This window comes from Periplaneta americana, chromosome 7 (assembly GCF_040183065.1).
Source record: "Periplaneta americana isolate PAMFEO1 chromosome 7, P.americana_PAMFEO1_priV1, whole genome shotgun sequence".
Taxonomy (NCBI): Eukaryota; Metazoa; Arthropoda; class Insecta; order Blattodea; family Blattidae; genus Periplaneta; species Periplaneta americana.
Window position 1 is genome coordinate 128307814 of NC_091123.1, and position 72089 is coordinate 128379902.

Here is a 72089-nt window from a genome sequence, read left to right on the forward strand (position 1 = left end):
TTATATGTTATTTATTACAATATTTCCCTATTTAAACAGGTTCATGGCTGTATTTTGAAATAACATGAATTTTGAAAAAGTTTTAGTTCATAATTTTGTGAGTCCAGTTGCCTGTGAACGTCTATTGTTTCTTCTCAGGGTAAACCAAACTACGTAGTTAATCGACCAAAGTGGGATTCGAAATCACGCTCTAGCTCAGTCTCAGAGCAAGTCTCACTAACAGTTGACGCCACCGTTTTTGGCGTGTGACCTAGATATATAGTGTCCAGTTTGTGAGCATGTTGCCAGTGCAACTGAGAATGATACCACTTCCTATACACATCACATCAGCCACTTGCCAAACACTGTTGTCAGACTAACTGCGGTAAATGCAAAACACTCGCACTTAACATTCCCATTACTTATTTCACACGCCAAAAACTGTGACGCGGACTGTACTATACTCTTGGCCACTTCTGGGGATAATTTTACTTTACTAAATAAAATAAATTATGTACGAATATGTTATTCAAAATTCGTTGTTTTACATAATTAATACAAATCGGAACTCTGACTCGTGAAAATAATACAATAACATTTTGTCTCCTCTCTTGGTATCTGTGGTAAACAAAGCTGTAGTGGGACACATGAATACTTACTTTATTCTAGCATTGCTTAATATTATCAACTCATCGCCTCTGAATAGCCACTGTAGAGAGGAAAATAAATAAAGAATTTACACAAAGTAGTTTTGATATAGATTGATGGTATTGCGAAAGACTGCGTTGGTACCTGCCCGTAAGGGACCGCAAGTATGACTTCACTTAATGTGTAATTTCACCATGGTACATCCTGTTTGATAACTTGCAGCTTCTTGTCACTGTGCCAAGCCATATGGTCAACACACTCCAATAAATAAACTTCATTAATGAGAGTACCACGAGATCTAGGAATCAGGTCTAAAAGCACGTTTGCTCGCTTTCAACAGATGTTAAAACCAAAGATACGAATCGAAGACCCTGCGAAAGGTTAAACAGAACTTATACTACTCGGGCTACTTGGCACTGGGTCCCTAATTGAAATTCATATCTCGCAAGATGTCGAATTAATTAGCTTCTGGAAGAGCTAAATGTTAAATCCTCATCATAACTTGGCATCTCGCTGTTCTTATATTCGTAACGCAATCTCCATCTAGCGAGTAGTTCTTGGTGGTCTAATGACCATACTACTGCATCATCTGAGCTTTTCGCGGGTTCAGATATGTGGGCGATGAATTTTAAGTACAATAACTATCCTTGGCATGGTTACTTTCGAAAGAAAAGAAACTTGGGAAACTCATATCATCCCGGAAAGGGAGGGCTAAATTCAAAATATACCTCTGATTGAGGTTCTGGCTGATATGTACACAGGTTGTAACTTTAATAATGGCAACTATTTATTTATTACGAATATAAAAGTGATACATCTGTGAAACTTCTACAGTCCTTCAATGTAGTAACCAGCATTGTCTACAACTCGTTGCCAGCGATATAGAAGTCGTATCCCTGTAGCAGCTCCTGTTCTGTTGATGTTTCTGATGGACCGCCCTACTGTCTGTAGAATATCGGGAACAGTCCGGAATCGAACGTCACGAAGTGGTTCCTTCATCTTTGGGATCAAGTCATAATCACAGGAGCTTAAGTCCGGTGAATGTGGTGGATGGAAAAGCACTTCCCACCCCAGCGACAGTACAAATCAGCTACAGGCTGTGCCGTGTGCGCCCCTGCGTTATCCTGCAAATGATGGGAGGGTTATGCAAAACGTGTGGAATCTTTCTTCGCAACGCTGGTCTCAGATTATGCCAAAAAATACGGAAATACTGTGCATTAACATTCAGCCAAGATCGCTGTTCCTGCTTTGTAAATATGGCGAAATACAACCGCTTAGAGCTGTAACTAACAGGAGACTAACTTCAACTCTCCACAGCGCATGCGCTGAGTCGGACGGAAGAATCCTTTTAGGGGGGAAGAGGGCAGACATAGACTAACATGTGGTAGAAGTGACCACAATTAACTCAGTCTCATTTCGCTTTTATAGCAGTGTTGCCACTATTAAAGTTATACCCCACGTACATTTATTATCAGGCAGGACATCTCACTTGGCGATATGTGTCAGAGGAAGAACAATTGTTTGTATGCATCTGAAGTATGACTAGTGTAATAGTAGCTAGTCGGCGATGTATGCAATGGAGGGGGAAAGGAACTGTCACCCTACCCCCAATATCTCCTCACCTAGTTGCCTCATAAGTGGTGCCTTCTTGGTGTTGCTCGTGTGGTTGCTCGGACAGTTGACTAAACAACAATAATTCCCTCTCGAGTGTCATTTATATTTGTTACTGTTGCTTGAAGGTACTTAAATATTGAAACTGAAACTGATCAGGAAGAGAGAAAGAAATTGATTGGGCCCCTAGCTAAGAAGAAACTGTCGAAGTAAGGATGCATTGGAAGGATGGTGAAGGGATAGAAGGAGACATGAGATGATAAACAATATTAAGATTATATTGATCGTATGCGGAAACTAGAAAGGAGGCGGAAAATAGGAAAGACTTCAGGATACTGAGTTTGGAATGAAAGACCTACCTTTCGGGAGAAAATTATGAATATATGAATGAATATTATTATTATTAGTGTCACAATCTGGGACTGTGTATTGTTGTGACCCTACAATATCGTCTATAGCTGCTTTCCAGTCAACTAGACATTCAGAATTACTGAAGAACTTCATAAACGTAGGATAAAACTATCTCATTTGCAGACTAGTGGGTACATCAAACTTGTAACGAATTACAAACTGTCTAGACGCAAATTTCTGTAGTACCGTTGTATAATTAAATTTTTATGATCAAGTTATTTAAACAAATTATTCGTAAGTTGCCGACTGTAGCCACAAGTAATTGATTTTATTATATATTAGAGAACGTTTACTGGAAGTGACATGTAATAGCAGTCGTCTAATGTAAAATATCTCGCATATGTTGAAATCTACAGTCATTTGTTACTTATGTAGCAACAATTTCATGTCAATGACCATTATTTCAACTTGTATCAACTTTTTTCTTGTGTAGTCAAACGTGTTCTAAGAAAAAATGTACATGTTATATATTTTTACTGTCCTTTATGTAACAATGTTACGAATCGTTGGCTATGAAGCTCGAGGAGCGTGGCTTCTAATCTTGAATATTTCAGAGACGGGAGACTGGTTTTTCAGATTAATGAATTTGAAATTTAGTAGTGATACTTCGTAGCAAATTAATTGAAACTCCGGAATAAAGAAAAAATTAGCTGCAACGCATGCTGCACACACTTTCTAGTTTCTGCATAAACGTTCTTTAAAAAAAATCCTCCGCGCAACATTTCCTCTACAAATTGTCGTGAACTCCGTTCTATTTCTTTTTAGAGTGTGAGCAAGTCCTGTGAATATGCGTGGAAGATTATAATTCTATTCTTTCGAGAAGAATTCGTTATCGGATTCATTGAACTACTGTTGATATAAATTAAAGCACTTACATAACATTGGAATTTAGCTCCAAATGATTAGGTAACTTATGTCACCACATCTTGTTTGTGCTGTACGTTTTGGGAAGTACGCGCAAGCTACCTGGACACCTTACTCCATTTAATTAGTAACTGGAAGACCCTTATTTTAAGCCGGTATAATTGTTACTCTCACACTTGGTGTTGGTGAGCAATTAAGCGTTGGTATCATGCGAAAGAAATGGAGAAAGGAAGCCCAAGGCAGCGGTCTGAAATTTCATGCCGGAAGAATTAAATGTGCTACTCTCCCATCAGTAATTGGTAGCTTCTGTTTTAATGTGACAAATCCGATACGTGCTCGTTAACGTTTGGTTACGTATAGTTGCATATCGTAGCTCGTCCGAAATTGAGTGATGTTTATAATCTAACCAGAACATATTGACCACATTTAGTCTTCCATTGCTATTCACTGTTTTTATGGTGTATGTTTCACTGAGACATAGCGATAGTTACAAGATTTATTATTCAGAAATTTAGTATTATTTTATTTTATATTGTTCATAACCACCACTACCGTCACCAACTCATTTTTAGGTGAGGCTATTTTGAAATGCTCCATTCTACTGGGTGAGCGGATTATCTGTGAAACGTGAGTACGACAGAACTCCAGCCGAACGTTAGCTTGGCCTTGGTCGACACTTCGGGTCGAGGGGATCCCTGCCTAACGGGTTACACGGAGCGGTATGGTAGCAGTCTCTCACGCACGTGTTTGTGGTGATTGTATGTACAGTCTGCTAGAAAAGGAAAGGTGAAATGAAAAATAATGTAAGTAAATAATTATTTTATTCCCCAACGAGTGTTAGTTTGTGATTCATATGTTCGTGATGAAACCGTTTGCACTATCAGGATATTATTTTAAGAGAAATATTCAGGTAGTGTTCCAGGTATTACAGCAATTCATAACTTAATTAATAAACTTCATAAAATGGGAAGTGTTCAAGATAAGAAACAAAAAAAGACGACTTACAGTGCTTACAAAAAACTCTGGATGGTATTGGATACAGGCTGGAAAATACGCTTAAATATTTATTCGTCGTCTTTCTCGCAAAGACACTTCTGTACGAGAGGCTACTGAGTTACTTAAGATAAAATAGTATAAAATTACTTACTGTGGTACAAGAACTTAAAGTAGGTGGTCCAATATTTAAGAGCAGATTTCTAAAATGGATTCTGAGTGAAGTGCATGACGTAGAAATTGATCCTAAACTTATTCCTTTTTCGGACGAAACTTGATTCCACTTAACCTCCTAAGTTTTGACAGTATATTATAGGCCTACTATGCTATACTTCATACATGATTATGATATAAGATGTACATGCAGAGATCCGAAGTATAGTATAATATACCTGTATTTGTGCCCTAACTGTAACTTGCAGAATTTTTTTATGCATTTTTCTTTATGTCAGTGAATTTTTTTAAATGTAGAATTATATTGCAGTATGTTGTGTCAATGATGTGTGTAGTGTGTTGTCAGTGAAGTGTGTTTCTGTCAGTGAGGCTTTGTAGTTTATAGAGGCAGTGCAAAGTATTTGAACGGTGAAATGTTTTTGAATTGTTAGTGAAATCAGGATAGAATCAGTGAAATGTGTCGTAGTTCCAGTGCAGTGAGTGAGTTGTCGGCGAAATGAGTGTAGTGCTGAAAGGTACTTTTGAAAGTATGAACATATAATACTCATGGGTTTTAGTTCGAACTTAGGATTAAGATACAAATTAGATTTACTTTAAATGTCATTTTAAGTGATCGTGCTTCATTTAATTTAGGATGCTCCCTGTTGTTGTTTTTATTATTATTATTATTATTATTATTATTATTATTATTATTATTAATTATTAAGTTATTATTAGTATTATTATTAATTTATTACTAATTGTATTTTTAATTGTGTTTATTATTAATTGTCATTATTGAGTGTAATTAGTTACCACTGCCACCGGGTATATACCCATTTGCAGTGTGAATAAATATATACATAATTTTTATTGAATTAGATCTTTATTAACCGATAGAATTACTAGTATTCATGACATCATAGTTATAGGACATTGCTTAGTTTACGGTAATGAATAAGCTGATGAACTTGCTGAAAAGGGCGCTCGGGTCACACATACAGTTAGAAACAAATCGTATCACTCAAAATGTACATCCAGAAACTTTTGGGATTCCTGCAAACGAAAACTGGAGAAAAGTAAATCCATAGCATCGAGAAATCAAGACATCTTCAACACCAAGCTGGTCAGTGACAATTGACAAAATTTTATCTATATGGATCCGATTAACAACAGATCAACCATTGCACGTACATGAGAAATGAGCTCAAATGTCTCTCAGAATAAGTTATACAGATTTTTCTAATATACTCAATAAACTAACGTATAATTATGACGTGTTAATATGAGAAAATATTCCATTCGTTTATCCAGTTTCTCTCCATAAATATTCTTGTCGTACGTACAGCAGCTGTTGGACAATAAAGTGCTAAACATGACTCGACAGGTACAAGATTTTTCTTAGCTGTTTGATTATAGAAAGTTTATTTCTGAGGGGTAATTTATTGTACTTTTATCTACTTCATCCTGGATCAATTTGTTGCGGATGGATAAACATCAGTGAATCGTAGAATTAATACGACATATGAAGACGAAACGTGTTAAGACAATATATTGTAACCTGCACTTCCAGACAGCTTTCAGTTAAAGAACTTTATCTCACTATAGAGACTGTTGAAAATATTACATCTTTGATCATACACAGCATACACGACTTATCGACGAAGATTCGACTAAAAGAGCGGTTTTGTGGTATTTTTAGTGACAAAACGGCTGCTGAAAATGTTTCTCCAAATACTTTGTTTTCCCTGCCATTTCCAATTCACTGTTACTTCTCTGCTCGAAATAGGACTTCAAAAGAAAAATCTAACATATGGCTCAGATAAAAAAGAGATCTAAAAACATATTTTTGGTGAAAAATCTTGGAAAGGCACTTATATTAATGCGAATAATGGATTACATTTCGACAAGGGTGTAGCATGTCGCCCAATCTTTTTAATATACAGGGACATCATTTTATTTTTACTTCAATTTTTATTGTACCTGAGTTTTTGAATGTACTTCACTCCTACCCCTTCTACTAATGAAGTTCCAACTGTCTTCCACACAGAATCAAGGCCGTAAATAGTAAACAGCACTGAGTTAGTGAGTATAGTACGTTCCAGAAATATGTTCGCGCTTTCCAGTGACGAAAGAGCTATCAATATTGAATCATATTTTCGCACAGATACTGTCCGTTTGCATACGTCGCATCCCGATTTCCCCCACCTGCTTCTGCTCGCCCCTCTGTAAGAGCTGGGCTGCCTTAGCTCTTTCCTGAAAACATTAATTTCTGTTAGGAATTGGACGTTTACGTAATATTATACAACTGTTTAAAATAACTTAAATAAAAGAGCCTCGTTAAGTAATTAACTGTCACGTGATTTCCCCCTTTCCTACGATCCTGCGGCATAACCACTTGGACGGAGAGTAGATAGCATGTCTGAGTAATTTTATCTGTGCGGGTCGGGCAGAAGTGAAGATTGAATTTACTGTACGTAAGCTACTCTTTTATAGAGTAGGTACAGAATTATTTCAACATGAGTTACTAGTACGAAGGACGAAATTGGCAATGTGAATTAGATACAATAGTCTATAGTGCGATAATATGCACAAAAAAACTGAAGCCTGTATCGAAATGAACGGCCACCATTTTCAAAAATGTTTTTAAATATTCATATTATGATTATTTTTTCAATTTAACTTGATTCTCTATAGGCCTATTGTACGCTAATGTGCTGTAGACAGTACAATATACACTGCATTATGAATACGTTCGCATGGATAACTCAGTTCGTGAGTAAAACACTTATTCTTAATACAGTATTGCATTTTGATTAAACAAAAATCTAATGAAAATTATCGAACTCAAAATCGCGATATTTCCTAGTTTACATAAATGGATGAACTACTTTTTTCCCTCATATACCTAGTAAAGTGATTTGTTAGTGTTTTACGCCAGTATCATCGAACTACAGTCGTGGAATGGAATAGCAAACGGTGTTTCCGGTTCTGTAAAGGTATAGCCAGTTAGTAAAAATAAAATGATGTCCCTGTATATCTTAACGACCTAGTGCAAGAACTGGAGAACAATTATTATTACAAAGGGAATAAGGTTAAATAATACAACAAATTTTAACAATTTATTGCGTGCTGATAATGCTGTTATAATGCAAACCACAGAAATTAACTTACAATTCTCTCTACAGTGCTTAACTGAAATAAGTAAAAGTATAATTTTTTTAATTTCTACAGAAAATAATGGCCTTTTTTAGGAAAATCGTCCAAAAGGTCGAAAATAATATTAGAAAACAAACCTCTATCACAAGTGTTAAATTTTAATTACCTAGGTTGTGAACTGTCTTCTGGATATAAAACAAGAAATGATATTGATAACAAATTAACAAAATTCCAAATGATATATGGCACCATTCATAGAACATTAAGACAGAAAACAAGGAAGGATACAAGATTTAAATTTTACAAAACAATGGCGGTACCGGTGCTTCTATATGGTACCGAGTCCTGGGTAACAAAGAAGAGGAGCTGGAGTAGAATACAAAGTGCAGAAATGAACTGTCTAAGAAGAACCAAGGGATACACAAAATTATACCACATAAGAAATTAGAAGAGAATTGGAAATATATGCAATAAATGATAAAATTCAACAACAGCGCGTCGGTTGCGAACAGCATGTTCAGAGAATGGAAGAAACAAGATTGTCCAAGATAGCATATCAATATAAACCAAGAGGACTAAGATATGTGGGAAGACCTAGAAAGAGATGGAGGGAATCATTGTGAATTCGGAACAGGCGACTCCCCTAATCCATGAAGTGAAGAAGAAGAAGAAGATGTATTACAGGTAATTAAATAGTGATTTAATTCAAACGCTCTTTCCTTAAAGACATCCAAAACAACCGTTGTTTTGATTTTTACTTTCGATTTATCTTAAAAGAAAGGTGTTTTTAAATCATAATTCGAATATACAAGATCTGGAAAGAAGTCAAATGTATAAAAAATTACAGTTATTTCAAAATACCGTCAACGGGGTAACATTGGCCCATTAAAGGTAACGTTGGCTCAACAAAGAATATATATTTTAACTGTTATATTTCCACGAAATGTAATATATCTTAGTAGCTTCAACTGTACTGTGAAGATGGCAGCTTCTGCCAGTAATTTGTTAGAGAGATAACAATTCAAATATGTAATTTCTATTGGGCCAAAGTTATCCTTAATGGGCCAATGTTACCTCCGTTGACGGTATTAATCTAGTGTAAAATTATATTACACAGTATAACACAGGGCTTACATAATATCATTGCTAATTGAACAACATTTGGACATATTAAAAATTTGAAGGGAAGCTTTATCAGTAATTGATTAACTAGCGGACTTACTCGTGTTAATTATGTAAGTCTGTGCGGCTTACAGCTGTTTCGGTGCTTCATCACACCATCCTCAGAGCCTACTAGATCTCGGCGTTAACTCGAACTTCTCTGCCTGTTATGTGCGTGCGTTTGATTGTTGAAAGGTGTTGAAAAGTGGATTCAAATAGTGTGTGTGTATTGAAATTGATCTATGTGTTGAGAATTTGATCGGGTTGTGTTTTAGTGTGTTTGTATATTTCGTATTGTTCTAGTGTGTTGAGTTTTTGGTTCTTGGGTTGTATGTGTAGGATCAAATTCTCAACACACAGATCAATTTCAGTAAACACACATTATTTGACTCCACTTTTCAACACCTTTCAACAATCAAACGCACCCACATAACAGGCAGAGACGTTCGAGATGACGCCGAGATCTAGTAGGCTTTGAAGATAGTGTGATGAAGCACCGAAACAGCTGTAAGCCGCAGAGACTTACATAATTAACACGAGTAAGTCCGCTAGTTAATCAATTACTTATATTCAAGTGTTAAAAGTAGTGTACGCAAGATTCAAAATGGAAGCTTTATCACTTCAAGAACAGCCCTTTTATTTTGTGTAAGTCTCGTTTTTAAAGCGGGTATGGTAATTTCAAAATGCAATTCCATATTCTAAATTACTGTAAAGAGTAAAAGTTAATCTTACTCTTGCTGGATGGCATAAATTTGACAGCCCACTTTCTCATCAAACTACGATCTGTCATAGGAACTCGTATCTCAAAGTAATCAACACTGAATGTATAGAAGGCATTGGTACTTTGTATGCCTTATTTATTTGTGGCCCGTCTTTTATTCGTAGGTACTAATTGTGCAATAGAATGCTATTTTCTGTATGATGTCTTAGCCTGAAACTAATCTTTGTTATTTCCAAACATAATATGAGTTCTTCAGGCCAGTACAAGTTTGTCTGCGTCTTCGCATGACCAGTAAATACTTCATCTCTCTCATTTCCTTTTATTTGTGACCCTTTTCTTGCATCATTAACACAAGTGTTAGGTTTTACAATAGCTATCATTTGGAAATATGTACAAATAACGACAACAGGTAAGCTTTCAACTGGTTAGCAGATAACGTACTGTAAAGTAGCTTTTGTATTACAACTCACGAACTGCTTACAGTTGCGTGCGAATTGGGTTATGGGCCACATTTTAGTGTCCGAAATTCTGGTATTCTTCACGTGATTCCTCACTTTGCGTGTTGTATCTGTACATCACAGATCATTTTATTCCTGCTATTTAAAAATATGAATGTAACAGATTTTGTTCTAATGTAGTGAGAAGCATGTTATTTCATGTAATGCGGTAAGCAAAACCTTTAGACATGCTTTTTACAAATAAAAAATATAATAAGCATTTATTAATTACTAAACCTAATGAAATGTTATTGATTAATAGGAAATAAGTGTCTGTATCTGAAACGTTCCAAGGATTATGCTCACGTTATAAATATAACAAATAAACTGGACGAGGTAATCACTTTTTCGCCACCTTCAACTCAGCAATGAATTAAACAGCGTAACTAAGCAATAAGATAACAAGAGTATTTAACTCATTCCTTTAATGAATGCAATTACAGTTAACCGAAATGTTAATTCAATAACTAACAGTAAGAAAGTTGAAATAAACCAAAATGAGTCATGGTTGGAACTAACAGTAACAAAGTTGAAATAAACCGAAATTAGTCATGGTTGGTGAACATGGTTTGCAATGATCAAAAGCTGAACTAAAATATTAGCTTGGATGGCAGACATAGCCAAGATTAACCTCAGGATGCATGGCTGTTTGGACTTACATCAGTGCGTAACGGGAGCCTTAAAGGCCCCCTTTATAAATTCAATGGATATTTTTATCTTTTAAGTTCAATTTCAATGTTGTGGTATTCTTATTCAATTAGTTAATGAATTCAGTGCTATAATAAGCCTAGAGTAATTATACACCATGTACTTATATGTTTTTAGTATCTAAGTATGATGAAAATTTCACTATATGCACAAGTTCTGAAATTATAATTCCATTATATAAAGTGCTCCTGCGCCGTGATGTCGTGGTCTAATGCATCCTGCCTAGGACTCGCGTTACGACATGCGCGCTGGTTCGATTCCTCATGAGGGAAGAAATTTTCTCATGAAATTTTGGCCAGTGTATGGGACCGATACCCAATCAGCATTGTGATGCATTTGGGGAGCTACGATAGGTAGCGAAATGCAGTTACGAAGGCCATCTATAATGGCTGGGGGAATCATCGTGCTAACCACAGAATACCTCCATTCTGGTTGGATGATCGTCCACCTCTTCTTCGGTATGTGGACGTGAGGCTAGCAGCCTGCTGGTCGGTCATGGTCCTTCATGGACTGTCGTGCCTCGGATTATTATACAAAGTGAAGTCCAGTGCCCTTTTACTGAAAAAAGTCTTCCCAAACAAGAACACTATGCTCATTGCACATATTCTTAGAACATTTTGAACAACACTGGACAAATTTCATTTCTAAGACACGTTGGCACAAAAAGCATTTTCCATATCCACCTGCTAGGGCCGTTTGACTCCACACCGGGGAAGTTTCAAGTTTCGATTGTTGACTCTGTGCTTCATATGTTGTCTTATAAGTTCAAGATTGTATCATCGCGCCATGTTTGTTTCTTATGGCTGCTAAACGTCGTCCCTCCAGATTTGTACAGTATACAATAGGCATCAATATTAATTGTGATGAAATAACGCCATGCAACTTTCGGTATTGATGGATATTCCTCTTACGGGACCTGGAGAAATTTTTGGTAATAGATAGATAGATAGTTTATTTTGCAAAAACATGTGGAACATGTATGGCATCGTCATATACATTAAAAATACATGATATCATACAATGGATACAAATTAAGATACATGAATATTAAAAAACTCGTCGACATCATACAATGGATTTGCCAATAATATAGTCCTAATTCGTGTCCTAAAAATTCGGAATGGAAGATTCCTTATATCAATAGGTAGACTATTAAATAATTTAAAAGCAAAGAATAGAAAACTATTTTGAGTAATACTGTATTTACATTTGTCAATATATAAATTTGTATTATTTCTTGTAGAATATTTATGAACAGAAGTACATGCTATATAATTATTAATGTTATTCCGAATGTAAAGAAGACAGGCCAATACATACATAGACGGCAATGTCAAGATTTGTGACCTTATAAAAAGAGGTTTACAATGAGTCGTATTTGGTACTCCATAAATTAATCTTAAAGCTTTCTTTTGTAATATGAAAAGAGCTTGAGCAGAAGTATGGTGACCCCAAAGAATAATACCATAATTTAAATGACTTTGTATATGGCTATGAAATATTGTAAACAATACCTTGTTAGGTAAATTATTCCTTAACAACCTTAACATATATAGGCCTTTACTTAATTTCTTAGCAACATAGTCAACATGAGTTTTCCATCCCATTCTAGGCTCAAGAAAGATGCCCAGAAACCTAACAGCAGTATTACTAACAGTAGTAAGACGATTAATACCAAAGTTTAATTTAACAGTTTTGTTAGAATTAATCATAAGGTTATTCGCACTACACCAATCAACAACCCTGCTTGATACATCAGCAAATTCCATAGACAATATGTCACAATTTTTATGAATAGTATTAACGGCTAAATCATCAGCAAACATAAAAAGAGTCAGAACATCCATTCCGAATATAGTCGGGAAGATCATTAACATGAATAATAAACAATAAAGGTACCAAAATTGAGCCTTGAGGCACACCATGTTTTAATACCTGATACTGTGACCTTTTACCATTTGCCAAAACAGATTGATGCCTATCATTCAAATAAGACGCTAAAAATTTTACACTAAGACCATTAAAACCATAATATTTAAGCTTAAGTAAAAGTGTTTCATGAGAAACTGTGTCAAAAGCCTTTGAGAAATCATAAAAACTACTACTAATATGATAACCATTTTCAATACCCACAAAACAACGTTTAACAAAGGACACCACAGCCTCCACAGTATTATGTGAAGTCCTAAAACCATATTGACAGTTGGTGAACAACGAATTAGATTCAAAGTAATTGTAAATTTGTTTCTTAAGCAAAATCTCAAAAACCTTCGACAAAGTAGGTATTATACTTATAGGTCTATAATTAGATATCTCATTTCTACAACCTTTTTTAAAAAATAGGTATTACCTTAACAAACTTAAAAGGATCAGAAAAAACTCCAGAGTCTATACAGCAATTAAAAATATGGGCAAGAGGCTCAATAATGTATACCGAGGCAATCTTCAATATTTTAGAATTAATGCCATACACATCAAGACAAGAGCTATTGTTCATACCTAAAATAACATCATAAATTTCATCAACACCAAAATGTTTAAAAGCAAATGTCTGAATAGGTTTGACTCTATTGACTAAAAAATCTTGAGCATGGTGATTTTTTGTGAGGTTATTGACAATGAAATTAACATTATCAATAAAAAAATTATTAAATTGGTCAGCATCAATATCTGATGAAGAAACTTTAGATTTAGACAGGCTGTTTGTAAGACTAGAAATAATTGACCAAGTCATTTTGGTTTTATTATTAGAAGCATTAATTAGATTTGAAAAGTAATTAACTTTTGTACACCTTAAATTTCTTTTATATAATTTTTTCGTTTCATGATAGATATCTTTAAACTCATCAATACATTGATAAACATATAAATCATAAAATAAAAGACAACTCTGTTTAAGATTATGGAGCTCATTAGTATACCACTTATTATAATTATATTTCCTCGTATTTGGCACGATTGTATTATCAACAAAGGGAAAAACTTTGTTTATTACATCAATGAAATGTTCCTCTCTCAAAGTGAGAGTCCAACACGACAAAAGGTAACGTATCACTTATTTCCTATCTTTAACAATTTTGTATCACTTCTGTAATATCACATAAAACAGTTGTGTGGTTCAGAGAAAGTATATTAACAAAATAAAGAAACATTTGTAACACCTGCAAGGTCATCCACTTCTCTTTATTCATTATCAATGCCAGGCTCAACTAATCGATATGAACATATGAAGACTCTGTCAGTTATGGTTCCCGAATTTCTTTCATAATTTATTTCTTACAATTTATAATGCTAAGATGCCATAAAGTGTTGTATCCAACTCGTGGGTAATCCTATTGTGACACTCGTGAAAACATTCACTCGTGCCATAATCATCAAGATTATCCACTTGTTGCATAAATAACTTTATTGATTTTCAGATTTATATTAAATTCTCTCCTCTGTCTTGTTCACAATTATTGCTCTAATTTGTAACGTTTTATCTAATACCAACTAGTCTAAGTTATGTCCTCAAAACAATATGTTGATATTTATAGTGGAAAAAAGAACGGCTGGGTCTATTGTTTTTGAATATCATTGCTGCATTGTCATACGGCTATTTCAGTTAATGTGAGTAACTGCTGTGTGACGAGAATATTGTACGAAATGGAAATATAAATTGGAAATTTATCTTTTGAAGAGGTGGAAAAATTCGAATACCTGGGAGCAACAGTAACAAATATAAATGACACTCAGGAGGAAATTAAACACAGAATAAATATGGGAAATGCCTGTTATTATTCGGTTGAGAAGCTTTTATCATCCAGTCTGCTGTCAAAAAATCTGAAAGTTAGAATTTATAAAACAGTTATATTACCGGTTGTTCTGTATGGTTGCGAAACTTGGACTCTCACTTTGAGAGAGGAACATAGGTTAAGGGTGTTTGAGAATGAGGTGCTTAGGAAAATATTTGGGGCTAAGAGGGATGAAGTTACAGGAGAATGGAGAAAGTTACACAACATAGAACTGTACGCATTTTATTCTTCACCTGACATTATTAGGAAAATTAAATCCAGACGTTTGAGATGGGCAGGGCATGTAGCACGAATGGACGAATCCAGAAATTCATATAGAGTGTTAGTTGCTAGGCCGGAGGGAAAAAGACCTTTGGGGTGGCCGAGACGTAGATGGGAGGATAATATTAAAATGGATTTGAGGGAGGTGGGATACGATGATAGAGACTGGATTAATCTTGCTCAGGATAGGGACCAATGGCGGGCTTATGGGAGGGCGGCAATGAACCTCCGGGTTTCTTAAAAGCCAGTAAGTAAGTAAGTAAGTAAGTAAGTAAGTAACTGCTGTAGAATAAAAGGGCCGATAAATTAAAAGCTAATAGCCGAGATTGCTCTGTGTGCTAACAAGATGATATTAACCCGATGCTCGTTGAGGCAATGCACTGAGGAATTAGGTGCGATTTGAAGGCTAGAACAGCTGATGTCTACAATCAGACGAGAACCGGTATCCCTGACACCTATTAGTAACTTCCTACTTGCAGTATGGAGCGGAGGGAGCATTAGCCAGATAATCTACGACCTTAATCGAAAACTGGATTAATTTAAATCATAAAAATCTTAAGTGAAACTCGTTTACAAAAGAAATTTAAAAATGCGTGACATTTTCCAATGCTTAAATATCATAGTAGTTGCCTGAGGTAACCAACCCTCATTGTAAGAACTAGTTCTAGGAAATGACGTGATACGAAGTTTTGAAAAAAAAAATATATCGTGTATGTCACTTGTACCTCTCTGTCAATACCTAATTGAATTTCAAGTTTTTTTTTTTTTATAATTGGGTTCAGGTTCAATTTCCGAGACTAATATTGTCTATTCATTTCATCGGCGCTTTGACAAAGTTACTGAATCACCAACAATAGGCCTACCACTTTCTTCGGTTTCAAACTTGATCGATGGACTTCTGCATTTAAAGCTGCAATTATTTCTAACTGCGGTCATAGCATTTGAAACCTGACCAACCGTTAATTCCGTGTTGCTTATAAAAATTTTAATGCAACCACTCCCACAAAAAGCGCTAGACTTTCATGTATACCCTCACGACACTAATTTAATTACTGATTTACATCCTGACGTCCGAGGTAGTCGTAATCAGTACGACAGCTGGTGTATTTCACTATTATACGTACTTGTTTTTCTAGTCGATTATTACTGTCTCTAAATAGGTAAAGAGTTAATGAATAAATAATAAAAATTACGTATTAATTAATTATAATGCTTTGTTGACATCGGGACAGTTTTAAGTTGTCTGCTGCTAAAATTTCACTCTCTTTATTAGAGATGGGAAAAGTTGTTATTTTCTCGTAACAGTTCCAACTGTTCTACTTTCTTGACAATACTAGGTTCCAAATAACAGTTCCAAAATAACAATACCATATAGAGGGTGATTCACGAGGATTTACCGTTCCTTAAGGAGCTTATTTCTGAAGACATTCTGAGTAAAAAAAGGTCATATAAACATGTGTCCTAATCTCAATATTTTCAGAGTTTTGAAATTGTTTGTAAACTACCTTTTCTTTAGTTTTAAGGGTAAAATAATATTACAAATAGAGAACGAACTATTCAGAAGCATCATTTCTTTAATGGGCTCGTGTTCTGAATCTAAAAATATGTAGTTAATTGCTTTGTACAGATTTTGTTTTTCAATTTTTAACTAAAAATTACATCATTCTTACGCACTTATCACAAAAATTGTTACAAATTACACGACTTTAGGAACTTGATTCTTTACAGTTCAATTGTGCATCTTAATATACAGTCTTAAAAGAAATTACAAGATTGGCGTGATTTTTAACAATTGTTGTGATCAATGCGTAAGAAAATCGACAAAAAATTCTGTACGAAGTAACTATGGAGGGAAAGCAGAAAGTGGACTGAGCACCTTCGCTCCCTCGCTACGCTTCTCTCTGCAGCTAGCTACCTCACTTACCCCCTCCAGATTCTTACTACAAGCGACGGCTCACGCATGCATTTGGTTTAAAGAGAAATCGATTACCTATGCTAACTACAAAAGCGAATTACAGTACAAATCAATTACATATATTTCAGAATTAATTTATTTATAATTAAGTATAATTGTGTTAAGACCATGCATAATTACGTACAAACTGACAAATAACTGGGTTGCTTACAACCCAGGTTTTGTGCTGTGGCTGAGTGGTCAAACTTTCAGCTGACATGCAGGCGGTCAGGGTTCGAGTCCCTATCAGAAATGGGATTTTTATTGAAAAATCCATAGTGACACTTGTGGTTGACAGGGTCGCAATTTGGGTTTTCTTCGAGGTTCTTCCTTTTCTCCATATTAGGCATCTACATCATTCCATCAACATTTCTCCATTTCGTCATCATTCCATAGCATTCCCCGAACGACAGCTGACGATGCACGGAGGAGGCTAGCCTAGGGACGAGTAGGGTTGCCTGTTCGAAATCTGGGTACGCAGCGCACCTTAGTGTAGTCAGTCGGTGTGGGTGTGAGAATGCACCTTGCTTGAGGATTAGCGCAATAGATCGTGTAAGGTCACAGTGCTGGGTCGTTGCGCCCCCTCAGGAAATTATATTCCATTCCAACCCAGGTTGTACTGAATTTTTTGGGTGCTTCATTGTGGTATAGACCTGGAATTGCCAATTGGAATATTTTCTAGTAAAAAAGATCATTAAATTTATGCTCGACCATGCCGAAATGTAGTAATTATACACCTGGTAGCAGCCCTTTAATGGACTTCATTAAAGTACACCTATTCATTAAAGTTCAGCTGTTCCACCAATCAGAAAAACCATTGTAGCAATATGAAAGCGCAAGTATCGATTATTCTCGGATATGCAATCGAAAGGCAACTAGCGAAACGTCACGGAGGCTGGAAATCCAATACTGTCGCAAAAGGTTATGTTCTGTTACTGTAATAATTAGCGTTAATTGTAAATAATATTCAAATAAATTCAATTTTTCATCTCGTTTTTCAATGTCTAAATCAATTCCAAGATTATATCAAGATTAAACTTTATTTTACTCTCTAGATTATATCTAGGTCAATGACATTTGTTTCGAGGAAAAAGTCAATACTTTCGCTTCTGCGCACATCTCACAATTTAAGAGATATTGCACAAGGTCAGTTCCACTCCCCAGTCAGATAAGAATAACATGAATACTTATGAATAATTTCAAGTTAGAAATATGGTCGAGCATAAAAAGTCGTATGAAACTTGCCTATAATGGTAATTAAGACGCTCGTATGAAAATTATGAAACTCGCTTGCTCGCGTCTTAATTACAACCATTATAGGCTCGTTGCATAATCTAATATTAAAAAACACCAGCAGTGTTTCTTAAAATGTACTTTTTTTTTATCTTTTAAATAAATATTTCTTGTATTGCTTCGTTCATACATGTGTAAAATTGCTATCTTTATGTGTAAATTTGTATGGGATTGGGGAAAGATAACCAGAAATAATAAAATCTCCGATCAGTAGTTGGTTTTTCTAGTTGGTTATTTAACGACGCTGTATCAACTACTAGGTTATTTAGCATCGATGAGATTGATGATAGCGAGATGGTATTTGGGGAGATGAGGCCGAGGATTCGCCATAGATTACCTGGAATTCATCTTACGGTTGTGGAAAATCTCGGAAAAAACCCAACCAGGCAATCAGCCCAAGCGGGGATCGAACCCGTGCCCGAGCGCAACTTCAGACCGGCAGGCAAGCGCCTTAACCGACTGAGCAACGCCGGTGGCGTTCTCCAATCACAGATCATTAGATATCGGTAGGTAACGGTTATTATAACTGTAATTCGTGGCTGTTTTTAATTGGTTATTTTACGACGCTTTATCAAGTGCTATGGTTATATAGCGTCTGAATGAGATGAATGTTGGTAATGTCAGCGGAATGATTCTAGGGTCCAGCGCCGAAAATTATCCATCGTTTGCTCATGATGGGTTGAGGGAAGAAAACCCAAATACGTAACTTTTCTCAGCCAGGATTTGAATCCAGGCACGCTCGTTTCACAGTCAGACGTGCTAACGTTACTCTACAGCGGTGGACTCGCTGCTATAACCCGATTGAAAAACATTTCGGCAGCGCAGCGTTTCTCGATGCTCCAGGGAGTCGCGCCTCACAGTCTGAAAACCATTACTGCGAAACGAATATACAAATGGATTGCATTCCTTAAATTAGTTTCCTGCATTGCATACCACTTACAATATGATTTCTTCATTTATCTTGACAAGTTAAAACTCATATCTCCGAGAAGCTTATTTTATCTATCGCCGATCTTGAAAGAATTAGAATTGTTTTTATTAGGTCAGTAGTTCGTAACAGAAGCCTGCCTGCTAAGTGAGGCTGTAAATTACCTCTTGTGAGACATGCCACCCAACAGCAAGTAACACACATTCACGGAGCTGTTTGCTTGCTCAGGGGTGTGCAGACACGTGAAAGATGCAATTACTGTACTCCAACCAGGAGAAAGTTCAGGGGCATGAGACGGAGGGCGGGGTTATGCTGTGATGAATGTTGATGTTATGTGGGTACACGCATCTCCATTGGCTAACTCTCAAATTACAAACGATAACATTGATACAACATATACTAGCTTAGTTACAAAATTAGATCTCCCGGTCTTTTAATCTCTCCATACAGGAAATAACATATGCAAGAGAGCCCAGATTTATATCATAGTCCATCCCTCATTTTGGTAAAATTTTCAGTCCTTATCTTCATCACATATAATTTCAAATTTATTTATTTATTTATTACACAAGGTTTACATTACATTAGGCATTGCAACCCAAAAGAGCAGAAGCTCGTGCTCGGGCGCACTTCAGTCTACTTATATAAAATTGACGAGTGTTAATTCAGCACAATAATATTAATATATAGTAAAATACAATGTAATAACATATACAAATATAGAAAATACAAAGTACACGAATATTAGATTATAATTTTAAACTCAATGGTTGCTACTCATAGACATTTCGCTAGCCTACGCTACGAGCGTGCTAAACTAGCCCCGCATATCGACTGCTTACTTGTACGGGATTCATATCATATCATATCATATCATATCATATCATATCATATCATATCATATCATATCATATCATATCATATCATATCATATCATATCATATCATATCATATCATATCATATCATATCATATCATATCATATCGCTAACACTGGTTTATGAATACGAAAAACGTTAGTTCTTTGATCATCCACCGGAAGCCCGCGCTAAGAATGTCTATGAATACGGCCCATATAGTTTAAGGAAAGACATAACATTTAAATAATTAATCTAATTTGTTTCCTAAATCTATATGGGTGCTATTCATAGACATTTCGCTAACCCGGGCTACGAGCGTGCTAAACAGGATTCATATCATATCATATCATATCATATCGCTGACACTGGTTTATGAATACGAAAAACGTTAGTTCGCTGATCATCCACCGAAAGCCCGCGCTAAGAATGTCTATGAATACGGCCCTTAGTGTTCAGTGCACTTAGTTCAGGGTAAGCTCTAATTAATGCATTATATATTCTGGGTCCAAAATTTCTGCTGTGTTTTAAACCAGCAGTTGTGTGGCATTTGGGGGTGTTTAGAAAGAAACTGTAGTTTTGTCTCTTATGGTATTCATAAGAATAAAATTTAAATTTATTGTGGTTTTTATGGAAGTAAATCAGCAATGTTTGTTCATAAATTTGTTCTAGATTTGATACACCAAAGTCCCGAAAAATTAATTTCTTGGGTAATCAAAAGGTTTATATAGACAAATTTTGATAATTCCTTTTTGGAGCAAATTTAAAGGATGGAGAGTCGAACATATGCTACAACTATACGTATTGTACTACCATTTATAGAAAAACTCTATAAAAAACTAAGGAAAATACATTTCTAAACACAACTGAGCATCGAAAATAAGTGATATCTATTTGGAAAATGTGTCAAACTATTATAAGTTCATTACGGTAACTTGACAGCAAAGGTAACACCAAGAGAGGGAATTTTCAGAAGTTGATGACAGATTTAAATGTCTGGGCGTAGATGAGCTGTCATGTTTACATGATGTAGGCTTTTAAAAATGACAGCGAAAACAGTTGTTCCAGGTGTCATAGAAAAATGAAATTTTGTAGAAATTGTAAAGTATCTTTGATCAGAATACCAATAATTTCACCTCTGTCCCCTCTTAATCAAATCAGAATAGTAGTGTCGATTTCCTGGTCGAACTGACATAGGTCCGAACACAAGGAAGTTGATCGATATCTTGTGGCCATAATTTGTGTATCCCTGCCTGTCAGTATCTGCTACCGACGATGCCTACATAAAATGTAGCAGTGAAACATTTCTGCAGCTCTAATCAACCGCGTTTCACCGGTTCTGAGAAAACCAACGTGATGCGCTTGGACGTCTTCTTATTTTACCCAGTCGGATGCTTGTTTGCTTGAAGTCAATTTCATGAAGATACGAGTGAAAATTCTCACCATTTCTTCCTTTAATGGCAGATCATTTCCTCACAATGATGTTCTGTAGGAAGTGCTTTAATGTACATTTCGCTTCCTCTCGGCTTTGAGAATTTTCTGAAGTGGGAATAATTTATTGTCCAATTACGGTCCTGATTTTTTTTCTGTAGAGAATTGAAACCATTTCCTCGCACAGCCTGGAGGGTATTTGAGCATGTAGGTAACTGTTTTTAATCCAGAAGGAAGCCGACACTTACATACCTTGGTTTAACCCTTTTTAGAGTGCGTTGTAAGGAATTAAGGAATTCAGAGAGCACAATTTATTGACATTTGTAATAAACACAGCTATCAAACCTTGTATCTATTGATTTTACGATTGAAATTCGCATTAAATGCACACATCTTACTGTCATAGCAGAAATCTTCTAACGGTTATTGGTTCTGGTTGTAATAAAAGTATTATAATTCCATATGTATACTTAATACTCTCTTTCCGCATTCCTTCATCACTGCGCAAATGTTATTAAAATATGATGCATCATGTAATTACTTTGGCAACACTTCATATATTTCATTCGTAATTAATGATATTGTCTCACATTTCCATTGTTATTTTATATTAACCATGCATAGGAAAGTATTGTTTCTAAGTGCCTGTCTACACGATAAGCCTATTTTGCTTTTGTGGTTCCGTTAATACAGGTACGTTAATTCAGTTTTTACTTTGGTGAACAAGCTTTTCAGGGAAGACCTTATGAGGTATATCACGTGACGTACGTTCTATTTCTTCTTAAATGAGCTATGCCGTAAATTTGGTTTGGCGCTGGCCTTCTATGCCCAAGGTTGCGGGTTCGATCCCGGGCCAGGTCGGTGGCATTTAAGTGTGCTTAAATGCGACAGGCTCATGTCAGTAGATTTACTGGCATGTAAAAGAACTCCTGCGGGACAAAATTCCGGCACATCCGGCGACGCTGATATAACCTCAGCAGTTGCGAGCGTCGTTAAATAAAACATAACATTCCATGCCGTAAACTGGGGTAAATTTGAACGCTGAGTAAACGTGCCCATGAAACAGAAAAAAAAAACCATGATTTCAGATACAATCGAACATATTTTTAAAGGGACACCATATTGAAATTTCCAAGTTCTATATTTTTAAGGGTTCACAATAGTGAAATCAATAACTACCATACTTACAAAGCTATATTCACCAAATATTGATCACTGGTATATCTGGTTAATAATGAGAAATGTATAAAATTTTATCTGCCTATGGTAAGTGGTTTGCGTTTTATTAATATTTTATTAAAATATTGACTCTCTTTATATGAAAAGTCGCTTGCACTACAATTTACATTATTCTTAACTGGTACTCACTTAAATGGAACCTTATATACATGGGATCAAAACTTATGTAGGATTTTACTGTAAAATTAATCAGTAAATTACTAGAATTTTTTATTATAAAAGAATAAAAAATTAAAATGTTAATAATCATAATAAATTCCTAGTAATTTACCGATTCGTTGTACAGAAAAACTCAATAGTAATGTTTGTTACAATGGAGATAAAGAATCAGTTGAAAATAATGTGAATTGTGGCTCAAGGGCCTATTAGAGGACAAAGTGATGTAATATTTTATTAAGATATTAATAAAATGCAAACCACTTATAATAGATTTTGTAGATATGTTATTATTAACCAGATACAACAGTTTTGTGAATTTAGCTTTAAAAACATGGAAGTTAGTAATTTCAGTACAGTACCCCTTAAAGTTATTTATTTTATCTCAATTTCTTAAGTATTCTCTATTATTTTAAGTGAGAAATAAGGACAACATCATGGCTTCTTTTATTATTTTTGTTTTATGGTCAAGTTTACACCACTTTACATTACATTCCCAGTTACCACAAATATACCTAGTTTCAACTTTATATCCTACGTATAAGACACGTAATTTACATGCATTTGCAGTTAATATGACCCTAGACCAGACTGCTCGGCCTTATAGGCTTTGACGGTAACAGTTTTGTCAGGTTTACTATGCTGCCATTAGTTATTACATAAGGAGTCACGTCATAACTCCTATTTGAATTGCATTAGCGACTGTACTGCCATCTCGTGTTCGTTTACGACGGACGGGTGGCGATCCTTGCGGTTGTTCTCTTCAAAGTGTTACCGATTTTAACATAGGAATGAGCAATCTGTTATATATATGTGATCTGGGATATGACGAAAGAAATTTTAATTTCAGTTAACAAAAATAATATACTTTCTTTCATAAAAGGCAACGACCATTAATATAGCAAAGATAACGTTTTGATCTCATTTGGGCAAAGTGATTAACAAGTTCTTCTTTTATTTCATAATTTGAATATTTTAATATTAAAAATGCAGTTCTCGCATTTCTTCTTTAGTAGTGGTGGTGGTGGTGGTGGTGGTGGTGGTGGTGGTACCTTTCTTCGTATGTTTCCTAATGTTGAGTTGTCACCCGCCATGATACGCGTGTCCTCGTGATGTATTCAGAGATTGGTAGATGACAGTGGTAACGGTTTCAAACGATCCAGATATCTGAGGAACGGAAGCCCGTCTTTAGGGAATAATAGTAATCTAGCTTATAATAACTAGCTTATTGAATTAAACCAGTTTGATTAGAATAAGAAAAAAGAATTAGGGTAAGATGTAGAAGAAAGTTATTTCTTACATTTTTCTGTAAAATTATTATATTTAATGAAGCCAAGTTATCCACCAGCTGATAGGGCATATTTAAATAAAGTAGTAATGTGTTATCGTGATAGATATTCGATAATTTTATGGAGCATAAACAAAGTTCGTCACAGAAATTGCATTATTTTATTAACTCTGTGACATGTAATATAAAAACACGCTCCAATGCAATTCTCAATACACAACTCTATTTCAGAACACACACACTCTTTGACTCCACATTACACAACACAAACATACCCTCACAGGAAACAAAACATGAGGCGCCAAGACCAACAACGACCAGTTTTGAGGATGATCCATAATACGTAGGTCGAAACAGGTAAATCAGGTACGATAGAATTTAATTCAAGAAAGTCATATAATACATATTCCGAAGTGATACAGTGTTAAAAGTTGTGCAATCAAGATGTAAAATAGTTAAGTTGCTCACTGAAAATTATACAACTATTTTACATTACAATTTCAACTTATCTGAACCTCAACATGACCTCCAAATCTGTGACAAGTGCTTACTTTATTGCTCATACAGTGAGTCCAAGTAACATATTGAACTGATATATCACCTTTGAATATATGAATAACATGATAGGAATGACAAAAGAAGCATTTAATAGAAAAAAGGAGTATCTTTTGCGGACCTCTGGAAAAAAGGTCTGAAGAAGAGACTAGTGAAGTGCTTTGTGTGGAGTGTGGCATTGTACGGGGGCAGAAAAACGAACATAACGACGAAGTGAAGAGAAGAGACTAGAAGTATTTGAAATGTGGATATGGAGAAAGATGGAGTGTGCGAAATGAACAGAAGGAATAAGAAATGAAGCTGTGTTGAAAAGGGTTATTGAAGAAAGAATGACGCTGAAACTGATTAGGAAGAGAAAAAGGAATTGGCTGGGTCCCTGGCTGAGAAAAAACTGCCTACTGAAGGATGCAGTGGAAGGAAAGATGGCAGAAGAAGATATCAGATGATAGAAGACATTAAGGATATATTGGAGAACACTGGGTTTGCAGTGAAAGACCTGCCCTGCGCAGAAAACTATGAATGAATTAACGTTGGCTTGCTAGGTAGATAACAAATATTTGAAGGCTAGAACCAGATCCAGGAAATTGAATTACCTCCTTTATGGAATCTGTATAAGGCCTACATCCATTCAAATTTACTTTTGTAGTACAGTGATAAGAACGAAAAAGTGGCCAATCACTTTTGTCATGCACCAGTACTCCTCAAGGTTTGTCTACGAAGTCGCCAGAGAGAATTTTTGAAACTTCATTGTGCATCATTAGCAGGAGAGCATATTATGTGTAGAAGCAAAGTGAAAGCGGAACTTGTATAAATATTGACCGCTCTATATAAATCTTTATGCTCTGAGTCATTGGGGAAACGGCTGAGTTACTTTTCCTAATTCATCACCCACTTTATGACCATATTTCGCAATTAAACCGTCCAGTTTCTCATACCAGTGAGATTTAAGTGTAACACGTGCTAAAAACCAGGAAGCGAAACTTTCGTTTTCTGGGAATTGTGTTCTGTTCACTGCATGAATATTTCTCATACGTCATCCCCTTCTTTTTTATAATTGGGGATGAAGACGTTAACTTAAATCCTTTTAAGCATTTCATCATGACTATTGTTGTATGACCGTCGAGTCAAAAATTATTATTTTACTCTGTATTGTATTTTTCCCGCTTCGTTTAGTATTAGCCATAGGAAATATTATACGTAAATACTACATATGTGAGATCATAGTGTTATAACAAGACAGCAGATTTTGGATCCCGATACTGAATGTTATTATTGGAATTATTGGAATTCATTGCTACTCTCCTTGCGTACTCCAAGGGACGCGACGTCTTGATGCTGCTTAGGGACACAAAGTAACCAGTATGAGGTTTAGAGTACACGGAGTATAAATGACGTCACGACCCGTGTAGAGGGGTGACTGCAACAGCACAGGTGGGTCCGTAATGTGCATTACCGTTGTGTGTATAGCTGCTTGGCTGCGGTATGTGTAACAGGCTTAGGCATAGGGACACCTGATTGAAGGTTACAACTCACGTTAATACTTTAATGGTAGACATTCATTGTCTACACTAGGAATGTACTATATATACTGCATCTGTACAGGGTGAAATATATTTTGTGCCGTACTGTGACGGACTGTTTACATGGTGAGACACGAAGTAACAGCGCGCTCCATCTCCCACTCCACTCGACCAATAGAACACTATCGTCCGTGCGATCTGAACTTCATGCGTTTCTGTGCCCAGGACCGAAGCCTGGTTAACTAATACAAGACAAGGATTTATAAAAGGTACATATTATCATGCACTCTTAATCTGCCATTTAACTATGCTATATCAAGTACACGGTTATCTAACGAAGATGGAAATGATATTGGTTGAATTGTATTAGGCGAGATGGATTTACCTGGGTATCAAAGAGCAGCTCTTAAATAACCCACTAACTATAATTTTTAAATAAATTTTATAATCGCATTTTACAAAATAAATTATTATGCCGACATTTAAGTTCTGTTAGCTGAATATGAAGACGACCTCCAAAGGCAAAGACGTGAATTTAAAAGTTCTAAAAATCGTGACACAAAAAGGAAAAGAATGGAATTGGGGCGGTAAAATTTTGCAGAGGATGAACACAGCTGTAGTTCAAAAGTAATGAAACAAGTGCATAGTTAAAAACATTAAATTTATTCATCGAAATGAATTGAAAACTTCATAATTTTGTCCATGCTCCTGATACAAGCTAGAGAATACCTGTCCTGGTGTTATTGCTGAGAGCAGTAGGCCTATTTGTCCTACTTATGTGTATTACTGAATATATTGTGGGTGCTCATTATTTATTACTATGTTTTCTTGGATATGGCTTGTCATGAGTTAGGTTTTAGTTGTGTTTAGTGTGAAGACTACTTCGATGTAATAGTTACAAATTTAATTCACTGATTTTTCGAATTTTTTGTCAATTTTGCTAAGAGGATAGCCATAAGTTTAAAGAGTATTATGTTGTTGTTTAGTCAATTGTCCTAAGACAGGTTTGAACTTGACAAGTGTCACAAATAAGGCATCACTCATGAGGCAATTAAGCCATTAGCTAATCGGGTAGTGTGGCCAGTTTCTTTATCCCTCCATTACATGCATCGCTGACTAGTTACACTTTATTACTCTAGTTAAACTTCAGAAGTATTATAATAACTGATTAAAAATTAACATTGTATAATAACTATAAATGTTTCCTTTAATTTCGGGTATCTGAGATATCTAATTACTCAATACCAAGTATCCCCTTTTAGGATTAAATCTAAAATACTGTAGATCATTTTGTAGTCATGGACATTATCTGTGGTGCAACACAGTCAGATTGATCTACAGGGACATATTTTATTTTTATTTCAATTTTATTGTACCTGAGTTTTTTAATGTACTTCATTCTCTCCCCTTCTACTAGTAAAGTTCCATCCGTCCTTCACACAGAACCAAGACCGCATATGCAGTCAAAGTCGTCTTGGGTCATAGTAAACAGTACTAAGTGAGTGAGTATAGTTCGTTCCAGAAATATAATCGCATTTTCCAGTAAACAAAGAAATTCATTTATTGAATCATACGTATTTTCGCACAGGTACTATGAGTCCGTTTGGTTACGTCGCATCCCGATTCCGCTCCCCATTTCTGCTGGCCCATCTATAAAGGCTAGTGGCTACGTAATATTATACAACAGTTTAAAATAATTTAAATAAAAGGGCCTCATCAAGTAACCGTTACGTGATTTCTCCCCCTTCTACAACCCTGCGGCATAACCACTTGGACGGACAATAGATAGCATGTCTGAGTAAATTTATCTGTGCGGATCTGACAGAAGTGAAGATTAAACTTACTATACGTAAAGTACTCGGTTATATAGTAGGTACAGAACTATTTCAACAGGAGCAGGATTTTGACTCCTCAAGTCGCCTGATTTTGAGTGCTTTGGATTATTTATTTTGGAGTTAGGCCTACTGTTAAACAGTTGCGTTTGCTAAACATCCTACAACAAAATAATTAAAGAATTACATTCAAGAAACAATACATTCAATTTCAGAAGATATGCTTAATAATTCTTGGATAATATGCAAAAGAACTGAAGCCTGTATCGAAATGAACGGCCACCATATTCAACAATTTGCTTAAATTATCCAGATCTTGTTTATTTTTCAATTTAAATGCACTCTCCATATTGTACGCTAATGTTCTGTAGATAGTGTACTATACACTGCATAATGAATACGTCCGCCTGGATAGTTCATTTAGTGAGTAAAAACGCTTATTATTAGTACTGTACTGTATTTTGAGTAAATAAAAACATAACGAAAATTATCAAACTCAAAATCGTAATAGTTCCAAGTTTACGTAAATGGATGCACTTTTTTTTTCCCCCCTGTAACTAGCAAAGTGATTTCTTTCTATTTTACGCTAGTATCATCAAACTCCAGTCGTGGAAGGGGGTAACAAACAATGTTTCCAGTTTTCAACCGTTAATCCAAAGGTATAGCCACGTTAATATTAGAAATGTTGGTAAAACAAAATGATGTGCCTGTATATAACTGTAGTGTTATTTATAAATTGTAAAATAAATTTTTAAAATCTTTCAAGACTCAACAGTGTACATACTTCATACGAATTTAAATACACAGTGCAATTTACTCGCACAGTTTTTCTGTATTAGGTCGAGATCGTTGACATAGTCGATCCAGTTCCTTTCGACTGCCTAGAGGCTTTATGATTCTGCGATAAAAGTCGTCTACATTTTTTTTCGGCAACCAAGGACAATCTACCATAAAAACTTCTATTTAATGAGTTAACTTGTAGAGTATTGGGGAAGGACAGGTCTCGACCAAATCACTCCTGTGCCAAAGGCGCCAGGTTATAATAGTAGCTCCCTTATATTTAAAAACCAGTTCGAAGATATTATGTGAACGAAACATGCATTTTCTGTTGGTAATGGCTCTGAGCTAGAATGGAATACAAACACGTAGTTAAGTACCAAAAAATATTCTCTTTAACAATGATTAAATGTCAGAAGTAAAAAACTTCTTTCGCTAATTTCATGCAATACATTTAAGTTTTACAAATAGAAAAGTCTGTAAGACCTTGCGTCTTAATGAGTCAGTAAAGACAAAAGTATGTTGCTATAAAAATATCAATTAGCTAAACCAGAGTTCAGGACAGATAGCAAGCTGTTCTTCTTATCTCAACTAAAACTGAAAACATACCGAAATATAGTATTCTGGAATACTAATTTGAACCGTAGAGATGTTTATAATTTGTAATAATCTATAATATTAAAACGGTCTTCATTAAACCATAATTAAAACTTTCTGCTATATATAAACACAAAATTCTGCACGGTATTATATGGAAAAATAAATATTTGTAGTACCGTACATAAGTTGTGAAACTTGGACTCTCACTTTGAGAGAGGAACAGAGATTAAGGGTGTTTGAGAATAAGGTTCTTAGGAAAATATTTGGGGCTAAGAGGGATGAAGTTACAGGAGAATGGAGAAAGTTACACAATGCAGAACTGCACGCATTTTATTCTTCACCTGACATACTTAGAAACATTAAATCCAGACGTTTGAGATGGGTAGGTAATGTAGCACGTTTGGGTGAATCCATAAATGCATATATAGTGTTAGTTGGGAGACCGGAGGAAAAAAGATCTTTGGGGAGGCCGAGACGTAGATGAGAGAATAATATTAAAATGGATTTGAGGGAGGTGGGTTATGATGATAGAGACTGGATTAATCGTGCACAGGGTAGGGACCGATGGCGGGTTTATGTGAGGGCGGCAATGAACCTGCGGGTTCCTTAAAAGCCATTTGTAAGTAAGTATCATATATAAAATCCAAATCAAGGGTTATCATAAGGCTCATATTAACATATAAAGAGTCCACTGCAAGAATGATGGATGTCATTTGGAATACATTTCTCAGGAGAAGCAATTGAAAATATGAAAAGCTTAGAGCTCAAAGCTTAATTACTGGACAATGGCTATTAGTGTTAATACCATATAACTCTCTATGTACATTCTGCATGTCTTAAGCTATGCTTTGACAGTCATTTTCGACAAAAAAGTGACATCCATCATTCTTGCAGCGGACTCTTCAAATGGAATAGAAACAAGACCAGATAGATAACTCTAATACAAAGTAGCTATTGAAAACGTGGTCCACCGCTGTGGAGTAACGGTTAATCTGTTTGGCCGTAAAACTAAGGGGCCCGGGTTCAAATCCTGCTTGGTTTTCTGCTTGAAATTTATTCCGAGGTTTTCCCTCAACCATCTGAAGCATAATTATTTATTAATTTTCGGCGTTGAACCTCAGACTCATTTCGCCATCATACAGTAATGACTAGGACCAAGAATTGTTTGCCGTGACATTGCGCTTCAATCGCCTCTGACTTTAGGTACCAGTACGTAATTTCCTTGGAGTGGGGGATTTCAGTGTGTTTCGTTCAGCAGTGAACTTTAGTTGATCGGTTACATTACGACCGAATACTGCTATTCGTAACAAGCAACATTCAATGTCCTTTAAAGAAAAATAATAGCAAGATGCCGAGAACGAAATTTGTCACTGAATTTCAAATGGGGAAATTTGTAATAATGATACAGATTTTGAGATAAATAGTGCTTGTGTAAAATATTTTAAATATTTCCACATTATTTCTGCAGAAGTGGAACGAAGTTTCTCTGGGTATAAGGCTGTGTTTTTTAGCACCAGTTTGTTATTCACTGCAACAATATATGAAAAAAAAATTATGTAAAAAAAAAAGTAATACACTATCATATTAACATAGTAAAATAATAAGGCTGATACTTTTCAATGTCATATTATGTGTATTTTTTACAGACATAAAATAGCGTGTAGTCAATGATATTGTGACGAACATGAAATAGGAAAAAATGTAGCAAACTATAATGATAAAAATATTGGATAAACATTATGGATATTTAACTCTATGTAAAATTTTTGACAATTTCAAATGAGTAAATTTATCATAATGATACAAATTTTGAGATAGATAGTGCTTGTATAAAATTCTTCAAATATGTCCACATTGTTTATGCAGAAGTGGAACGAAATTTTTCTAGATGTAAGGCTGTGTTTCTTAGCAACAGGCAAACATTCTCCTTTGAAAATTTGAAAATGTGATTTGTTATTTACTGCAACAATATATGAAATGAAAAATTATATAAAACAAAAACGTAATGCACCATCATATTAACATAGTGAAATAATAAGGCTGATGTTTGTCAATGTTATATTAGGTATATTTTCTACAGACAACAAATAAAAGTCTTTAAAATAGTGCAATTTTTCTTTAACAAAGAAAATGTCTTTAAATTTTTCTTTGGCAGAGAATTGTGTTTCGAAGTCAAAAGAGTGGCTTTCAACCACCCAAATGCTGAGGACTAACTTATCGTGATGATAAGCATGCGTTCAAACGAACGAAAGACACTGCGTTAACTCATCCCAATTCTCAGACGTACTCAAAGTCAGAGGAGAACGATGCACACTGGTAGTATAACGGCATATATTTCTCAGGCCTAGTAATTACACTTTGGCTGCGGGCTGTCATTGAACTTGGACCTCGTGGATGTGGTCATTCGTTGCCGGTGGTAGTGCTATGTGTACCTGGGCTCGTGGGACCAGGGACGAGGGAACCGCGGTGAGGTCTACGCGGAAAAGTAAGTGGATCATGTAGGCTGTAGGGGAGTTTGGAGGCGGCGCGAAGAGGAATCTGTAAAGCAGTGGGTCTTAGGACATGTATACCGCGTCCCTTTAAAATACTGATCAGGCCATACTTTACAGGCTATTAACATACAAGAAGAAATGTTTTTGATAAACATGCGAGAACAATAATTTTCCCTAGTTCCTTTTAAAATTTTAACAGAAATTTACAAAAGTAAATCCATCCCGGGTAGTAGAGTGGGCCCACCCGAGCTGCTGAAGGGGGACTAATAGATGATAGCTATTGGAAAAATAGGGGGAGTTAAGGAGCTCGATTGCATCAAAAGTGAAAACAACAGAGAAAAATGTTAAATAGCCTACAGAAGATAAGGAAATGGATCTGAAGAAAAGAGAAGAATGAAACGAGCATATCCAGATCCTGGCAGAATTTTGAGAGTGTCAAGAAAAATCTATCCTATTGGAAACAGGAGCCAACGAAGAACGAAGAGATGGGGAGACACACTTTGAAGAGGCAGGATAGTATCCTAGCAAAAGAGCAAGAAGACAAATTGATTAAAATACGTTTATGTTCCAAAACGCCACTCAAGAAAATATCACTAAAATACAGTGCGTCGCGTCACGTTCGATCCGAAGAACGCAGGTGGAAACAAGTCTGTAGAGAGCGAGGTAACATGCGACATTTTACATCCGTAATCTCCGGCATATTGCACTCATTAATTAATGGCATGCACACCATCATCATTTTATTTCACTAACTTGTGTTACAGTAATTGCTGAAAGTGGTGTCAATTAGCATTGAGACATTCACGACATCTTTTGATTTAATTTGAATTCACACGCAAAAGTTCTTCTTTCGTTATTCTTCTAATTTCTGTTCTTACAATATCTTTCAGTTCCTTGATGGCGTATGGGTTATTTCTACAAACTTTATTTTTTAGGGTTCTCCACAAATAATAATCACACACAGTAAGAAAGAAAGACAATATAAGAACAGAAATTAGAAGGATAACGAATGATGAACTTTTGCATTTGAATTCAAATTTCATCGAAAGATGTCTCGGGGATACTGGGTTTTAATGTATTATTATTATTATTATTATTATTATTATTATTATTATTATTATTATTATAAATATCACGGACGTGGCAAAATTTTCCTTTGTTAACCGCACAATAGTAGACTGGAACAGATTACCTGCGGCAATCTTTCATGGTGGTCCTCTGAAAATCAATGCATTTAAGAAAAGTTTGAGAATATTAGACTGAAAATTTAATTGTAGGTGCAGTGTAAATATCTAAGTTTTGTTATGTAATTAAGTTGATATGTAATTAATTAAGTTTATATGTAATTAATTAAGGTGACTTGTAATTACTTGGGTTTAGTAGAAGTACTTATAAATTAGGTTTACGTTTGCTTATAGTGGCGTTATTATAGCGTAGTTTTTATTTATAGTCCTAGGTTTATTGCATTTATTTATTTGTAGTTAGATTTAAATTTACATATATTTCGTTTTTTATTGCTGTAATTATTGTAATTTTATTAATTGTAATTGTTGTAATGTTATTATTGTTTATTATATATCACTGCCACCGGGTGTATACCCAATTGTAGTGTTAATTTATACATACATACATACATACATACATACATACATACATACATACATACATACATACATACATACATACATACAGCGCGTCTGGCCGCGAAACCAGGTGGCCCGGGTTCGAATGCCGGTCGGGGCAAGTTACCTGGTTGAGGTTTTTTCCGGGGTTTTCCCCTCAACCCAATACGAGCAAATGCTGAGTAACTATCGGTGCTGGACCCCGGGCTCATTTCACCGGCATTATCACCTTCATCTCATTCAGACGCTAAATAACCTAAAGGTTGATAAAGCGTCGTAAAATAATCCAATAAAATAAAAAATACATACATACATACATACATACATACATACATACATACATACATACATACATACATACATACATTATTATCAGATTTATCGTTACAATTTCTGTTGAGATGAAAAATGATAGTTTCTACGGAAGAAATATTAGTAGCAGTAGCAATAGAAATGGTATTGATGTACTGTAAAAGATAAATAAAAAACAATGGATTTGTAATAGGCCTATTTGAACAATTATTGCAATGATGATGATGGCGAAAGAAGTTCAGATGTTTAAAGCAGATTATGGTGGTGGTGGTGATGATTATGATAAAAACGCTGACGCTATGTTCTCTTCATTGTTCGCTTTACAACTTGCCAGAATTAAAAACAACGAGAGAAATGTTTGTGTTGTCGGAAGCAAAACGCGTTAACTGAAGGCGTGGTACTCAGGTCAGTTCGTCAGACATGCTTCGCAATCTCATTTTGATACATTATACGATGAAAACATCCTTCCTTATATAACTTGGCTTCATAATTAGACGGCTGAATGGTTAGTGTGTCGTAACTCTTATATGGGACGTGATTACAGTAGCTTTTACCTTCAATGGTCTGTCCTTAGCGGGTTCTCGATCGAGGCAGGTTTCGTATGTGCAATCACAAATTACAATGATAATGATATAAAACACCAACAACTCTGTTTCTTTACTGCACTTGCTTAACTGTTTTTTTTAATTAAGAACAGTTTTTCTTTGGGTATATTCTCATTGCTGTCAATGTGCAAAAAGAAACCTAAATATCTGAAGTTTCAAACGAAAAGTTTATTTTATTGTAAAGACGAAATTCAATATTCGACACATTAATGGACAATCAAGTGAAGATGTACTTAGAGTAGTTTTCTCTTTTCCGCGAAGTAGTGTGTGTGTATGTGTGTGTGCGCGCGTGCGTGCGTGAGTACGTACGTGCGTGTCGAAAGCCTACTCAATCTTCACAGATACACATCATGCTTAACGTGTCCCGTCGAAGAAGTGTGCATTTGAAAATGAGTTATAGTCGTCCCATCTATCCGCAGTATGCGGAACCCGAGTCACGCAAGTGAAGTGGGTAGGCATTAGACACATACACATATTATCATTATTATTATTATTTATTTATTTATTTATTTATTTATTCGAATGACAGGTACATAGGCAACTTATCTTTGACCTAAACACAACCTCAAGATTAAAACAATTAACTTGATAAACTAAAAATTAAATCTAATAAAGGAACTAAACAAAAACCTTAAAGAACTAAAAACTAAGAACTAAACAGAGACATGAGGCTTCTCGCTTCCCAGTATCTGGCACATCCTGTCATTGATTTTAGAGCGATGTAGATCTACTTCCTCGTGGTGCACCCTGGACGCTTACTAGCGACAAAAAGATCTACAAAATGACACACAACCTCACATCAAATTGTTTTATTATTATTATTATTATTATTATTATTATTATTATTATTATAAACATTAATTGAAAAACATTTATAATATATTAATATGTGTTTATGCTGTTGATATATTTAATACAATAAGTTTTTGACTAACAGTAAAAATTGTTTATATATGTTGTAAATAATGATGTTGTAGGCCTATAGGCCTATAAATGTTAGTTATAAGAATGAAATTTTCATTTTAATTTTCATATAATTTTAAATGATGTTAAATTCTTCAAATATGTAAATAATTATGTTTTTGTAACCTAGAGATGCGTTAGAGAAGGGCAAAAACGTTCGGTAAATGAACTTTATAACCTAAATATAAGATATTAGAGGATATTTGTATCAATAGACACGTTCTAAAATTATGTTTTGCCATTTTATATCATCCCTTAGTAGTTATCTCCATTATAGACCATAAATGCACACAGAATAGCGGGAGGTTAAGGCTAACACTTCTACAGACAATCAGCATTAGCAGCAGTATTGACGGCAGTCCTAGTACTTGCCGATTTTACCTCCAAAGAAAATCAACCTGGTACTCATAGCGGTGGGATTGCAGAACTAGGGTAGAGAGGGGTGGAAGCATGGGGAAAGAGTTTGTTCTCCGTCCACTAGGGCGGAGCCTTCAATGACGTTTCTGTGACGTTTCGCAAGCACACTGAATACATATCTTTTCTCCCTCTACCCTACAATGACGCGAGAGTTGAAGGGAAGGGATGAATTACTTGTTCCGTCTTATGGCGTCTACCTCAATTGTAGCACAGTTTTGCATCCCTGTCATAGAGGCTGAGTAAACCCCAGTCGGATGGATTAGGCCAATTGGAAAGAGCCATGAGTCCATCGAGTATCGAACCGGCGACCTTCGCTTTTGTAGCTGGCATTTTTTAGTCACTGCGCTACCGCATACTTAAATTTGAGATTATACTTATATCAGATAACGTAATTTAGTAAGACATTATAAATTAGCGATTGAGAAATGATAAATAATTTTTACCCAGATTGCTATCTTTTACCGGCCGAGACACTTGACATCTTGAAGAATAAGGTTTTGTTACAATAACAAAAGGAAAGGAAAATAAACACGTTGATAGTTTTAATGCTGTAAAGATATATAATTTTTATTTGCGCTTTGTTTTGTTATGAGCTAACTGGTTGTGTAAGCTTGGACTCTATCTTGTTAAGGTATGCCCTAGGTGTGTTTGTGTAACTTGATTGCGCAATACCTTCAAGACTTGACATAAATTACCTTCTTCTTAAGGGCAATGACGTTCGCTGCAAAGTGCAAGTACTTGAAATGCAAGATGATGTAAAGCCATATTTTTTAATGTCTTAACTTTATATGACGTTATTTTTCCTTGATTTAGGGTATTTAATAGACCGAATACTAGAGAGTTATTTATTACAAATTGGCATATAGCTGCCATAGGCGTACTGTATATATATCTGAAATGTAACCGGAAAGGGAAGTTGCAAAACACGCCTCAGTTTCATGACCATTGGCCCCGCTAGAAGTAAGTTTCTTACTGTCGGAAGGCCAGACCAATTTCCTTTCTTCGAAACATGAAAGAGTACTGTAACAAATAAGTGATAGCATATCTTTTAATTACTTCAGGAGGAAGTTTCTCGATATGACGTCACATTACAGTGTCTGAATTTACCAATTAAATGATTAAGTAAGTAAATAGATAGGTAGATAGGTAACTAGGTAAGTAACTAAGTAAATAAATGAACATATACATATGTAAGTAAAAGTGAATAAATTTAATTATGTAATTAAGAGAAGATGATACTGAACATTTGAATTTTTTTTTCATTGAAACTTACAACCTTTTTGTGTGCTGAGTAACCGTAAAATATAAAATGGGTGTTAAGTTTTAAAAAAAGCGAAAGGAGACCAAAATTTGGCAATTAACCCCCACCCCATTTGTAACTATTTACCAAAATTGATATAACCCATTCAGTTGTTTAGGTATTTGAAAATTTCTTTTACCATTGGATTTGCAAGAAGATTTACTAAGAAACGGCTTCACTTGATTTTTAAAATGCATTACAGAAACATTATAACTGATTTTAGAATATCATGGTTTTCAGTTTTGGAGTCCACTTCTTTGAATGTTGTTAATTACTTTCATATTAAATTGAAACATCAAAATTCTAATGAAGCCAAATATTTTTAAATAGACTGTTTAAAATCTGTGAAAAATTTGAACTTATTATTTAAGGATTCTGAGTTATATCAATCAGTGAGTACTGTGACCAATAAACAAATTTACGGAAAAAGACCACTAAAGAGTTACTTGACATAATCTTTCACTTGAAGGACCAGGCAATGATTTTTTTGGACTTACTATATTTATTAACTTTTCTTTTACTTTTCTGTCTTGTATTTTGAGCAGTTTCTCACAGTTTTCATTAGATTTACAAGGCTAGTCTTCTGTTCGCTAATCCTGTACCCAACTATATACACAAATGCAGTAAAAAACACAAAACTACACTAACTGCAACCTGTATAATACACACTATTTACATATTATGTATTTTTAGACACTAAAATAACTATTTCTATCAAGATGTAACAACCATACTTCCACACTTTCTATCAAAACAATTTTCAGGCATGTCTAACAAAAAGAACTGAAGGAGTAATACCATCCCTTGCTAACTAGTGAATTAAAAGAAAATCTATTAAAAACATGGCCGCCACACTATTCAAAAATGATAATTGTATAAAATAAACAACCGAAATCAGATTGAAAATGCACGGTAAATTTGAACTTCCGTATTTAAGTTAAATTACAATTAATTAACTGTGGATTAATAACATGTTGGTGAAATCGACCCTCAGAAAAGAGTTTTAATTCTTGGAAACATTAATAACAGAGTCTTCCACGAAGCGTCTTCGAACTTCCTGTAGAATTCCACAGTGAATCTAGAAGAGAAATTAATGTTTTCAAAAGCCCAAATAGTTTTAAATGGAATTAGAAATGTTTCAATATGATTTTTAATTAAGTAATATGTGCATCCAACCAACTTGATCAGGTAACGTTGTTTTGTTTCCTGTCTGCAGTAGAGGATAGAAGAAAGTGAAGTGGGGTCATATATTAGAAACACAAAACAACACGTAAGTCGATGCAACAATCGGCACAATATAACATAAAGTGCACAACATAATTAACGCCATGGTATAGGATTCATATCACGTATGAAATTAGAAAGTTCTCTATGAAGTGAAATACAGACCTGCAGACATATCTAATGTATGTACCACATGCAAGCTTACTCTCTTTATGGACTGAGTTCATAAATTTCAAATTAGAGAGATATTAATTTTATGCTGTGAATATTTTAATTCTTTCTTTCGAGATGGCTATGTAAAATACATACGGAGTAGCATCATCAGCGGCACCTTTGCATTTTACCAGGCAGTATGTTTTAAAACGTCACTATACATTGTGAAGATAATACTTAAAAAATTATGTACTACATACACAAACTAGAGCATTTGCACTCAACACGGATTTTCCTTTATTTAAGAACTTGCAAACGAATTTAATTAGTAATTGAAATAATTTTGAAACTTCGTAAAAAAGAAGTTACATTATAAACGTTTGTGTAGGAAATAATTAGAAGACCAATTATATGTGCGCTAATAATTTAAATATAAATGGAAATTTCTGCTGCTTGAAACCAATCTTCCATGCTCAACAGTTGACATCATACAAGTCAAAGTACCAGATGCCAGAACGTTAATTTTTAAATTCCCTAAGCGAAGATTAATTTGAATGTCAAGAATACGGGCCATTAGCGGATGTGCTCATTTCTAAATACCCTAGAGCGATAGCTTTGAATTTTCAAATTGGACGTCGTAATATATGACCATTCAAAGCAGATATCTTAAATATTTTATCCTCGAAAAAAAAATCATTAAAATATATCAATTTTATATCATACGTATATATTTTCATTCCACACTGGAGTAACACTGAATGCGTAAATAATCTCCTAACGATGGAGAATGTTAAGTAATGGAGATCATTATTTGGTCTAAGGAGATAAATAATGTTCGAAATTTAAAACTGGCAGTGTTTGTTTTGCATAAGTCTTCTTCCTTCGTAGCTGTCACAATGTTGACCATAATTTAAGAGTGATGGGGAATGCTAGGTCATTTATCAAGAGACGTGTTTTACATTCTGTGTTTAGAAACATTCTTCACCGAGTATCATATACACATCCGAATTATTTTAGTAATTGGAAACTAATCACCTTGTGTTGGAATAAACTGTTTACTCTGTCAAATGTTCATACTTAATATTAGCATTATATAATAAAGACATAAAGTATCTTATTTTGAACAAAATTAGGTTACAACACCGAATTTAGCTAAGATTTTTTTTTTAATTTGTTGAAGAAAAACGCCACAAAAACTCGAAACAGGCAATTTGTTCCAATTAGGTCCAGTTAAACCAATCTTGCTGTACTACGGAGGCAATACGTAGGTTAGGAATAAAAGTCATGCAAAAAAAAATACTGAAACTGCACAATCAGATATCCTAGTTAATAAATTTGCTAGGATTCATTGGAATAGACAGAAGAACAGAGATACCCGGGAAATGCAGTAAGTAGTAAAATGAAGTACAACAAAACTGGAAAGATCACGTAAATACTGAGAGTCCCGGCGAACGTTCTCGGTATTTCTGTCGGCCGACCTAGAGCTATATATAGAGCTCTAGGCCGACCAGCCCGCAGGTTTCCCCGCTTCCGCCACTCCTTGCATCTACGAATTCACGGCGCTGCCCAGGATTAAAACTTAAGGGGAGAGGATGTTATCTTTTAAAACTTTTTTTCGTATTTGGTGTAAAATATTAATTTTTTGTATGTAGAGAGCTCATAGCTGTGGCAGCTCAAACAAATAAAAATATTTTGAAAAAAAAAAAATATTTGGGGGCCCAAATTTGAAAAGAATGTACCCAATGCAGGATTGTACTAAAACCGATATATCTAAACCGTTTTTAAAGATAAATTCAAACAGGTTTTGCAATGTATTTGCAAAAGCATGTTCTACAAACTATCTGCAACAGAATTTTAATATTAGACCCTACGTTTGTAAAATAAACAATTAAAATTTAATAACAATTTTCTGATTTCCTTTCTTGCAAAAAAACGGACGTATTTTTAAAATGAAATCAATTAACAAAATTCTGTTACGAAGAAAAGTTTCCTAATAGTCTAACGAATGTGTGTTCTAAATTTCATGAATGTATCTTTAATAATTCAGAAATGATATCCATTTTTGCCTGGCAATGTAGCAAAAAAAAAATGAAGTTACTGGAAACCGATAAAAGCGGGCGTGTGATTTAAAAATCCATAGCTCAGGAAGTTTAAAAATGACGTCTCAACATTAGATAAGGGCACAGATACCCACAAAATGTTATGCAATGCATTCCACACATATCAAAGGGTATTTTAAAGAAAAAAAATTGTTTTTGAAAATTTAATTTACCGGAAACAACAATGAAAGTGGGCGAGTGATTTAAAAACCCATAACGCAGGAAGTTTAAAAATGGCGACTCAACATCTGATAAGGGCACAAATACCCACAAAATGTTATGCCATCAATTCCACACATATCAGAGAATATTTTAAGGACTTGTTTTTTTTTAATTTACTACTTTTCACCAAAAAACCATCCTGTCCCCCTAACGTACTATTTTATAATTCATGTTAAAGAATTTTCACGTACTGTGTTATAAAAACATTTTGTACTCACCCTACACACAGTAGCTGCTGGAAGTGTTGCTCATCTTGTGTAATAATTAACATCACATAAGTCATTAAAGCTATTCACCAAATTTAGTGTTGTTTTCTGTACGAAATGGGAAGACAGGAAATGTATATCTAAAATCTTCCCTTGTTCTACCACACGATTTCTTTTTCCGTATTACGTGTTCAAAATGTGTACACGTTCATATACTGAATATATAGCTATTGCAAAACACAACACAGCGTAATAAACGGCCATTTTTTTAGCTGACTCTCTGAATGTGTTCACTGCAGTCTACCAAAAATAGATTTAACAACTGATTTCAGGATCGACCGTGTAGCTTTGAAAACCGGCGCAAATTAATTTAATTAAAAAAATTAGACTTATAGGTATAATAAAAAATGTTTTCTTCGTGGTAATCTGTATCTCTCTTTCTCTCATTCCCTCTTTCTTGGCATGTACACAATAACAGGTGATGCCTGAAGGATAACATAAACACCACTGAGGAGTGATAAAATAAACTAAACATAATAATAATAATAATAATAATAATAATAATAATAATCATCATCATCATCATCATCATCTACTTATTTCACCTATTCTACCAAAATCAACTAGTGACTCTTCCCGATTCAAATCGGTCTCTATTCAGAATTAAAATTAACACACAATTCCATATGAGAATTCAAATGTCAGCTTACAAAATGATTTGGATACATCTTCTTCCCTTGCTTTATTGTAATGTAGATTTTCCTTGTGTGTATGGATTCAAGTTTGCTTTCTTGTGTATTCAAGAAAAGAAAGTGAGTGATTAGAATCATTCTTCTCTCGTCTTTACCTGAAAACAAACAGCTTTCCTTATTTACTTACAAATGGCTTTTAAGGAACTCGCAGGTTAATTGCCGCCCTCACATAAGCCTGCCATCGGTTCCTATCCTGTGCAAGATTAATCTACTCTCTACCATCGTATCCCACCTCCCTCAAATCGATTTTAATATTATCCTTCCATCTACGTCTGGACCTCCCCAAAGGTCTTTTTCTTTCCGATCTCCCAACTAACACTCTATATGCATTCTGGATTCGCCCATACAGGCTACATGCCCTGCCCATCTCAAACGTCTAGATTTGATGTTCCTAATTATGTCATGTGAAGAATACAATGCGTGCAGTTCTGCTTTCTCCATTCTCCTGTAACTTCATCCCTCTTAACCCCAAATATTTTCCTAAGAACCTTATTCTCAAACACCCTTAATCGAAAACAAATAGCTGATTATCATTATTATTATTATTATTATTATTATTATTAACATTATTTTTATTGATTACACATCGCTTAATAAGTAAATAACATAACCTCTTATGCCTAGATACTGGTATAAAATCTTGGTAATTTCGTAGAAACGGTACCTATATGGGTAGAAAGACAAACTAGGAAGCACATCTTTATGGCGTCATGCTTAAGATAGGAGTACTCGGAAATTTAGGAAGAGAAAAGTTATTTCATCTACCTGGAATCCGACTAGTTTAATGCGTTCCTTTTCTGGATATTCTGTTCAGTAGTCGGTTTTTTTTTTATTCTCGTCTTTTAGAATTTTAACTCTTTGCCAAAGTGCTAAAACCTTTTACAAATAATCGATGCAGGGAAACCGGTTTAAAATTATAATTTAGAAAATAATTCCACAAACTATTTGGAAAATGGACGGACACAGGTCAGCTTTTAGTCGACGGATGCGCAATTAGCTTTGGCAACTGCCCAGAGTCCGTTTGTCGCCTGGGGAGAGGGACGGAAATCGGTTTAAAAACCGTGCCCACATCCGCGGCTTCACTTTCTCTGCTGCGATTGCGTTAAAAGTCTCTGTTACACAAACTCTCAATAATTGAAGTATAGAATATTCAGTATTATTATCTCTTACAAAAATATATGTTTTTATTGTTAAATAATTGGTAGAGATAAAGAAAAGGAAGTAAAATAATAAGTAATAAAAAGGTGAAGGACAAATACTTTCGTCTTCTTCCTTTCTGTTTCTATTTTATTTAATATAATAGAAATAGAAAGCAAGAAGACGACAGAAAATTACAAGTGATTTATGGCAATCCAATTTATTACGTTAGACTCCTATACTCGAATGAAGTAATGAAACATATTAGGCCCTCTACTTTCTTTAGCACTGTAGTATATTATATTTCATTTTATATGTTTTCGGTCTTACTAATAAAAACTCTATATACAGACGTTTAACTGTCTTATACTTATACAATGAGTAGCTCGTTTATAAGTCGTGTATAAATTCCTTACTAATAATCACAGCATATGTCGTGTATAACAGTATAAGTGTTACACAGCTACGTCATAGTTTCGTCATTACTTCATTACGAAAGATAATAGAATATCTGATATTCTCTACTGTGTACGGTAGAGCGCTTTAGTGTGCCGTGTTAAGTATCGATAGTATAACTGGCTCTGATCGATTACCACACTATATTTTAGTCAAAGAGTGCAAGCTACAGCAATAATATTCTAATTATTCTGTGCTCTTTGGTTTGTTCTTCTGTGGTTACATGGCAGCCATCATCATAAAATGACAATCGATACGAACAGCTGTTAGAGAGGCTTAAAACGCTTAAACAAGGAGTTTCGTGTATATAACTACTGCAAATCAATTCCCATTGTATAGTTACAGACTGTTTATACATCCATCGCTTATGCATGGTTTTTTAGTAACGTTTTCTATCTCAACTCTACGTATGTCTCGTATAAAAACTATACACGGTTTATTAGTAAGACCGTTTATGTATATAGGCTGACCTGTAAGTAATGTCATTAATTTTAAGGGGTTATTCTTTGAGATATTAAAAAAAGTGAAACAATATAAATCATATTCTATACCTCTATCTTTCAACAATAATACTGTATTATTTATAGATAATCTGTATTTTATATAAATAGTTATTATAATACAAATAACCCTATTAATTTTGCTCGTTTTCGCTTCCGTTTCGAGTTGAAAATTGTTTTACATGAAACATTTCATAGCGTGTTTTGGGAAAGCTATTGATTTACTTCTCAATATGCTCAGTCAATTATGATAATATATGATTGAAAGAATTTTAGTTTTGTCTATTAAATATGCAGAAATTTGATCTGAACAAATGTAACTTTTCTTTCTGGAAAGGAATTTTAAAAAGTTACATTTGTTCGGATCAAATTTCTACATATTTAAAGGATAAAACTAAAATTCTTTCAATAATTTATTATGATAATACACTGCTCCCTTAAAGCAAGTCAATGTTCTCATACTAGCTCACGTCCACGGCCTATGTACCATGCTGCAGTCAACTTTTGTAATCGGCCCCTAACATTACAAGCATACTTATCACACTAACTGAACAATTTGAATCCTTATCAATTAGTCACACTTGAGGGGAAGGGCACGAGCTTGGGACTGTCTTCGCACGTAGGCCGCTTGGGTTGGCCCATAATACCACCCGGAATGGAATGATTAGCATGTCCTAAGGCTCTCCGCGCTACAGATTCCCCTGCGCGCCGCCCCCGAACTCCCATACAGCCTTCAGAATTCTTTTTTTTTTTTTTTTACCTATTGGTATATAGGCATCACATCGGTCCCTCAACCTCGGTGACGAGCTACCATGAACCCTATGTGGAAAACCAACGGCACACCACCTGCAACTAATGACCACATACCATAGGGTCCGAGTTCGGTCGCGGTCTGGATCCGACTCGACATCGGAACAAGCCCAAAGTATCAAAAAGAATCGGAGATGATTAAAGAGGGAAAGTATAGTTATGATAGCGAAATGAATTCGAGGTCCAACGCCGAAATTTACCCAGCAATTCTGTTCTAATTAGTCGAGGGGGAAAAACGTCAACCAGGTAACTTGTCCCATTCAAGATCAGACATGTTAAACGTTACTCCGCAGCGAAGAACACGTGAACCCTTGAAATAACATTAGAAATTAAAATAATGCGGTAATAAAACAGTTACAATTATTTCTTAGAATTCGATCATCACTTTTGTTTGAGGCAATATATAGTACAGCTTTTTATATGTCTGTGATGGACAGAATATAATCTCTCGGAGATGAAAAGGCATTGACTGCATCAGACGAGTTATGTATTCTGTGTAGTTGCGCAAGCCAGGACCTCATAGAGTGGGGGTATCAGGTACAGTTACCCCGAGGCTGGAACTCAGCAGGGAACCCCGGTTACCTAATATTCGCTTTCAAATATATCGTATCCCCCTTATTCAAAATTTCATAGCAGTATCACATCTTCAATATCTCAGGTACCTACAGCGCTCAGCTGTTTGTGGATATGCTGATGATTTCTCATGAGAGAACGATGTTCTTTCCCAAGCGTATAGCTCTTATGGGTATCCGTGCCTGCTGGCCCATTTCAGCGAATACTGACGACCACTGGTTCATAGCTTAAATACTCGTAAAAATGACTTTCATACTCCATCGACAAATCTATTGTGCTATCAAAAAGGAGTGCATTATATGGGAATAAAAATATTTAATAGCCTCTCTATGGGTATCAAAAATCAAACTCATAACATAAAATTATTTAGGGCCAAATTAAAGAAGTACCTAATTTCTCACGCCTTTCATTCTGTAGGTAAATTTATGACATTCAACAACGCTGTATGAATTTTTCTGTCTTGTATTAAGTGTCGATACTATATATTTCAACTGTCCACTGCTGTGGAGTAACGGTTAGCACGTCTGACCGTGAAAACGAGCGGGCCCTGGTTCAAATCCTGGTTGGGACAAGTTACCTGGTTGAGGTTTTTTCCGGGGTTTTCCCTTAACGCATTAAGGGCAAATGCTGGATAGCTTTCGGCGCTGGACCATGGATTCATCTCAATAGCATTATCACCTTCATCTCACTCAGACGCTACATAACTACAGCAGTTGACGAAGCGTCGTGAAATAACCAATAAAAATATATAATATATATTTAGACTGTGACTATAATTAAGACTTGTATAGTACTATTAAGATTCTTTCGACATGTTCCACATTCTGGGTGTGAAGCGATGTACGAATACCATGGAATGTAAATAAATACAATACAGTACAATATAATACAATCATTATCATCATCATTATTGATAGAATTTTATCTATTAGTTAGATAGTATGTCGTTAGCTTACTTTCAAAACCTTGTAACTGCATTTGAGGAATTTGTACAAATGAGTAAAATAACTTATTCTTTTTATATCCCAGCTAACAGCTGTTATGCAGTTGTTATTTTATAATATATAAAAACATTTGCACACTCACGCATTTTGAAAATATACACGTATAAAAATTGGAGCCACCGGCGTAGCTCAGTCGGCTAAGGCGCTTGCCTACCGGTCCGGAGTTACGTTCGGGCGCGGGTTCGATTCCGCTTGGGCTGATTACCTGGTTGGTTTTTTCCGAAGTTTTCCCCAAACCATAAGGCAAATGTCAGGTAATCTATGGCGAATCCTCGGCCTCATCTCACCATTTATCATTTCGCTATCACCAATCCCATCGACGGTAAATAACCTCGTAGTTGATACAGCGTCATTAAATAACCAGGTAAAAGGAAGAATTGGACTTACGGACTTTTATAATTAAGTCGACGATATTACAATCCTAAGAAATATTTTCGTCAGTAGGTTAGGCCTATAATTATTCATGCATACTTGCAGTCAGAAAAAAAAAATATATATATATATATATAATTGTTCTGTAATTAATACAGTTTTTCTTTTTCAAAAAGTTATGAGCTATGCTCTTATGTTACTCTACGCATTCGTATGTAACTATTTTTCTTACAGAACCTACTTCAATACGTCTTCTTCCATTATCATCATTTTATATTCAAAAAAGAAACATCGCCTGACGTGCATCAAGGCCAACCAGATAGTGTTCGGATACCTAACTGTTCCTACCTTAATAGTAATTTATAGGGTCCTGAGCTTGGCAGCATGAGGAGAGAGAATCATAGCTTAATATATCTTCATGAAAAAAAAAAAAGAAACACGATAAAGTTTGCATAAATAACTGCTATTATCTTAAAACTTTTGGCATTTGTAATCTTGGCTGTGATATAGTTTTTTTTTCTTCAAAATCGCTCTAAATTGTCATGGCAAGGCAATTATCCAAATTGCACCCCTGAGACATCGAATAGATACTCGGGGGCAGCGAATGGGTGAACGAAAGTGATTACCACTATTAAAATAGTTGGGGCACTGTGGTTTACTGCAATCTTTCAGGAGTTGTGGTCCCATTATCTGATTTTGTTCGAAATTCAAATGATATACTTCCTCGGTGTTTATTAGGTTATTGTTTATCCTAGACCGGGATGCACGATTTAGATAAGAAAATCTCAGAAGCTGCTGCATATGTAATACTAGACCAGAATCTGCTCAGGGTTCTGATAGAAGAGTTCCTGCTTTCTACTACAGTTTTCTCTGCGAATGTATTATATTAACACGACTTGAAGTAGGCGTCAAGGAAATGCTCTCGACTTATAAACTTTTAAAAATATCAATAAATGTGTATAATGTTTGCCTACAAAATGATGTAGCACCACAAAAATTGTGTAAAGAGTAAATGAAACACAAAAAATGTCTGTGTACTTAGTGCCACGAAACGCAGTGATGCGAAGAAAAGAAACTTTTATTGCAAAAACTTCAACAATTCATCACAATCCTTAGCAAGAATTAGGCATGACTAACCGTTCCGGTTCCATAAGCTTTTTGATCAGACCGACTTCGTTTGATCTCCTTAGTATGCGCTTGCCCTTTGATTTTTTAATTAATATTTGCTGCACTGACTTTTGAGGTTACCGATTTCGATAAGTTGTACATTTTTTCAATATTATCTTATTATGTTTATTTATTTTAAATTTTGAAGTCCTGTATAATGATTTTGTATATTTTATGATCTTTAAATAATGGTATATATAGCTATTTCTAAAAGTAGATTTTTAGCGTTAGGAAAACCTGTTGTCCTATTAAGTTATATAGTAGCGTGCTAGAAGTACTTTTAACACTGACTTTCACCTGTCTGCACCGAATGTCAATTATTTCCCACCAGATGTCACAGTGCAGGAATCGCAACCGATCAATAGAGCGATACAAAAAATGGCAGGCCTACTTTTCAAGAAGACTGTTTTTGTTAAGAAATGTTTATTTATATTATAACCTATAGGGAACCCAGGTTTAAACGGGGAACCTCTCGATCTTCAGTGAAATTCTCTTGAGCTGTGCCACCTCTTAGTTTTAATGTGGTGAGAGGGAATACAGTAGTGCAGAAGTTATGAGAACAATGTTTCTGTACTAGCACTAACGAACGGACTCGTATATAGTAGTTCATTATCTCCAGGAAATCTCCGTATACTACCAGAGACGATATAAAAATATTTCCTTACACACATACACTAACACACACCCCTAGGAATTACTCGACCAAGGCCACTGGAGTCCTGCAGCCCTGAGCCGTGGCGCTACTGCTCCTGCGTTGTAATACCGCATCGCGATAGTTCACATTACGCCCGCGGATCTACTCGCCTCGGTCGAGTAATACGTACATGCATACAACATAGCTAAAAGTAGAACAATATTATAAATATAACTGGCATAGGTACAGTAAGAACTAATGTAGAATAGGATAAGTTAGCATATTGAGTATTTTGTAACTGTAAAAAAAGATACATAGGAAGCGATAAAATATTACTTATATACAAATTGTAAACACAAATATTTTGTAGTAACAAACAACTACTCTTGTAGTATTATTTACATTGTAATGGAACATAATGCAAATAAATGGAGGAAAAAAAATACATACATTGATATATACATAAATGCATGCATTACCTATTACTATGATGAATGGGACGTGCAGCGAATAAAGATTAATAAAAAATATCTGCATGCATGCATACATACATACATACATACATACATACATACATGGATACGTACGTACGAACATACATAGGCTACATAGATGGATGGATGGATGGATGGATAGATGGATAGGTGGATAGATGGATAGATGGATAGATGGATAGATAGATAGATAGATAGATAGATAGATAGATAGATAGATAGATAGATAGATAGATAGATAGATAGATAGATAGATAGATAGATAGATAGATAGATAGATAGATAGATAGATAGACAGACAGACAGACAGACAGACAGACAGACAGACAGACAGACAGACAGACAGACAGACAGACAGACAGACAGACAGACAGACAGACAGACAGATAGATAGATAGATAGATAGATATGCATGCATATATACATGCATGCATACATAGATACATACTGTCGACGTCGGTAGCTGTTCGGTATAGCGCTGGCCTTCTATGCTCGAGGTTCGATCCCGGTCGAGTTCGATGGCATTTAAGTGTGTTTAAATGCGAATGGCTCATGTCATTAGATTTACTGGCATGTAAAAGAACTCTTGCGGGACAAAATTCCGGCACATCGGCGACGCTGATATAACCTCTGCAATTACGAGCGTCGTTAAATAAACTATAATTTAAAATTTTACATGCACAATAACTTGGCTTGGCTTGGCTTTTCGAGGCCTGGACCCGAGACGAGTTCTTAACACTTAGACATATTTTAGCCCATTGTGCGTCATTGTGCGTCCTGTATATATGCGTGAAGCCGACGTTCACAGATGGGCCATTCTGTCTCAGCCCCTGACAGTTAGTTCACATCTTCACGTGAGCAGCCTGAGAATCCCCAGGGACCCCAAGCCTTCCTATATGAGATCAGGATAGGAAACTCTTACTACTCCAAAGACTTGACCGCAGCATATTTTGGCTATTGGACATGATATATATTAAATAGAGGGCGGTGAAGTGTGTATGGTGAAATGATAGAGGGAGACGGGAGTAAACCCGATTAAAATTTTCTGCGAAGTCTACTTTGTCTACCACAAATTCCACATGACCTGGCTGCCACAGACGCGGCAATGTCCTAGGACAGTTGTGACAAACTCAAGCTCTTTGTAGAAGAGCACTCTTCGCTGCAGACGAGAAGTATGTGAGAACAGAGTTCCAATGTTTGCAATGCCAACGTCGCTCTGGTTTACTCGTGAATGCACACACTGCTCCGTAAGAGCAACGGAGTTGGCCACCACTGTCTAGAATACTCGTATATTATCTCTTATTTGGAGATAAACATTATGCTTCTATAGTCAATCATATGTCTATCTGATGACAAAACGAAGTTCAGAAATAAATGTTTAAATTAAACCCACTGAGTGTACGATAGTCTTCGGCGATGAAGATAATGATGGTAATGGTTTTCATATAATTATTATTGAAAAAGGAAGAGAGTACTTATAAACATTTAGGCCTACAACTAAATTCAACATTTTGTTGTGAGTTTACACTGCAATTAATTCATTGACAGAATTTCGTCACTACAAGCTTAATAATAAGCCATTGTCTAAATGAATAAACACAATAAAACAATAACACCACGTTAGAATTTAACGTCTTTCAAAGCTTGATAAGGAAGCTTTATAGAAAAAGAAATTTGTATGCTGTGCGCGTCGAAAAAATATATTAGTGTGAACATACTGACACGAACATAGAAACATTCATAAGGTAGTATGTATATGTGAAGCTCAAACAGACCAGAAACACACGTAGCTCTTGTCAGATGACAAGAATAAACTGTGCGTTCATAGACAGCTGCCCGATACGCGTGCCTTACGTTCATGAAAGGTTTACCGCTACTGGAAGCCACTTATTATAGCGTCAAGATTCACAATATAACACATTATTAGTTTTAAACTTCAAATCACAATTCTCAACAAACAAACATAAAGATTCTTCCACAGACTGTTTAGCATAACGCCAAAAAAATAGTCACAAAGTAATTAAAAGCTGAAACTTTCTATTAGTAATCAGCAAACAGAGATGACGTACAATCACTATCTCTTTATTATTCATTATATGTAAGGTTCGCAGATAGGAGAGGTAAACATTGTCTTAAGATATCATTTACTGTTTTACTTAACAGGTCCGCATTATATGACAATACAAACTCAGTATTAAGTATGAAATGGAAAGAAATTGCTGTAACTAATTTCTAGAAAACCTAAATCATATTACGATTTTAAAGAGACTAGTTACTCTTAATAGGCCCATCTGTTGTGTGCACGTTTCTATAATAAAGTGAAGAATATTAAATATAAAGTACAAAAATAGTTTTTTTTTTGTGTTGTCCAAAGCAGAAATTCACACTATCAGAAAAAAATAGGTAGAAAATCGTCTTCAAAAAAAAAAAAAAAAAAAAAAAAAAAAAAAAAAGAAAAGAAAAGAAAAGAAGAAGAGAATTCGTATAATTCCTGTAATTGCATGAAATGTTAAGTGATTTGTGGTTGTATGATTTCAAATAATTGCACAGTCTAGTAGGCCTACAGACAGTCACGAAGCCCAATACGTAGGGAATATGTATCCAATGACAGTTGAACTTTAGTTGCTAGCCACTAGGATCGCTACTATCGCACAGTCTATTGTTCCTAGTACTCTCAGTTGCGAACCGCTTTGAGCATCGTATTGCGAGAAATGCAAAAAATCACCTCAAGCTTTGTGACTGTAGGTACTAGACTGTGGTAATCGTAGGTCACTGCTTGATTGATAGTCATAGAACAAGAAATCTTTAACTTTTAGTGAATGTCCTAACCAGTGTGAGAAACTAAATGAGCAATGATCTGTTGCGGGTTGCAATGGCGCGGTCCCGCTAAGGATCAATACGCGTATTATTACATAAAAGAAATGGTAACTGGCATTTTTCACGAATAGGTGTCAAGTCCTGGCGAATTTCAATAAAAAACTGAAAATGTCTATAAATCTTATAGTTCAACATGTAATAGTTTCACATTATCATTAGCAAGTAATTACACTATTCAATATTTTCAATATATAGTCTACTTAGTTGCTACTTTGTGAAAGAAATTTTACACCAAACAATTTTTTTACAACTTTTCTCTATGATATTGTGCTAAGTTCATAAAGAGGGCTTTGAAAAAGTTGATAAAAGAGTAGTAGGCCTAATTTATTACACAAATATTAAAAATTGTATTTTATTTTTAGTAGTAATTGTGAATTTTGTTGCCGAATAGAAAGATTTTCTGTAAAGATAGATTATTTTTCAATCAAAAATATAATACTTTAACGAATAAATTTATCATTATTTCCAACTTTTTGTTTTAGTATTTATTATTTTTTTCTGTTAAAGTTTTAATTGGATATGACAAATAATCAGCGCGAATAATATAATGTTGAAAATAATAATAATAATAATAATAATAATAATAATAATAATAATAACCGTATTCTAATGTTATATTTTAGCCTACTGAACCCCCTTTTTAATATTTTAGTGAGTACATTTCGAAAATTAATGTCAGGATGATATTTTATATTCTGAGATCCGATTTCTGACACCCAGCATTCTGCTTCAGTTCATCGTAAATTAGAATATTATTAAGGCAGATGAAAATGAAAGTGATATGTGTACCTTTATATAAATCAGGAATTTTCTTAAAGATATTTTCTCCGTCTATTATCACTCAAAAAACAGCAATTGCAATTGAAAATTGTCTGTATTAGCAACTTCTTGTTTAATCTATAGCGATGAAGCGTTGTGAAAATATCCGTGTTGTTCTATTAGCAGTAATTTTTAAGTCTGATATGGATAAATACTCGGTTGTTAAACCTGCGTCCACGCCCATCGAAAGTTCCTGCAAGTCGCGGATTACTACGCAAAAAACATCTCCGTCGTCCCACTTTACGCATTTCTTCTCGTACGCTACCGAGTCGGTATCCGCGGACAGCTTCGTTACCTGATTTCCAATTCCAGAGTCAGTAAATCTCGCTAACGAGCTTCTACAATAATCAATTTAGAAGTCCAGTGTCTTAGCATTTCCCTGCGACCCACATAAGCGTCCTCGTGAAAGAGTGGCTCATCTCCCACACACATGTTTACACTTCTGTATTCACTCGTTAAAGGCATTATCAAATACGACGGAAGAGTTTAGCAGTGTACATACGAAACAGCTTCAAAACACTATACTGTTTAAATAAAGAGAAGTGTGTTGTCGAAATATGTAAAATACACAAATAAGTAATTCTTAAATAATAGCCTAGTTGTAATTCAGAGGATATGAGGCTTTTCCTCTTCCTGAAAAAAAAATGGTTTATTTAACGACGCCCGCAACTGCCGAGGTTATCAGAGTCGCCCGTGTGCCGGAATTTTGTTCCGCAGGAGTTCTTTTACATGCCAGTAAATCTACTGATATGAGCCTGTCACATTTAAGCACACTTAAATACCATCGACCTGAGCCGGGATCGAGCCCGCAACCTCGAGCCCAGAAGGACAGCGCTATACCGACTATGCTACCCAGGCCTCCTCTTGTTCATGTTGATAGGAAGGATGTCCTAAGGGTCATTACAAACTCAGTAAAATGGATTTAGCCACGAGTAGGATAGTCTTACCATTCATTTTTGTTGTTCACCTGAAGACCAAAGTATAGCCAACCTAAGAAACATAATGAATTTATACAGAGTGTAAGTAATACAGAGATATCATTTTATTTTTACTTCAATTTTTATTGTACCTGGGTTTTTGAATGTACTTCACTCCCACTCCTTCTGCTAATCAAGTTCCAACTCTCCTCCACACAGATCAAGGCCACATTTAGTAAACAGTACTGAGTTAGTGAGTATAGTTCGTTCCAGAAATATGTTCGCGTTTTCCAGTGACGAAAGAGCTTTCAATATTGAATCATATTTTCGCACAGGTATACTGTCGTCCGTTTGTCTACGTTCGTCGCATCCCGCTTTCCCCCCACCTGCTTCTGTTCGCCCCTCTGTAAAGACTAGTGGCTGAGCTGTCTTAGCTCTTTTTTGAAAACATTAATTTCTGTTAGGACTTGGACGTCTACGTAATATTATACAACTGTTTAAAATAACTTAAATGAAAGGGCATCGTTAGGGAATTAACTGTCACATGATTTCCCCCCCTACTACGATCCTCGGATATAACCGCTTGAACGGACAGTAGATAGCAATAGTCTCTAGTGCGATAATATGCACAAAAGAACTGAAATCTGTACCGAAATGAACGGCCACCATTTTCAAAAATGTGTTTAACTATCCATATTATGATTTATTTTTCAATTTAACTTCGTTCTCTATATTGTACGCTAATGTATTTACTGTAGACAGTATAATATGGGTATACACTGCATAATGAATACGTTCGCATGGATAACTCGGTTCGTAAGTAAAAACACTTATTGTTAATACTGTACTGTATTTTGATTAAACAAAACCCAATGAAAATTATCAAACTCAAAATTTCGATATTTCCTCGTTTATGCAAATGGATGAACTGCTTTTCTTCCCTCCTATACCTAGTAAAGTGATTTGTTTATATTTTACGCCAGTATCATCGAACTCCAGTCGTGGAAGGGGGTAGCAAACGGTGTTTCCGTTTCTCAACCGTTAATCCAAAGGTATAGCCAGGTTAATATTAAAAATGTTAGTAAAAATTAAATTATATCCCTGTACAAGTCAGTAGATTTTAACAGTTTATTCCTTGGATAGAGTCAAACAAAAAATTCCGATGACATGTTAGTCTCAAATGCATACTTTTCTCAGAAAAAAGTAATTTCCATATAAATGTTAATACTGTTTTATTCGATAAGTACTATCTGTACGATTCTGATTTTTATTCTTATCATTAGAGAAACTATTAAGAAATTATTCATCCATTTGCAGTTTTCCAATATAATAGACGGTTTTCTTGCAAATTAAATAAAGAGATTAACATATATCGCTATTTCCTGTCATTAGGAAGTCTGGCAAACCTACTGCAGTGACTAAGGGACGGAAAGCTGCTTTTCAGACCTGACTCCGTGTGTTTTCATAACGGAGTCGACGACGCGCTGTTGCCAAACTACGCAAACTATCAGTCTAATTTTCTAATTAACCATGCACTCAATTACAAAACGCATAATAGGTTTTTATTTATTTTAATGTATTCTATTGCGACCTTCATTCTGCACACTTAATCACTTTCAATCTGCATTATATTTATCAATAGCAATAGAAAAAGTCAAAGCCATATCTCTTCTGAATAATCTCCCATTGCTATCCCCTTCATTCAAAACAATAATTATAATAACCAATGATCCCACGCCTTAGCGTCGTGGTCTAAGCGAAGATCTTATGCCTGGGCTCGCGTTACAGAATGAGCGCCAGTTTATGGGATCGGTGCACAACTGTGATGAATTTGGGGAGCTACGATGTCGAAATCCCGTTTCAAAAACCAGCTACAACGGCTGGTGGGGTCCATCGTACTGACTACACGTTACTCCCTTACTGATTGGATGGATGGTCGTTCACCTCTGCTGAGGCATGTGGACGATAAGGTCAACAATCGACTCGTTTGCCCCTGCCCATCATGGGCTGTCGTGCCACTCGTTACATTTGTTATTGTTATTTAGTCAACTGTCCGAAGACAGGTTTTAACTTCACAAGTGATACCATGAACCCACCACTTATGAGGCAACTAGGCCAGGAGATAATGGGGTAGGCTGGCCAGTTCCTTTTTCCCTCCATTGCAATGCATTGTATACATCGCCGACTACCTACATATACACCAGTCAGACTTCAGATGCATATAAACAATTGTTCTTCCCCTCTGACACATATCGTCAAGTGAGATGTACTGCCTGATAATAGATATACATATGAGCCAGAATCTCAATCATAGGACAACATTTATTATATCATCAAATAGAACTACCGCAAGTACTAACAATATCGGAAAATATATAATTATAGAATTCTTCAGATGGGGTAAAGTTGCCTAATTCCGTGATACTCCTAATTCCGTGATACCTTTTTTTCACTGATTGTCACGGGATTTCGTATCTTGCTAGGAAGTTTACCGATGTCTCAAAAATAGGCGAAAGATGCCTGGCGATATGGTCGAACTGCAAAGCTTTGACTAAAATTCAATTAAGAAAAAACTATCACGTGATTAGGGGTATCACGGAAATAGGCAACTTTACCCTATGTCATATTGCCAAGAAGTAGGAAACAAATGGATTTTATCTCCACTGTAGCTAAGTAACAAATATTTTAAACTTGTCAAAGATGTAGAAAAGTCTAATTCTTCAGAGTTATTGCACGTATCGTCTTAGGATGTCCACCACTGTGGAGCACTGGTTAGCATGTCTGACCATGAAACGAGCCGACCCGGGTTTAAAGGAGAAGTTATGTTTTATTTAACGACGCTCGCAACTGTCGAGGTTATTTCAGCGTCGCCGGATGTGCCGGAATTTTGTCCCGCAGGAGTTCTTTTACATGCCAGTAAATCTACTGACATGAGCCTGTCGAATTTAAGCACACTTAAATACCATCGACCTGGCCCGGGATCGAACCCGCAACCTTGGGCACAGAAGGCCAGCCAACCAGGTCGACAACCCGGGTTTAAATCCTGGTTGGGGAAAGTTACCTGGTTAGGATTTTTTCCGAGTTTTTCCTCAACCCAAGAAGAACAAATGCTGGGTAATTTTCAACGTCGGACTCCGGAATCAATATTCATTCATTTGAAGTTTTATAAAAGCAAATGGCAAAAGTTAAATCTTTAAGAACCGAAGGTTGAACAAAATTCGATAATATAAACAACGGAAGAATCAGACAAGAACTGATCGTGAAATATATTAATGAAGAAATATAAGGATATAAACATAAATGGCTTGAACACACCCAAAGAATAAATGATCAACGACTTCCAAAACTTGCTTTTGGATACACACATTCTGGAAGTAGGAATGTGGGTAGACTACAACAGAGATGGGTAGATATACTGTGAACACGGAACAGGTAATTTGTGTTTGTTGTGAAGGAAAAGAAGTATGTTTGAGGATACATTAAAATAAAGATTTAAAGTGCTGGAATGAATGAACGTACAAAAGGCTCGCTTAATGTTTGATTTTAACCTACGCACAGTAGTATGAAGAGTTGGAAATCCGCCTTCTCCGAAAGTGAAAAAGGTGATATCAATAGTAAAACGAATGTATAATGAGGGACATAAACCTACTATTGCTAATTTAGGGATCCATATGACTATTAACATTCTAAGAAGTATTACAGTAAGTTACACACTATATATTACCATTATACAGTATATTTATTTGTAAACTAACAATATACTCATACAACTTTTAAAGCAATTTATATTTAGAAACGAGAAATCAGCACATAATGTACCTTTTAGGTCAGTAGATGAAGTTAATATTTGAGGAGAAAAATTAAGTGTCAATATTACAGATAAATTCTGTAGGACAAATTAATATATCTATAATACAGTAGATGAAGTGTTGAATTCTTTTAATTAGAAATTATATATTCGACGAATATTTTGTGATTTGACTAAAGCATTTGACCGTGTAGATTGTGATACATTCATAAACAAATAATGGTATTAAAGATAAAACCTTAGATTTGTTTACGTGCTTCTTATAAAACAGAAAACAAGAAGTAAAAGTAAATAGGCCATATATCAAATAGTCAAGTATCTCTCACTTAGAATTAGCATGGAGTTCCCTACGAATCAATTTTAAGTCCATTACTATTATTTCTAATTTATAGTAATGATTAGCTTCAACCATAAATAATTTATTTCAAGTAAACATATTTATATATGATTATCTTCAGTATATAAGATGAACATTTTATAAACACCTATAATAATAATTGTGTTAAATCTAATGAATGGCTGGTGTAATGCAAATAAACTAGTACTTAATTCTTATTAGTGTAATCACATTTAGTATACGTAGTAGTGCGCAGTTTTTAGGTTAATATTAGGGTAAATGGAATTGGTCTCAGAGAATGTATAAATACAACATTTTGTGGTTTCGAATAAAATTGAATAATCACTAGAAGTGGAAAACACATAGAGCAAAATAGCCAAATTTCGTAAAATGCTAATTTATATATTTTAATTTACCACGAAATTATACCAGTGACAAATGGTATAGTATAGACGGTAGAAGATGTACAGTAACATAGATTTTGTTCACTGCGCTCTTGAAGCCTAATGATTTGTTGCCATCTTGCTCAGGAAATTTCGATGACGGCAAGCATGATGAAACAAGATTCATTGTGTCAGTTGTGGTCAGTGGTTTCATGAAACATATCAAAGCCTTTCAAAATACTGAAAGAAGTTTAATTGTTTGGGTTGTAGGCATAAATCTCACAGAGGAAGTTAAAATTTGGCTGATACTTATTGAATACACAATATTAAATGCGAACGGCGAGGTACTCAAATAAGAATATATAGGCCTATATCAGTGTTAACAGTAGCTAATCTAAAAACTGTTATTGAAAGGCCATAAAGTCATTAAAATATGCGCTCTTGCATATATGACATATAGTCTAAAATGCAGGTAGTAACCATTGACGATACAAAGGAGGAGAGTTCGGCCGGCGCTGTGGATCGGATCCCGGCGTAGCTCAGATGGTAAGAACACTCAGCGCGCCAAGCTGAGAGCCCTGGGTTCGATGCCCCTGCCGGAACGAATTTTTATCCATTAATAAGTATATTTATTTATTTATTCATTTATTCCTTTATTCATTCATTCATTCTTTCATTCATTCATTCATTCATTCATTCATTCATTCATTCATTCATTCATTCATTCATTCATTCATTCATTTAACATAACAGGCAAAGCCCAATTACAATGTTTAAGACTGACAAACTAATTTATAAAACATAAACAAGGAAAAGGAAACATACACTTATTAAAAACTGAAACAAAATAGAAAAAAGAGAAAGAAAAAAAAAAGAGAGAAATTCAATTGAGGTATGAAAATAGCTTCAAATGAACTAACAACAATATTCTGTAAAATATGATAACAAATAATTCTGTAACTAGAGAAATTTATATTGAAAATATCAACATTCGGATGAGGATGTAATTTATTGTATAACTGTAACATTTGGAAAATTGGGAAATTTTTGTGGGATTCAGTATTTGTCCTAGGTATGTAAAATAAATTTCGAAATTTTGTATTAAGCTTAGGTGCATATAACGTTATGTAATAAAATAAATCAACACAGTCCAACTTATTGTTAATAATTTTATAAAGAAAGTTTAAAGATTGACAATTTCGTCTAATCTGCAAACTAGTAAAATGGAAATGTTGAAGCATTTTAGCATAACTGCGGAATCCCGGTCAAACAAGTCACTCAGCTGAGTGCGCTGCTAGTATAATGACAGTTGACATTGGACATATACGTCAACATATATGCCGAACTTGGAGTCAGGCCACAAAGGGAAACATTGAAGGAGGAGGATTCGATCGGTGCTGTGGATTAAATTCGGCGTAGCTCAATGGTTAGAGCGCTTGGTACGTAAAACCAAGGACCCGGGTTCGATCCCCGGCGCCGGAGCGAATTTTTCTTCTCAAATATTAATTTTCATAAGTAGGATAATTATTATAAAGTCTGTAATATAACCATTTTAAAAAATGTATTTTGATTTTTTTTCTAGTAACAGAATATATTTGTTAGTAACTGGGTTCCAAATAACCGCAGCATACTCTAATTTAGATTGAACAATGGAATTATACAAAATTAATATAGTTTTGACTTTAAATTTATAAGAATTTCTCATGACAAAACCTAAACTTTTACAGGAAAAATTTATAATATTATTAATATGACTATGAAATGTAAAATGACACCTAAATAATATACCTAAGTCATTATGTTCATTTTCTGCTGGTAGAACGTTTGCCTCTATTTTATATGTAAATTTAATTGTATTGTGATTAGATTGGAAATAAGTTAAAATAGGCCTAAAATAAGGAGAACAGAGAGGAATAAAATTAAGGAATGATAATGAATTTTGTGTCACTGACCGTGATGTTCATGACGGTCTTCGAGTTGGTGGTGATGATGATTTATGATGATGACGAAAGGAATATGCAATTTTTCAAGCCCGTGCTCTAGATGATCTGTGTGTCTAACGTCATAAATTGAGGTTGCATCGACTGTCTCTGTGCAGCCGTCCGCGATGCCTAGTTCACGAAGTCTCGGTACCTAACAGACAAGAACGTGCCGGAGATTCATTCGCGCCCTTATATTCCGAGAGTGTCAGTCACGTGAATCTAATTATCTCACGGTGAGCGCCCCACATAATTTGTACACAATCATTATTATTACTTTTATTTGAGAACTACAAAGGAATTGCACCGCATGCTCTTGTACACATGCATTACTGACAGTGCATATTATTGTGGAAAGATGGCGGAGGCGTGAGGGAAAAGGCATTAAGGAGACGAAGCGAGAAGTTCTGCGTGCTCTCTGTATCAGCCATGCAAATGCATGAAAATTCATTAAGATATAGTACACCGCCAGCATGATGAAAATTGTTGTGCATAATTTGTCACTTGTCGTCTTCTTCATCAGGGATTTAGCTAGAAGTATCTGTTTCTAATTTATTCTCCATTTCATCCCACATCTGCAACTATCGCGGCTTCCGATTGATTTACGGTGTTGGGTATCTTTCAAGATACATCTTATCTAAATACAGGGTGATCCGTTTAGGTATGGACAAAATTAAAACACCGTGAAACATTTACTACTGAACTTTATTTGTTGAAACTTTGTGCGTACAACACTGAAAGACTGGAGATTCCTCAGAGCTCAACATGACCCCCATTGCGCACCCTGCACAACTCATAACGGTGATGCAATTCAGCCCAAGCCCGTTGTAACATAAGAGGGGTGATTTGTTGAAAAGCTTGAGTAATTTTTACCCTCAGTTCATCAATGTTCCTGGGTTTCTGTGAATAGACAATGTCTTTAACCAAACCCTACACGAAGAAGTCAGGAGTTTAGGGACCAAGCCAAGAGATAGTTGCTTCTCGTACTGGGTTTAGCCTGCGACCTCCTGCATGTTCTTTTTTTTAACACAGAACCTCCTTCCACAAATGTTCGATACCACAACATTATGGAATCGTGTTTAGGTACATTACGCACACCATACTCACGTCGAAATTCCCTTTGAACTGTTTCAACACTCTCAATTTTAGCATACCGGTACCAAAGAAAACATTCTGCCCGCTGCTGATCTGTAGTAGCCATTTTAATCATGTACGATTTTGGTTTATCCTTTCAAATTATGCATTGTTGATTGTCATATATGGAAACTCCCATCTTTTAACCATAATATAACCAGCCAAAAATGTTTCCTACTGTCATAATTGCTTTATGTTAATAAATTAATATTATCTATACTCAAACGCATCAGACTAATATCTATAGTTTGATTGATACTTTTCTTTTTTATTATACACAGGGTGATTCACGAGGAGTTACCGTCGTTTATGGAGCATATTTTCAAAGACATTTTGAGCAAAAAATGTGTCCTATCTCAATAGTTTCAGAGCTATAGGCTACTAATTTGGAATTTTTTCTAAAATACCGTTATTCTTTAGATTTGAAGGTAAAAAAAATATTACAGATAATATCGAGATTAGGACTTATGTTTGTATGAAATCCGGAGTTTCCCGATTCCCTCCCAAATGCGTAGCCCCTTTCACTCCCGAAAAAATGTGTAGGTCTATTCCCTCCCATCTGAAATCAACTTCACAGTGGTTATGGGTCAATTCTTCCCTCCCACCTGAAATGAAAACACGACTTCCCGTCCCACTCACAGACTGCGGACTGTCAGAAGTTCAAATTAATATCCATGGTTTTGCGTTTAGCACAGTTCTGAATTACAAATCATTTCGGTTCAGAATATCGGGACTAACGCATTCATGGTTATGGTCAGTATTTATTTTGGTCACTATTTCAGTATTTAACTCAGTTTTAATGAAGCACTTACACGTTTTATATGTAGGTCCATCTTTGTACACCATCTTTCAATGTCTTCTGAAAACTGAATTTAAATGCATTATATAACATCAACTCCTTTCCCTTCTCACTTAAATTATTCGTTACCGCAGTCATAGTAGTAACTAACCCAATACAACCATATAACAACTATTACACTACATGTGAACACTGCTACAAAGCAAGCACAGAACTATTGCGCTAGAAGTAAACAGCACATGCAGAAACAAAGTCAATCACAGCGCGTTCACAAAATAATATTCCTCCTTGCACAGTAATCAGGAGGGAAGAGGGCTACTTGTATTTCTAAATAATATTTAGCCGAGAGGGAATGTGGATATTATTATCTTAGAACTTGGCTAAGATTGGGGGCATGGAAGGGTAATAAAATTGTCAACGAAGAAGGAGAGCGCCTTTGTCCACTGTTCGAAGAAAAGGACTCCTATAGACATATTTTATTGCAGTGTGTCGAATTGGAACATATTCGGAGAAAATATCTACCACCCTCGATGCTAAAACAGAATAGGAGTTCGCTTGCATGTCTTGACCTCATGGGGAATAGAGAATGCGAACAAAAGACTGCACTGTTCCTCTTAAAGGCGGGACAGCTTAGAACTTCAGCTGTTGAAGTTTGTGATGCGAACTGACGAAGGCATAATGGTATCTACTCAATTATACACTTCTTTTGTCTGTTTTAGGTTAGGATATATTATGTAATGTGTTTTGTTTGTACCATTTTTATTTTAATCTGTGTGTTCTTTTGGAGAGTGGTTGGATATAATCAGAGGTGAGGGGGTGAAACCTACAAAGTAGGACTTATTTTAGGTACAAAGCACGTACGGTCAGAAGACCCGTGCATTGGATTTAAGAGAAAGCTATGATAATATAGTACATCTGTATGTATAATATTGCTCAATAAATCCATCTTAGGACTTTAATAGACCGGAAGCGGAAGTGAATTGGGCTGTGAACAGTGACCGCGGGGGGGAACTGACTCGCACCCACGACATTTTTTGCTCAGAATCTCTTCGGAAATAAGCTCCGTAAGTGGCGGTAAATCTTTATTAATTAATTAATTTATTTATTTATTTATTTTATTGCTAGTAAGTTTGAAATAAATACAAGTTAATAAATACAATGAAAGATAAACTAGCCCACTCCCGAATGAGCAAGACTCGTGCTCGTGAATTGCATATATATATATATATATATATATATCGTGTCTACATCTGTGGAGTAACGGTCAGCGCGTCTAGCCGCGAAACCAGGTAGCCCGGGTTCGATTCCCGGTTGGGGCAAGTTAAATGGTTGAGGTTTTTTCCGAGGTTTTCCCTCAACCCAATATGAGCAAATGCTGGGTAACTTTCGGGATTGGACCCCGGACTCATTTCACTGGCATTATCATCTTCATCTCATTCAGACGCTAAATAACCTAAGCTGTTGATAAAGCATCGTAAAATAACCTACTAAAATAAAATAAAAAATATATATCGGAATTTCAATATCTTTGACATCTTCCGATAACCCTTGTCCATTCTTCTCTATCGCATAATATAACATCTTCCAATTTCCTTGCTGTTGTACCATCTCGTCAGATAGTTCGTGGTTTTCCCCTCTTCCTTCTTCCATTCGGTATCCACTCGAATACACTTTTTGGAAGTCTGTCTCCATTCATCCTTTACACGTGACCATACCATCTCAATTGATTTGTTGTATTTTAATTAGTTTATTTTACGACTCTTTATCAACTGCTATGGTTCTCTAGCGTCTGAGAGAGATGGAGACTTAATATCATCATCTTTTGGAAATCACTTTCAGATTCCATCGTCTGTGTCAAGGCCCGCTCCCACGTAGCGGAACCGAATCGAACAGAATTTCTCTTCACAATGTATTTAAATGGAAGATAGCAGAAAGCGGCGCGACAAATCGAACCGAACCGAATCGATTAGAATTTATGAGCTGGAATATTTATTCCACTGCCGGAACGGAACTTGTTATTTCGTATGTTCTTGTGAAGCCTTCGTGAAAAAACAAACGAGTCATATCCACTTTTAATAGCGTAATTTCTTTATTGAAAGTTACTGCTGCAATATATGTAATTTCATTTTTCTTAAAAGATGTCGCTTACAAAGAAAATCACAACTTACTATTTTTACATAGTACACTTACTGAACAAAAGATAAGATAATAAAGAATCAGCAGTAAAATTTTCATAGAAATAATGTATATAATCTTCTTCCAATTCGTGACAGACAAGAAAAGACTACAGGAAGAATTACAATACTAGATTAAAATAAGTAATGAATTAAATGACTTGTACGGGAGGCGTTGTAAAACTGGGTAGGGGCAAACGGACATGATGCTAGGGGATTTTAACATATAATTTTTCTTAACAACTGTAAATATTTTTGTTGGAATTTGTTTCACTTTTCAAGCATAGAAGTACACTGTTTGTTTTAATAATAATTATCATATCTTCCAATAAATATTGTGTGATTTATTTCAAAATATTTGCTTAGAGTGTCCGTTTGCCCCACAGTTACCCTACTAATAATGTGAAGTGTCATCTCACCAAGAGGTATATTGCTTAAAGACAAATATATTCATTCATACATACATTCATATATAATCTTCTGAGATAAAAGGTGCTTAAAAATGATTCATTGATATTGATAATAGCCTAGAGGCCGTCTGATCTCATCTTAATTTAATTAAGGAGCTTATTTTCAAAACGACCCTTGTCCATTCCCATAACGTTGTGGGAAATCACGAAAAACGTTTTTAAGTCTAAAATTTCTTACCAGCTAGGCAAGAGACATTATGAAACCAAAGAGGTTGGGTGCATTTAGAATCAAATGGGAGCATGAGACTCTTTGATTGCAAAGCTGGAACTAACATTTTTCCGCAAATTTTTCTGTGGAGAAGTGTTAGTTTGATTCCCATAGCCACTTTTAACGCAAGATTTTAGTGGTTTACAGAGCGTCCTGAAACCACATCATGACAGTTGTATGTAGTAAAGTTATATTTGAAGAAAACAGAGATACAGAAAGCTCAATTTCGTTAACAGATGGACAAGATACGTTTTGAAAATGAGCTTCTCAGTTGTAGCTTTCTGACTTTTGTGTATCTCTTCCTTTGTTATTCTGAAAACTTATTTTGTTTTGTTACTTTTCTTTGTAATTATCATTCTTCAATCTGTAATTTGAATTGATTTGCTTGCTTTTTACTTACATCTGTGATTGGTGTCATTTATTCTCTTGCATTATAGCATTTCTTTTTATGTTATTTTCAAAATTGTTTCCTCACTTGTCCTGTTATTCACTCTGCCTTGATTCACGTATTGTTTTGATATAATACGGAGGTTTGTCATATAATTTGCATGTTGTAGCTTTGATTTCTGTTATTTCACTATTGGTGCTTGGATTACGTAATTCTGTAATTGGCAAGACGGTTTTTTTGTCATTATTAACGTCTGCGAATTGTAACTCTCTTATTAGCCTACGTCTCTTACAACTTGGATAATAATTTATTCTTTTCTACTATTAGATAAGCTAGTAGTATTGATTTGTTTCGCGTCTCGTGCAATTACTACATCACGTGCTCATTTTTATCAGTAATTGATATGTTGCATATGTGAATGTTAAATCAATTGGTTATATAAGGGCGGATATTTTCGCACAATATGTGACTATCGCAGTGATGTTATGGAGCAAGTGTCTCCATCTTAACTACACAAATCTCAAGATGTTTCCTAGATATGCTTCTCTCATCTCGTACTATCCAATACACACCATTTGGTGAAATATTTGAAGTAAACCTTACTCATGTATTTTATTTATTTATTTATTTATTTATTTATTTATCTATTTATCTATTTATCTATTTATCTATTTATTTATTTATTTATTTATTTATTTATTTATTTAACTAACTAGCTAGTGAGTACAAATTAAATTTATAAAACAATTATTTTGGAATTGGAGTATGAATATTACTTTGCAAATAATTAACATTAAAGGTTCGTTGGATTCTGATAAAGATGCGGTATGGCCAATAGACAATATTTGTTGGATTGAGAGGTATTTAACAGAAATTAAGTAAAAACGAAAATACTTGCAGCCTTAAAATTAACACTTTCAAATTATTAGTAAAATGTTGAATTCTCTGTCTTTTGAGTTTACTAATGTAATCAGAACACATAGAATACCATGTAATGTAGCCTACTTGGCTATATAACAAATTCAAGTGAAAAAAAATCCGAAAAAAAACTCAGAATATGAAATTCGCTATAAAACGATGCAAAAGTAATAATTCGCGAATGTGTTTATATTTCGCTATTAGAACTTCATTTCGCGATTTGTCGCGATTGTTTTATCCGCATATTGTTAATCAGAATCACTTATTTCGTAAAGATTAATAAACATCTATTGCATAGGCCTATCTATTATGACGTGATTTTCGCGATCTCTATAAATACCCCGCAGATATGTGATCTGAACCTAAGAGAAAGTAATGTCGCGAAAATAAATAATAAAAGCTAACTTAAGTGGTCTTTGAAATTGAGCTCTTCAATTAACAACATAGTACGTTTACTTTTATTTCTCTCAGAATGTGATTCTTATTACTCGGTCAGTTATTGACTCGAGCTGTTTAATTATTTTTGCTAATCACGTTGATTAGATAGCTTGGCGGCTGATACATGGATGCTGACTTGCAGCTTGTATGAAAGAGGTGATGGACCGTTCGCATGCGTGCCTCATAGGTGTGTTTTGCGATATCGTGAGTTGCTTGAAGGACGTACTTGCATATTTCATACATCGCATCTACCTGTTCCAAGCACCACCTTGAACTATGCACTTGCTTAAAAGCGGGTTACCACTCCTAAACGGGCAACGGAGAGTATTAAAAGAAACTCTCTATTCCCAGCACATGAAGTCAGGAACCAATTCTGTCTCTGAACTCGATTCTTTCTTGTAATGGAAGAATTCGAAACTTAGCGGCGTAATTACCTGGATGCTGGACGTGATAGCATTACATGTGGGTATCACGTAATTATTTCGGCAGCCCAGCAATCTTTGACGGATATTACTTGTGGTTAATTTCACTTATTCATTCCATGTGAATCATGAGATGTGACCTTTATATGGGTCATGACCATCTCCTGATGAACTATCATATTATAACCTCGTGAATACAGTCACTTTCAAAACATTATAGCTACTCACATTCGTCATATATTGAATACTGTTCTTCCAACATACAAACTAGACATGAACAAAACTAACTGCCGCTCTCGCTCGCTGTGTTCGTTGCATTTGTCTTTCAAGTCTCGTCTTGTCTTGTCATTCTCGGGCGCTTCGAGTCTTGCTCATCATTTTCGAAATAGCATATCGTCGTTGTTCCTGCAATAACTCCTATGTACAAAATATACAAATTTTCAATAGGAACAAAAAACACATTATTTATTCATCCTATGGCAGCCGTACATAGAAGACTGTGAATTCTTATATTTTCGAAACAAAGAAATATAATTACATATAGGAGATTTTATTATTTGGTGTATTACTATTTAAGTTATTTAATAAAGCAAAAATCTGAAAATCGATAAATATGTCACTTAGGAGATATTGCAGGAACAATGACGATTTGTTCGACGTGAAAAGATTTCGTAACTTTGAGTAACATACATCATTGAAATAAATAACATTATAAATGTTTAAATGAGACGAAAAGAGAAAATAGAACAGAATCTTAGAGCGTATTCCGAATCTCAGCGCTGAGCAATCCGATGGCATCACGGTGTTCCGAATTTCAACGATGACGTCACTGATGCTCCACCTGTGTCGCACCGGTGCCATCAGCTTGCAGAGGTGATGGCAGTCTCTATCAGTCGCCATCAGTGAATCTGTTTGTTTCTTGTATAGGGCGGGAATTAGCAGACGAATGACATCTTGCGCTGTTGTGTCATGGCGGTGTGTTCTGCTTTGATTCTGGTGTATTGTTTGTAATGAGCACAACGTGAAAACAATATGTAAATGGCTTATGAGCGAACATGTCAACGGACCAGTTATTACTACTGGTACAAGCAATAAATTGTTTATGCTCTCTTTTCTTTGAACAAGATGACAGTATGGAAATTTCGCAAAATCTTACTAGCGTAGCACAGACAACTTGTACAGCCGCCATGGTAGCCATCGAAATTTCCAGCAGTTTTGTTCCTATTTCGCTGCAGCGTGACGTCATTGTTGTCAAACGGTCCGGTGAGATTCGGAATACGCTGTTAGTTACCAAAATGTTCTGGTTCTATTATAAGTTATATGATATTGCTAAACAACGGAAAAAAGTCAAATAAAAATCATGTTTACTGTTTATAAGTACTGTACGCATAGACTATGGCATGAGGTGTGCACGCTTCCCAAGTAGGCAGCTACAACACGGTACCGTCCGCAGAGAGCACCACGCGAACACCGAAAACAACTGCCACTCTGCGTTCTCAGTCAGTCCTCGTCCGTACGTGAACAGAGAACATTGAGATACGTAAACATATTATTCATTTGTGTTCGGTGAAGTGATCATAATGCAGAAGACAGACGTTAAAAACATAGGGTGTATTCTTTAATACAAGAATATGGTGTCACATTTTTAGTAGTGATACTGGTGAAGCAATTAAGTGTCGGTTATGTATATGTGCATTAAAAAAGATAACAAAACAATCTATAGAACATCAATGTAATACACAGAAACACATAAAAAATGTTTCTCGTATGTTAGAAGAAAATAAGGGTTCAAGTTCAAATTCCGCCTCAAATATGAAATATGACTTTTGCCAGGATTTGTGTCGAATGACAAAGTTGCAATATTCCATTCAAAACATGGAACAATCCACATTTTAAAGGGTTTATAGAAAAGTACACAAAATATGCCATTACAATAGTTATATCAACGTACAACCAATATTCAGTGATTACTCCGTGTGTCAATTTACATTTCCCCCAGCCTATACCTGCACGCGCCTCTAGTGTACCTACTATGCTTACGTAAACAACAACCCTCTGACGAGACATATTAGTCGCGTAGCAGTTACCTTCACAACCGAATGAGTTTTTTTTTTTCCGCTGTCTAGATATTACTTATGGTTATGTAAATAGAAAGAAAAACATTTCTCAAATAAATTTGCATTTCTAAGAAACATAAACTTAACGTTCATATCTCTTTACTTAAGATTGCACACTTTATCTTAAATATATGAAAAGAGAATTCCTAGCCTTTTAATAAGGGCCTAGTAATTAAATAAAGACTGGGGAACGGATTATTATACACTGAAGGGTAGAGATGATGTTTCAAATAGGCTACTTGATTGTTTATACATATATTACAGTTGCCAAAGTAGATAAAAGTTCAGTCAGGTATAAACAGCTGTGGCGATTCAAGGCTGCTTCACGTTCGGGACTTCGGGAGTGATAAATCTCTACGTCTAGAAACACTCACAAGCAGTCTTTACGTCAACGACGCGACGTATAGAACATTGTCGTGCGGGTTTTCGGCTTTGCGGGCGCTGTTAGTCTTGTTTTCTCGATCGTTGTTCATCTCTAATACAAACATACAGTAAGCTATCGTAATTGTTTATTTCTTCACTTAACGACACATTTTAATCATTGGATTGAGTGCAGCCAGAAACACGAATGACAACAGACTGGAAAGACTTGGTTCAATTCCAGATCGACTTCACGAGATTTTTCTTTTTGCAATAAAGTTAGTACGGCTACTCGGCCTCCTACGATACGAGTACCGGCTTCTTTCCCCGAAGACTGGAGCGGTCAAATTCCTATGCTAAGCACTCGCATCCTTGCAGTGGTGCACTGTTCCGGGAATTTTAGCTCCCGTGTTCTGTGAGACTTTACGACGAGGAATGGAAGTAATAAAGTTAAAGGAAATGAGACCGCCAAAGATGTTAAACTCTGTACATGGTCGAAAAATGATAAACAGTAGATAAAATATCACTCTTATTACAGATTGATTAATTATTTTAATTATATTGTGTTACTTTCTTATTAAGAGCTTACTGTAATGCACTAATGCATCCTATGAGATGGGATTGTTTATCCTCTGACTCTATTTATTTCTTTGGAGACGAAGGTAATTTGAACATTCGAAGCGGTATGACGAATTGTACAATGTGTCCCAAAAGTCATGGTCATAGGAGTGTGGTTTTAAGTAGCTTTGGACTGAGTAACAGTTGATGCATTTGTTTTACATTCTTCACAGGGCCGGTGAGGTGAGTTCCGCATAATAAAATATTAATAAAGGCTTGAACAGCCCGTATTTACTTATAAATTTCATTCGCAATATATAGGTCTGTAGCTAAAAATCGTGCACTTTTGGCATGGCAAGCGTTTGAAGATAGATAATGAGCGAAATTATTGCAAGTTTTTTTAGTAATTATATAACAATGTTTAAAATATAGTGGTGGGTATTTGACTGTCCGTCATTCACCCTTATGAAGTCAGTTGTGTACACCAATACACCTACAGAGTTTTTGCCAGGGTGCGACATAGGAGGCTGGTCAACACTGCATCCGCGATGAGATGAAATGATAATGGAAATCTTTTCGGATTTCACAGGGGAATCGGAGCTCCCGGAGAAAATCCCTGTAATACATGGACCACGGGCTTGCCCAACATATGTCATAAATCGGGGGTAATTCGGGGATCGAACTTGGGTCCACAGGATTGTGAATCCAGCACTCTAGCCAATGGGGCACTATGATAACTATTTAAAGAGTATCGATTATAAAATAAAATTATTACATAGATAGAAAACTCTTTGTTTACTCTTTAATTTACATGTACTGCAGATTTGTGTTGTGTACATTATACAGGTACTGTATTGAGTTGTAGGCATGTAGCAGTGTTAGGCATGAGCGTAACTTACGCGTATATTTTGAGTTTATCTCAAACTCATAGATGAATGTTTTTCAACATAAAATACTTACACATAATGTAGTGTATCTTCCGTGAATAACAACGCACTCGAATTTGTGTGCCCTTTTTCTCTCTATGTTTCCGAATAACATTATTATTATTATTATTATTATTATTATTATTATTATTATTACTTAGAATGTGGTATTTGGAAGGGAGCCAAGACCTACGAATATACAGAAGGTATGTATGTGCAGAATTGGCAGTGTCTGTCCCAGGCAAGGATCTCGGCCCTGCGAAGTGGTTGTGTCGGGGAACATTTCCGCGTTGAAAACCTGATGTTAACTTCAGAAAAAAGAGAAAAAGCCACGAGGAGTCATCATGTGCACAGTAATTCCGTGTTGAGCCGCTACAATCAAGGACGTCCGGGCTTGTCGCATGCCAAGCTGCCACATCCGGCTGCCGGCGTGGGCGGTACCCGTAAAACGCGCACGTCGCGTCGTCTTCAGCGCTGCAGTTTAATGCTTCATGTGGTAAGTCGCAATACATCACTCGCTGTTCTCTGCCTAACCGAACCAAAGACAGTCATCGTTATCTTCATCTTCTCGATTTTCTTTCTTTCTTCCTCCTCTTATTGCTCTTTCCCTCCATTTCCTTCCCATCCTTGCTCCTTCCCTTCCTCTTCCTCTTCCTCCTCTTCTTACTCTTTCCCTTCTCCTTTCACTCTCTCCTTTTCTCTTCCTTCTATTGCTCTTTCCCTTTCTCTTCCTTTTCCTACTCCCGTATCTCTTCCCCCTTCTCTTACTCCTTCTCTTCCCATTTCTCCTCTTTTTACTCTCTCCCTTCCTCTTCCTCCTCTTCTTGCTCTTTTCCTTTCCCTTCCTTCTCTTGCCCTTTTTCTTCCTTTTCGTCCTCGTCTTGCTCTTTCCCTTCCCCTTCCTTCTCTTGCTCTTTTTCTTCTTCCTCCTCCTCCTCCTCTTGCTCTTTTCATTCCTCTTCCTCCACATCTTGCTCTTTTCCTTCCTATTCCTTCTCTTGCTCTTTTTCTTCCTCCTCGTCTTGCTCTTTTCCTTTCCCTTCCTTTTCTTGCTCTTTTCATTCCTCTTCCTCCACATCTTGCTCTTTTCCTTCCTATTCCTTCTCTTGCTCTTTTTCTTCCTCCTCGTCTTGCTCTTTTCCTTTCCCTTCCTC